This window comes from Oreochromis niloticus, linkage group LG18 (assembly GCF_001858045.2).
Source record: "Oreochromis niloticus isolate F11D_XX linkage group LG18, O_niloticus_UMD_NMBU, whole genome shotgun sequence".
Taxonomy (NCBI): domain Eukaryota; kingdom Metazoa; phylum Chordata; class Actinopteri; order Cichliformes; family Cichlidae; genus Oreochromis; species Oreochromis niloticus.
In genome coordinates, this window is record NC_031982.2 from 34,931,147 (window position 1) to 34,990,467 (window position 59,321).

The 59,321-nt window shown below is 46.9% G+C and overlaps 3 protein-coding genes, 1 long non-coding RNA gene and 1 gene segment (V, D, J or C); 2 read left to right on the top strand and 3 right to left on the bottom strand.

The window, feature by feature from the left end:
- Window positions 1-1,096: 1,096 nt before the first annotated feature.
- Window positions 1,097-10,266, bottom strand: LOC100694110 (zinc finger protein 436). 5 transcript variants are annotated; one of them, XM_019347551.2, is made up of 5 exons: window positions 9,969-10,256; window positions 8,496-8,783; window positions 7,168-7,443; window positions 6,926-7,059; window positions 2,706-2,824 (listed from the first exon to the last, which is right to left on the bottom strand). In XM_019347551.2, exons 1-4 carry the CDS (start codon window positions 10,138-10,140, stop codon window positions 6,959-6,961), a joined length of 837 nt encoding a protein of 278 aa, XP_019203096.1. In that variant the 5' UTR covers window positions 10,141-10,256; the 3' UTR covers window positions 2,706-2,824; window positions 6,926-6,958. The 5 variants fall into 5 exon arrangements, with proteins under 5 accessions (XP_025755970.1, XP_019203093.1, XP_019203094.1 ...); XM_019347550.2 differs by having other exon boundaries at window positions 7,140-7,443; XM_025900185.1 differs by lacking the exon at window positions 6,926-7,059 and having other exon boundaries at window positions 1,097-2,824; window positions 7,126-7,414; window positions 8,761-8,783; window positions 9,969-10,266.
- Window positions 10,267-12,780: 2,514 nt separating this feature from the next.
- LOC102077488 (zinc finger protein 23) lies at window positions 12,781-40,411 on the top strand. 5 transcript variants are annotated; one of them, XM_019347571.2, is made up of 4 exons: window positions 12,790-13,065; window positions 22,123-22,404; window positions 26,143-26,416; window positions 26,581-26,599. In XM_019347571.2, exons 1-4 carry the CDS (start codon window positions 12,894-12,896, stop codon window positions 26,582-26,584), a joined length of 732 nt encoding a protein of 243 aa, XP_019203116.1. In that variant the 5' UTR covers window positions 12,790-12,893; the 3' UTR covers window positions 26,585-26,599. The 5 variants fall into 5 exon arrangements, with proteins under 5 accessions (XP_019203111.1, XP_019203114.1, XP_019203112.1 ...); XM_019347566.2 differs by having other exon boundaries at window positions 12,781-13,065; window positions 26,143-27,200; XM_019347567.2 differs by having other exon boundaries at window positions 12,782-13,065; window positions 22,123-22,235; window positions 26,232-27,199.
- Window positions 40,412-42,824: 2,413 nt separating this feature from the next.
- Window positions 42,825-43,612, bottom strand: LOC112842802 (T cell receptor alpha variable 38-2/delta variable 8-like). The segment is given in 2 exon segments: window positions 42,825-43,212; window positions 43,366-43,612. Coding segments are annotated over 2 exon segments (423 nt in total).
- A 1,294-nt stretch (window positions 43,613-44,906) lies between these two features.
- LOC109195462 (uncharacterized) lies at window positions 44,907-45,799 on the bottom strand. The gene is made up of 2 exons (XR_003214857.1): window positions 45,349-45,799; window positions 44,907-45,237 (listed from the first exon to the last, which is right to left on the bottom strand). It is a non-coding gene; the product is annotated as an uncharacterized LOC109195462 (long non-coding RNA).
- Window positions 45,800-45,989: 190 nt separating this feature from the next.
- LOC100711618 (armadillo repeat-containing protein 1) lies at window positions 45,990-52,923 on the top strand. 2 transcript variants are annotated; one of them, XM_003458122.5, is made up of 7 exons: window positions 45,990-46,110; window positions 47,875-48,071; window positions 48,416-48,507; window positions 48,774-48,963; window positions 49,053-49,169; window positions 49,355-49,429; window positions 50,099-52,923. In XM_003458122.5, the coding sequence occupies exons 2-7, from the start codon at window positions 47,910-47,912 to the stop codon at window positions 50,288-50,290; spliced, it is 828 nt and encodes a 275-aa protein (XP_003458170.1). In that variant the 5' UTR covers window positions 45,990-46,110; window positions 47,875-47,909; the 3' UTR covers window positions 50,291-52,923. The 2 variants fall into 2 exon arrangements, with proteins under 2 accessions (XP_003458170.1, XP_005476900.1); XM_005476843.4 differs by lacking the exon at window positions 45,990-46,110 and adding an exon at window positions 46,265-46,559.
- The last annotated feature ends 6,398 nt before the right edge of the window (window positions 52,924-59,321 follow it).

Here is a 59,321-nt window from a genome sequence, read left to right on the forward strand (position 1 = left end):
TTATCAAGCGGTCTGCTTCTGCTGCTGGTTTGGTGAATTTTGTTCAGAGCAAGACGAAACTTGCAGTTTAGGAATCTGTGAAATCTCTGCTTTCAGAAAATGTACTGTTCGCTCGGTTAGCCCGAGCTAATGAGGCTCTGTTCTGTTCGTTTATGGACATTTTGTGAAATTACGTGACCGTTAGCTATTTGTTGTTTTCGCTGTTTGGTTTTTGTAGAAATAGTTTATACGAGCTTGTAGCTGAGATTCAGAGGTTCCTGTGGATGCCACATATGCCGAGACTTACACAGCTATCCTTGGCGTACTCCTTTGGAGCCACTTTGCCTTCTTCTTTGTGGACTCCCAAAGATCCACCAAGGAGTCCCACTCAGACCAACTGTTAGCTGTGAGAACTCAGCCACCTAAAACATTTCCAAGCAGCTCGCCAACATCCGAGCTCCCCTTCGGGGAAAGCACCCCATCACATTTCTCCACTGACTTCACCAACAAGGCCCAGAAACTTACCCTGGATCCAGATGAAACCATGGTGTCCTCTTATGCCCTCGCTCAGACCTGCACACTGTTAGACCTCTGCCTCACTACCACATATTTTAAATACAGTGAGGGTTTCTACAAAAACGTGGATGTGCCATGGGCTCATCGGTGTCACCTATTGTAGCCAACATGGAGGAAGAACCACCTTGACAGGACAAGACTCAGCTGTTCATCTGCATCTAAAGGTCAAAGGTCACTCTTGAGGATGCCACCTACAATGAAGTCTCAGATCCTTCCCAGCAGCTTCAACCCGTGCTCACATCAGGTGTTCTCAACAGGTCACATGATAGGGTGAGGCAAGCTCTCTCAATGGTTTCTCGGCTGATAATGGCCCACACCCTTTTTCACGCTTTCAATAGTGGGTCAACGACCCTCTTAAGGGACAACTCTCACTGGGCACCAATTGGTTTTAGAATTGAAAAAGCTTCTTGGATGAAATGTGAAACTTACAGAAGTCCACTCGCTTTCTCTCCAACTCTGTAAGGCCTTTATCCAGGAGAATCCTGGAAAGAAAGGCAGGTGGGAACCTGCAGTCTGTAAAATTAAATGTTGAATAACCAGATATTTTAGAAGAAAACTTTATTTATACAGCTTTCACATCATGTTAACCACATTTTTTTCCAATTTGTTAGTATCACCTCCAAACCCCGAAACATCTTTAGGAAAGGTTAAAAAAAAAGAGAGAAAAATTTCCTGCAGTTACAAATACTAACAAAACACACAGTGGAAGAAGACTTTTCCACAAGACTCAGGTGAAAAAAAGATGGAGTGATGAGGGAAAGAAGGTAAACATTAAGGTAAAAATAATAAAACTTGATGATAAAAACTGGAAGAGCTGCTTCATTTCAAGATAAAATATATTTAGGAACCTAGCACAAATATATCACAAACACATAAGAGAACATTTAGCGAGATTAAACAAGTGCAAAGGGAATATTTCAAAATTAAGACAAAAGACAAAGTAGGCATCAGATCAAGATAAACAGAGATTACATAGAACTTACTGAGAGTGAACGAAAGACAAGAAAGGAAGTATATTTCTTTCTTGTCTTTCGTTGGGTCGACCTTACAATATAAAGCACCTTGAGGCGACTGTTGTTGTGATTTGGTGCTATATAAATAAAATTGAATTGAACTGAATAGATGTTATTTGACAGACCACATATAATGTGACATGCAATAAACTCACATGATCAAGACAAGACACTTCTGAGCTCTCTTTACTCCACCTGTAACATAAACATTATTTTTACTGACCGACAGAAGAATACAGCGTTTCAAACGGACTACAACTTCTCAGCTGTGTGAGTTTTTTTGTGCCGAGACAAGTGACTTTTTTGGCTAAAGTTTTTCCCACATATTTCACAATGATAAGGTTTCTCCCCAGTGTGGATTTTCTTGTGAGCATACAGAACACTGCTTTGACTGAAACTTTTCCCACATGTTTCACAAGAATATGGTTTCTCACCAGTGTGAGTTTTCTTGTGGCGAGACAAGTGACCAGCTTGCCGAAAACTTTTCCCACAGATGTCACAATGATACGGCTTCTCGCCTGTGTGGGTTTTCTTGTGGAGATACAGAGCACTGCTTTGACCGAAACGTTTCCTGCATATTTCACATGAATATGGTTTCTCACCTGAGTGAGTGGTGATGTGGTAAGACAAACTATTTTTAGCACTGAAACTTTTCCCACATGTTTCACAACAATACGGTTTCTCTCCTGTGTGAGCGGTGATGTGACGAGCCAAACTGCGTTTTATGCTGAAACGTTTCCCACATGTTTCACAAGAATATGGTTTTTCACCTGTGTGGATTCTCATGTGCATAGACAAGTGATACCTTCTCACAAAAATTTTACGACATATTTTGCACACGTAGAGTTTCACATTGTTTTGTATCATGTGATGCTTCTTTCCCTGGGACATACTGAAAGTGTCATTACACTGGCTCACTGAAATCGGCAAGCTGAGCTGGTAAGTTTCCTTTCCCTGATGTCCCTTCTTTGGCTTTGACCCTGCATCTTCAGTTAACCCCGACTCTTCTTGCTTGCTCGTTTCTTGATCTCTGCTTTCAGTTTCAGGAGAGTCATCACAGAGGAGCTGCTCGCTATCTGTTTCTGAGTCACTGTGGTCACTTTCCTCACAAGTAGCTGTTAGCATAAAGGTATCGGTCCCGTCCTCAAGCAAAAGTTGTCCTTGTGGTTCCTCCTGGCCCAGACCGGGGTTCCTCTCTGGACTACTGAACTGCTGCTCTTGGAGAACCACCTTCATGTTCTGGTGATGTGGGAGTTCTGAAATGACAAAAGTGATACAAGAATTGGGTAAGTATACTCACAATTGTCATAATTTTCATAAATGGTGATCCAGTTGTAGGTCTTGAAGGTGGGGGTGGTGGAGCCTGACCCAGCTTTGCTGTTATGTGTAGCTGTTACAGCCCACATAACAGCAAAGTGTTATCTGAGATGGGGTGTAACACAAAGTGAAAAAAAATATTAACCACCTCATAGTTAACGTCAGTAAAACAATTTATTTTACAATTAATGCAAACGAACCAATTAGGACCAAATAAAACAGGGAAGCTCCGAGCGTCAGGGTCTCGAAGCCAAAACAACAAACAAATTGCCCCTTTCTGGCTAATAAACAAAACTAAGAGACAGTCTGTAAGCAAACAAAGTACAATGGCCGAGCTCACTGCCTCAGCCCGGAACAGGAGAAAAGGCTGAAACAAAAATGTCACAGAGCCCCAACATGCTTCCGCTGTGGATTACTACAGTTACCTTTACTCACAAAAACAAAGTCACACCAAGCTTCACAGGGTTTACACAGCTACAGCCTGCTGCCCAAATCACTGCAGCTCAAAGCCAGGGAAAAGGGGAAAAGGGGGCGTGGCATTTGAGATGGCGGTCTTTATGCAGTGGCTGACGAGCTGCAACACATCACCTCTGGTTATGAGGCAGACCCTAAAGGTCAGAGACTGTAACAACAGCTTACGCACTGAAGTGTGGCTGGTCAAGCTCCCCCAGCAGGAGGAGTTTAACATTCAGCCTTTATGCAGAGCTTAAAATGCGTATTATATGTCCTGAACACACACAACAGTGAGGACCCGGGCCCAGGAACCCGAGGGGATACAGGGACCCCCATCCCTGCCTGGCGCCTCTCACTGAGGGCACCTCCAGACTGGAACAGACTCCAGTCCATCTCCAGGAGGATTTTTCCAAAGCCCAAGTCGTGCATTGAGATGGACCTGACTATATCAAGCCGGTCTCTGTTAACCTAATGCACAAGCTCCGGCCCCTTCTCACCAAAGAGATGACCTTCCATGACCTAATAGCCAGCCTCGATGGCTAGGGATCGGACCACCAAGGCCTTGACCGCCGACCAACACAACCTGAATGAAGTTAAAGCAGCAGTCCCACCAGGTCTGATTAGCTTGTGGAGCTGTGGAGACTTTGGTGATAATTGGTAAAGGTTTGGTTAGGCAGAGGAGCCAGACTCTCAATCATCCTCAAGCACAGGGGGTTCAGGACTCAGGAATAATGAAAACGTACTGATGGGCACCAGTGCTCCTCCTCAGACTCCTCGCAGATACGCGTATGTTATCAATTTCAAAATCCTGCATCTCCTTGTTGTTAAGTTATCACTTTTATAAGATATTCAGAAAACTTGAACTCTGACCTTGAGGTCAAGGTCACTGGGATTTTAGTAGGGATGGGAACTGATAAGAATTTAGAGATTCTGATTCCTTATCAATTTTCCTCGTTCCTTGTTAGCAGTATAATGCAGCTGTTTCTGTCCTGGAGCAGTCTCCCCTTTACCATCACGCTCTCATCCTTTTTCCTATAAAAATAAAAGTAAGGTCCCTGTCCACGCTGGAGACAGCGCCACTATTTTCCTCCTCCGACACACAAACTGAAATCAGCTGATCGTAGCGAGAGTGCAAGACCGATAAGCGGGATCAATAGATAGGCATACTAATGATTCCAAGGAATTGGAGTACTAGGAACCGGTTCTTGATTCCCATCCCTAGATTTTAGCAGCTGGACCTACGGCATTTGAAAATCCAACTTCACTTTATTCTCCTTATTTAGACTCTTTTTCTCCAATTGATCTTTCTGAGTTAACTTCAATAATTACTTCCTCCAAACCATCAACGTGTCTTTTAGACCCCATTCCTACAAAACTGCTCAAAGAAGTCCTGCCATTAATTAATTCTTCAATCTTAAATATGATCAGCCTATCTCTAATAATCGGCTATGTACCACAGGCCTTCAAGCTGGCTGTAGTTAAACCTTTACTTAAAAAGCCATCTCTGTACCTAGGGAAGTTACCCAACTGTTCTATCCTTGCAGCTGCAGAAAGGTGCGATGAAGAAGGCACCTAAGAAGTACAGCAAGATGTCCATATCTGAATCCTTGGAAACTGCCAAGCAAAGACTCTTTGAAGAGGTACACCAGAGAGAAGCACGCAGGAGAATAAACCAGCTGTTCTCCACAGGACCATCCAAGGTGTACTCTCAGTGGCAGGGGAACAGGACTCCCACCAAGGCTGCTGACGGAGCAATACTGGAAGAGCATATGGGAGCATCAGTGGCTAGTGGATCTGAGAGCAGACCACAGTGAACCCCCTGAACAGGGTCCAGTAATAATCACAGGGGCAGACATCCAAGAAAGGGTCTCCAATATGAAGAGTTGGACAGCACCAGGCCCCGACATGGTTCACGCCTACTGGCTGAAGAAGCTGACTGCACTCCACAAACGTCTGGCAGAACAAATGCACCAGCTGCTAGTCAAGGAGAGACACCCGGAATGGCTAACCAAAGGTCGGACGGTCCTGATCCTTAAGGACCCCCAGAAGGGACCGGTCCCATCCAACTACCGACCAATAACCTGTCTCAGTACTACATGGAAGCTCCTGTTGGGCATCATATCGGCTAAGATGAACAGGCACATGGGTCAATACATGAGCGGGGCACAGAAAGAGATTGGCAGCAATACCAGAGGCGCAAAACACCAGCTACTGGTAGACAGAACAGTCAGCCGAGACTGCAAGACCAGGCTGACCAACCTGTGCACTGCCTGGATTGATTACAAGAAGGCCTATGACTCAATGCCCCACAGCTGGATACTGGAATGCCTAGAATTGTACAAGATCAACAGGACCCTAAGAGCCTTCATCAGGAACTCAATGGGAATGTGGCACACAACACTAGAGGCCAACTCCAAGCCCATAGCACAAGTCACCATCAAGTGCGGGATCTACCAAGGAGATGCTCTGTCCCCACTGCTGTTCTGCATAGGCCTGAACCCCCTCAGTGAGATCATTAACAAGACTGGCTATGGATACCTACTACAGAACGGAGCGGTTGTCAGCCACCTCCTGTACATGGATGACATCAAGCTGTATGCCAAGAGTGAACGAGACATCGATTCACTGATCCACACCACCAGGATATACAGCAATGACATTGGAATGTCGTTCGGACTGGAGAAGTGTAGTCGGATGGTAACAAAGAGAGGGAAGGTAGTCAGAACTGAGGGGATTGAACTACCAGAAGGCAACATGGCAGACATAGAGGACAGTTACAAGTACCTGGGGATCCCGCAGGCGAATGGGAACCAGGAAGAGGCCGCTAGGAAACCTGCAACCACCAAGTACCTGCAGAGGGTCAGGCAAGTCCTGAGGAGTCAGCTGAACGGTAAGAACAAGATCCGGGCCATCAACACCTACGCCCTGCCCGTGATCAGGTACCCTGCTGGGGTAATAAGCATCAAGACAAGAAAGCTCCTGACCATGCACGGAGGGTTTCACCCCAAGTCCAGCACCCTGAGGCTGTACGCTAAGCGGAAGGAAGGGGGCCGGGGACTGGTGAGTGTCAGCACCACAGTCCAGGATGAGACAACGAACATCCAAGAATACATCACGAAGATGGCCCCAACTGACAGCGTGCTCAGTGAATACCTCAGGCAGCAGAAACCCAAGAATGAGGAGGAAGAGGAGGCATCATCATGGAAGGACAGGCCCTCTTAGAAGCTGCAGAAGTACCAAGGGCTCAGAGAAAATGTGGACAGTGAAGGTAACAGTGGTCCCAGTGGGAATTGCAGCACTAGGTGCAGTGACTCCCAAGCTAGGCGAGTGGGTCCAGCAGATCCAGGAACAACATCGGAGATCGGCAAGGTGACAACAACATCCCACCAGCCTTTTATGGCTGAGAGGCAAAAACTATTAGAGAACAAAGATTATGTGTGACACTGTCATTCTGAAGGAGCTGGAAAACTAGTAAAACCTACCAGGAGGACTCGAGTTTGTGAAGAGTTTTCAGTATCAAAGTAATTCAGCAACAGTTATGAGAACATCCAGAGACACAAAAAGAAAGCAGCCATCGTTAGACTGACCTCACACAGTCACTGGTGAAGGAGCGGCTCACTTTAAACCTGAAAGCTCTTCTTTGACCCCTGAAAACACGTCACTGCTTTTCCAGCTAATTTTTCCCTGCAGATATTTCTGGTCCTCAGCTGTCTGGACGCCTCTGGACAGTGAAATGACCACATTCAGTCAAACTGGGCTCACACTTCATGAGAACACAACTTCTCACCTGATGCTCCATACTTGTTTCCTCGTTGATCCTGGCTCTCACCTCCAGCAGAGCTTGGAGAGAGGAGCTGCTCCCCGTCTCCTCCTGGTTCACTGTGCTCTCCTTCCTCAGCAGCAGTCACCATAAAGGTATCCGTCTCCTCCTTTAGTCCCAGCTGCTCTCCCTCCTGACTGCTGCACAGTTCCTCCTGTTCCTCTTTAATCTGTGGAGGTTCTGGTTCCTCCTGGTCCACACTGGAGCTCCTCTCCTGGTTCCAGAGCTGCTGCTCAGGGAGAACCTCCTCCTCCTCCTCCTTACAGATGTGCTGCTGTCTGAGGTCTGGAAGGACAAAGAGGATTCAGGACACAGACACTCTCTCTACTTTTAAGACTATCCAGCCCTGAGTATCAGCTTTTAACAATGCTTACAGTTAGGCCTGGATCAGGTGACCCTGAATGCTGTCTTAGTTACCATGCAACAGTCCATCAGTTACCATGGCGATGTACGCAGTACCTTTGTAACACTTAAAACTAGGAACCTTCCTGGTGACGAATTCAGTGAAACGAGGAGACCAAGCGACGAATCCAAAACTAAGAAGCACTCAGACATGGAGAACACGTTAAAGCTAATATGAAGGCATATTAACTGCACTTAAATATGACGTGAAAGCTACAAACCACAAAACACGTCTTATTAAACTGTGACAGACTACGATGTGAAAACTGAATTGATGGCCCACGACACAGCGTGGAGCTGTTTGGAAACTCCACCGCTTCGTCTAAAATAACAATAAATCATGCAGACGTTTTCTACTGTTCGTCTGAAGTCGGGTGGCGGGGGCAGCAGGGCAGCTCGGACCTCGCTTTCACCGCCTCCTCCTGCGTATCTGGGGAGACGTGGAGGCGTTCCAGGCCTCAGAGAGATGGGACCTCTCCGCCGTGTCGACTGCAGGGCCTCCTACAGGTAGGAGACGCCCGGTCAGAACACCTCACCCGGGAGCCGACAGCCTTAGCCGTCTCCTTTCACTGTGGAGGAGCAGCGGCCCCGGATGGCTGAACTGCTCGCCCGACCACGAATGCGGAGCCTGTCCATTTGCACCGCTTGTATATGCGATCGCATTCTGTTCACAGAAACATCAGGCGATTCTTAACAGCGATGCGCCATCTGGTGGCAGATGGCTGCAGAACATTAGGACACAATACTTTAACGACATCAGTTATTACAATTGTAGCAATCAGATTAAACGACTACATCTGGTACCGACTAGTAACAACAGCGACGAGTGGTCGAGTAGTCACGCACACGTCCACCTTCTGTCCTCCTGAAACATCTCTGCAGCTTTAATGTCCTGCAGAGCTGTGATTAGGATCCTCCCTCAGAGTGACACTCACCTGTCCTGTGCAGCTTTATTTGGGGTTTCCAGGTGATATCCAGCAGTCTGCGCTGACGGTCGATCTCTTCCTCGTACTGCACAGGATCATTATGAACTTCAGTCTCCTCCTTCAGTCCCAGCTGCTCTCCCTCCTGACTGCTGCACAGTTCCTCCTGTTCCTCTTTAATCTGTGGAGGTTCTGGTTCCTCCTGGTCCACACTGGAGCTCCTCTCCTGGTTCCAGAGCTGCTGCTCAGGGAGAACCTCCCCCTCTTCCTCCTCCTCACAGACCTGCTGCTGTGGGACGTCTGGAGCAACAGAAGAAAGAAGTCACAACCACAGAAACATTAACAGGACTTTACAGCATGACTGCGCCGCTCATGTGTGTGAGAGTTCAGCACATCTTTACATGTTTTATATAAAAGCGAGTATAAATACACGCGGAGCAGCTTTGTCTGTAACACGTTTATTTATTAAAGTGAGAGTCAAAGGTTGCCAACATGTCCTCCCTGAGGAGGACATGAAGCCAAAAGGCAGAACTAAAGTCTCCAAACCAGGTTTTTCCCACGCAGAGAATTAATGCATCATTCACTGAAACACACACAAACAGCCTGAAGCCCAAAGACCTGCGACCTCTGGAGGAAAGCCCTCATCATAATAAACACACACGTGCAGAGGAGGCATTTTTCTCTGCCTTGGATCTGACTTGCATGAGTCGCATGACAACCATTAACCAATGTTCGCCCTCGGTGGCAGAGCGCGCTGGTTACGAGCTTGCAGAGAGCACGTGCACGTTTTCCTGCCTGGCTGATGTGGAGCTGCAGGGGAAACACATGTAATATGCATATCCACATATCAGATCCACACGGGGTTTTAAAGAAAAGACATTAAAAACTGATTGTATTTGATTTGCATTTCAGATACGACAACATTTTACAGCAGCAACATTATTGTATCTCTACAGTTTAAACATTGAATCATCTTTCTGCCTGCACAGACAAACTGACTCATCATAAATACATGATTTTACATTTATTACTTTATTATTACAGCACTAGGAATAAACAATAAGGGATTCTGGATCAGCGCCATGATGCAAACTTGTGGCTACAGTATATACAGTATACTGGTGTGTGTGTGTGTGTGTGTGTGCCATGACCATCCCTACATATATTCCGGTTTCAGTTTATTTCCCACAGTTTTCTAATCTTTATGTTTCCGAGTGCTGTCACCAACCTTTGCATGTTATTGTCTGACAGCTCCCATCTCCCCTGTGGACTCAGATCAACACAGCCCTGCCCTCCAACATTGTACCCACCAGGTAAAACACACCTGATGACAGTGATACAGTGTGATCTGATTCATATTAGAGTCTTGATGAATGTGTGTTGTTGTTCTTCAGCCTGGGTCTATGTGCCCTCGAGCACCCGCCCCTCAAACATCTCTGCACGGCCCTGGCTGTGATTAGGATCCTCCCTCAGAGGGACACTCACCTGTCCTGTGCAGCTTGATTTGGGGTTTCCAGGTGATATCCAGCAGTCTGCGCTGACGGTCGATCTCTTCCTCGTACTGGACGATCGTTTTTTCAAACTCCAAGAATATTTGTTCAGCAGCAGCAGTTAGTCGCTCGTTGATAAACTCTCTCAGATACTGAACTGAAGGCATTGTTACTGCCACAGCTCACACACTCGGCTCACACACTCAGCTCACACACTCAGCTCACACACTCGGCTCACACACACTCGGCTCACACACTCGGCTCACACACACTCGGCTCACACACTCGGCTCACACACTCGGCTCACACACTCGGCTCACACACGCTCAGCTCACACACACGGCTCACACACACGGCTCACACACACACTCGGCTCACACACACACTCGGCTCACACACTCGGCTCACACACTCGGCTCACACACACACTCGGCTCACACACTCGGCTCACACACTCGGCTCACACACACACTCGGCTCACACACTCGGCTCACACACTCAGCTCACACACACACTCGGCTCACACACTCGGCTCACACACTCAGCTCACACACTCGGCTCACACACTCGGCTCACACACTCAGCTCACACACTCGGCTCACACACTCGGCTCACACACTCGGCTCACACACACACTCGGCTCACACACTCAGCTCACACACTCGGCTCACACACTCAGCTCACACACACACTCGGCTCACACACTCGGCTCACACACTCAGCTCACACACTCGGCTCACACACTCGGCTCACACACACACTCGGCTCACACACTCGGCTCACACACACACTCGGCTCACACACACACTCGGCTCTCACACACTCGGCTCACACACACTCGGCTCACACACACTCGGCTCACACACACACTCGGCTCTCACACACTCGGCTCACACACACTCGGCTCACACAACAACAACACTGGCACTGTTTCCTCTTCACTTCCGCTTCGTGTCACAGCGAAGCTCTCCTGGTGGACGGAAACCCGCCACCTGCTGGTGAGGAGTGTAACAGCAACAACGTCAGAGGGCACGAGGCTTGTATTTCTTCGTTCATCAGTGTTTCCTGGAGCAGCAGGCATGTCCGTCTGTGTAGAAACTCTGTGTACACGGATGAGTGGAGATCCAAAGGGATTTGAGCTGTAGCTCATTTTATGGATGAAAATGGGGTTTTATTAAAACATGAGACGTTCTGTGAGAAGTTTGACGTAAGATGATGCTAAGAGTTATAAAACACTAACCAAAGCCATCCCAGTCCCTCTGAGATCATTGATTAAAGAGGACATTGTGCACTCTAACATTTCTCCTGGACTGAGACAGCTCTGCAGAGTTCACTTTGGTGACAGCAAGTTTACAAACAAGGCGATCAGAAATATTGTGATAAATGAAATCTGTCCTAACCGGGTTCAAAGAATTTATATTCTAAAAGAATGTGAATCCAAGGAGGTTAAGGTGATAAGAAGAGAGTATATTTCACTTCCCCCTAAAGTAAAAGAGGTTAACTTTAAAGTCATAAATGAGATCTATCCAACTAATGAATTCCTGAAGCTGAGATTTAACCCAGATGTGAACGCCTGTGCACTCTGTGAAGATGACATTGAAAGTTTGGATCACTTGGTTTGCTGTTGTGAATCAGTGCACTCCTCCTGCACTGACGCGTGGAGCGGGCTACGGTCCAGGGGAATCCAGTTACCTCATCTGACGGTGACTGTAGTGAAATTTGTGATGCTTGCTGAGAATCCAAATTTAGACTTGCTGATTGGGACTGTCTGCTTAACAGAGCTAAGTCTTTATAAACAGGTGGCTGAATGGTCTTAAACTCCTGATTAAAAACTAGCTGTACTATTCAGTATGTTCAGTTGATGTTAGGAGGAGGCCTCCTCTCTATCTGAGCTGCAGATCATGATTTCCCGTTTTGTTCACACCGTTTGTCTCAGTTTCTACATCATGCTGTGATGCTCACTGTATATATTTATATGCATGGATAACTAATACTGGCTTATGGTCATGTTGTTGTCGACAAATAAAGTTCATTTAAAAAAAAAAAAACCTCAGTGTTTCCTGCTTAGGATTGGGTGGGGCTTCACCCCTTCTTGTTCATGACTGGCTGCATCGGTCATGTTCCAGGTGTTCCAGCTGTTGCTGGTTCTTGTGTCACCTGGTGATGTTTGTCCACGTCAGCCCTCTGTGATGACGTCCAGGAGTTTGTCACGTTTATGTTTAAGAAGCTTAAAAGCTGCGTTACGTTTCGTTTGCTTCATTTTCAGATGAAACATCATCAGACTCCTTTAACCAAAACCAGCTCAGCCGCTTCACACGACAAGCACCACCCTGACAGAGGTTTCAGACAGACTCCACTCTAAAGGTCAGAGTGACCTGGTTCCTCCGTGGACTTTGAACTCTGATCAGATTTAAACCACACCTGTCACTCTGTGTCCTGAATCAGCAGGTGTTAAACAGCTGACAACAGTAAACAACAGTCTCCACCCAGCTGATCGTGACGTCACAGAGGAGTCCCGACAGAGGGCTGTTTTTAATCACACCGACAGGATCCACGCATGAGAAACAGCTGGAACACAGAGGAACCGGCACACCGGTTCAACCGCAACACGGGGACTTCACAGTGTGACACCAGGCGGAAGTAAACAAAGGACAGGCGGAAGCCCCGTGTGAGCCGAGTGTGTGTGAGCCGAGTGTGAGAGCCGAGTGTGTGAGCCGAGTGTGTGAGCCGAGTGTGAGAGCCGAGTGTGAGAGCCGAGTGTGTGTGAGCCGAGTGTGTGTGAGCCGAGTGTGAGAGCCGAGTGTGTGAGCCGAGTGTGTGTGAGCCGAGTGTGTGAGAGCCGAGTGTGAGAGCCGAGTGTGTGTGAGCCGAGTGTGTGAGCCGAGTGTGTGAGCCGAGTGTGTGAGCTGTGGCAGTAACAATGCCTTCAGTTCAGTATCTGAGAGAGTTTATCAACGAGCGACTAACTGCTGCTGCTGAACAAATATTCTTGGAGTTTGAAAAAACGATCGTCCAGTACGAGGAAGAGATCGACCGTCAGCGCAGACTGCTGGATATCACCTGGAAACCCCAAATCAAGCTGCACAGGACAGGTGAGTGTCCCTCTGAGGGAGGATCCTAATCACAGCTTGTAACAACCCTTTTGGGTTATAGCACCACTAGGGGGGGTTGCCCTACTATTGTAGTAGCTGTGGGAGTCTCCTAGTGGGTGTGTGTTGTTAGCGGCAGCCATTCTATGCTGCTCATGTTCTTTTCTCTCTGAGAAACCTTACTGTTGTGACCAACTGGCGACGGCGACTACCATGTATGTACGGACAGAGTAGAGCCGTGGAGACCTGGCTTATGAGGTGTAATGTTGCCACACCAAATAAAGGTCTGTTATTGGATTTAACCGACTGGCTTCGGGTTATTCGGCTAACCTCCACACCACATGCCCGCTGGACCTGCTAGCCGCTCCCGCCTCGCCAGACTGCTGTTACAAAGTGGCGCCCGAACATTGTTCTCTGGATCTTCATCGTCGTCCGGACCGACAGACGGTGGGCTCGGATATTTTTCCCGTGTTTTTCAGCGATCGACACTTCGGCTGAGGTGGCGTGTTTTTTTTTCTCTTCGTCTGGCTGTATTGGCCGGGCCGATAGGACCCAGTGAAGGAGCCGACTCCCCGCGATTTCAACGGTATTTGCAGGCACGGAAGAGCGCCGACCCATCGCTTGACACGCTCGCCTGCCGAGGGAGAGTGCTCCGTGAGTAACTGTACGGTCCGTCGGACCGCTAACTTAGTGCTGTTGGACCGTTACGACATCGGCGGTGCTAAAGCTAAGGCTAACGCTACAGTGACTTTGACTCAGTGTTCGTTCAGAGGGACGTGTTGTTTTGTGTGAAGCATTGAAGCATCAGAGTGAGCACGGACGCTCTCTAACTGACTGATATTGGCACTTAGGGTACTGTGTGTGAACGCTCTTTTCACTTCGCCGTAACTTTTGTGGGAGAGAGTTGTTTCGGCCATACTTTTGAAATGGCGTCCCACCCAGACACAGGGAGCGAGGGAGACGGCTACGACTCGGATGCTGAAGCTCCCAGCCTGACAAAGTACATCATCCCTCGCTCTACCCCTCATGACCTCAACCTTAAGGTGGAAAGCTTGCAAGAAGAGGTGGAGAAACTGCGAGTCTGCTTGCACGATTCGCTGGAGCTACAAAAGAACCTTCTGAAGCACTTGGATGGTGGCGCGAGAGGGGAACTGGGGGAGCAAGTATCTCCTCAGAGAACCCCCAACCCAGTGGCTTTCTCCACACCGTTCACGCAGAAAGGGATTAACACGGAGCCCCCTGTGCTTCTCCAGCGTCAGTCGGCAGAACTCTGCAATACATCGAGGATGATCGCTGCAGCGCTGCACCAGGCCAAGCTGGAGCCCCCAGTGTTCGCTGGTGACGGTGGAGTGTCACCGGAGGAGTGGCTCCAATCAGTGGACAGCTACAGATCGTCACTGCGCCTGACCGACTCGCAGGTTCTGAGGGAGCTCCCTCACTTCCTCAAGGGAGAGCCCAGTAAATGGTTTAGGGCCCTCAGCTCTCACATTACTACATGGGCACATTTTTACCAACTTTTGAATCAGTGTTTGTGTCAGCTGATAACCAAGAGCACGTTTGGCGGGGCATCCTCGATCGCGTCCAATCACCGGAGGAGCCCTCCCGACGTTTGTAGCTCACATGCTCGGTGAGTTTAATAAGCTAAGGTGCCCGCCGCCGGAGCATGAACAGATCGAGCTCATATGTAAACATTCATTGGAGAAGTATCGGGTTGCGTTGTACGGTACGCCGGTCCCGTCGGTTATGGACCTACTGCTTCGCGCGCACGAGCTCCACACAGCCTTAGGGCCAGTTGGCCGCTCAACCCCTACTTCATCCCCTAGTGTTGCAAGCGCGAGAGAACCACATTGTTTTAAGTGCTCCCGCCCGGGGTTTACCACACGCACGTGCCCAAGTTGCACCTGGGTCGCCCCAAAAGACCGAGGTCCTACCAGACCCAGGGCAACCTCCCACCGACCTCTCCCAGGCCCACCGCCGGGCCTGGAACCGGCCGATACAGAGGGGCTTGATTCGCTGCCAGCAGCTCGTGCGGCCAGTCAGCAGTCGGGAAACCCCCGGGGGGGAGGACATTTCAATGAGGCAGCCCTCCCCCCATTCACAAAGTACGCCTCGCCCGCATGATGCCCACCACATTGTGCAAGGCGTCGTGGGGCACATGGAAGATGTAGAGTCTGGAGCGCACTGGAATACTCCACTGAAAGCCAAAATTAACTTCAACTCAGTGGCAGTGAATGCTACGCTAGATACGGGGCATCCCTGTCTGCTGTGCGGGCTGAACTCATTTTGGAGAACAACTTGTCTCCAAGCGGGACCCAGCAGTGGATGGGTCCACCGGTGAGCCTAGTAGACGGTGCTCGCTGTCTTCCGGAGGGTGTTACATGGCTGCCCATAGGGTTCTTGAACAAAAGGTTTTATCACCGGTTTGCTGTCATCCGCAACTTGTCGTCCCCCTTTGTCTTGGGGATGGACTTTATGAGCAGGGCCTCTTTGACAATCCACATCCCCTCGAGAACCGTAGTTATGGACGACATCCCATGCCCAGGCGCGGATGTGGAGGAGGGTTGCTCAGTTGATCTGTTGGGCGATGATAATGTCATTATGACGCTTGACATGGTAGAGCCCTCGCTGGAGACCAAAGCTCTGGAGGCAAACCTAACAGATAGTCAGAGAGAACTATTAGTTGTCCTCCTTGAACAATTTAGCAGTATGTTTGATGGTCATTTGGGTCGCACACCTTTAACTGAACATGTGATCGACACGGGAGATGCGAGGCCTATTAACCTCCCCCGTACCGCACCTCCCCTGCAAAGAAACAACTCATTGAGGAGCAGGTCCAAAAAATGCTGGAAGATGGCATAATCGAACCGTCCATGAGCCCCTGGGCCGCACCTGTCGTGATCGTTAACAGGTTGGGCGCTGACCCCCGGTTCTGTGTGGACTTTAGGGGGCTGAACCAGGTGACTCGGAAGGACTCATACCCCTTACCGCGGGTCGATGAGTCTCTTGACTTCCTAGCGAGAGGTCGATTCATTTCAACATTGGACCTGGCGAGGGGTTACTGGCAGGTGCCGGTCTCAGGGGACTCACGCCCTAAAACAGCCTTTGTTTCCCATTGTGGGCTGTTTCAGTTTCGCGTGCTCCCTTTCGGACTCTGCAACGCACCAGCCACCTTTCAGAGGCTGATGCACAACGTCCTCAGCGGCCTTGTTTACAAGACATGTGCTGTATATCTGGACGACATCGTGGTTGTGTCCCCTACCTTCGAACAGCATTTGGTGGACCTGCGGGAGGTCCTTGAGAGACTTAGGTCTGCGGGTCTCTCGTTGAAGCTTAAGAAATGCCAGTTCTGCCTAAAGGAGCTCACCTTCCTGGGCTACCGGGTTACCCCGGATGGCATTAAACCGGACGACGACAAAATCAAGGCTGTGATGCAGTTCAGAACTCCGTCCTCAATGAAACAGGTGCGGCAGTTCCTCGGTCTGACGGGTTACTACCGCAGATTCGTAAAGGAATATGCTCGCCATGCAGAACCTCTGCACGCCCTGACAAGGCAGGATGTTGCCTTTCAGTGGGATGACAGGTGTCAGGAGTCCATGGACTTCCTGAAACAGAGCATTGCGACAGCGCCTGTCCTGTCACTCCCCGACTTTTCCCGGCCTTTCTCCATCCATACGGATGCATGTGACCTGGGCTTGGGGGCGGCCTTAATGCAGAAGGATGCAGAGGGTAGGGAAGTAGCGGTCGCTTACGCGAGTCGAGCTCTTCACAGGGCAGAGAAGCCATACTCTACGCCAGAAAAAGAGTGTCTGGCTGTGATTTGGGCTTTAGAACACTTTCGTCCCTATGTGGAAGGGCTTCACGTGACGGTCTTGACTGACCACAACAGCCTTAAGTGGCTGATGTCACGCCCAAACCCCACTGGCCGGTTGGCGCGGTGGTCCCTGCGCTTGCAGGACTTTGACTTTACCATCGTACATAAGGCCGGGGTGCACAACAGGGTGCCAGACGCTCTGTCTCGCAACCCACTACCTGCACCAGAGGGTCCTCCTATTGAAATCTTGCCGGAGCATGCTGTCATCTGGGGCATGGATCTTCGTGCCCAGCCTCCCTTTTGTTAGAGGATCGAACACAACTAAGGCAGCTGCAGTTGGATGACCCAGGTGCAGGTCCGAAGCTCCGAGACCTGGAGTGTTCCCCCGATCTGGGTTCGGACGTCAGTCCTCCACCATCCTTGGTGGTCAATGATGGCCTACTCTATTACCGAGGCCCGAAACTTAAGCGCAATCTTCGGCCACAGGGGGAGCTGAAGCTGTATGCTCCTATGGCTCTCCGGGGCACCTTGTGCGGTTATTATCATGACCACCCTACAGCAGGTCACCTGGGGATTGCTAAGACACTAGCGAGAATGCAGTCTAGGTTTTATTGGCCCAAGATGGCATCTGACGTTAAACGCTACGTCTCGTCGTGCCCAGTTTGTCAACTCACGAAACCCAGTCAAAGAAAGCCGGCGGGCTTCATGGTCCCCATTTCGCCCCAGCGACCCTGGGAATACGCAGGGGTCGATTTTGTCGGACCGCTACCTCGCACCGCTTCGGGGAACTCGTACATACTGGTCTTCGTGGACTACTTCTCCAAGTGGATCGAAGTGTGTGCGGTTCGGGATGCGACGGCTCAAGTGGCAGCCAGTAAGTTCATTAACGAAGTGTTTGCTAGGCATGGGGCCCCTAGGTACCTTATTTCGGACAGGGGCTCACCTTTTGTCAGTGAGCTGTTTGAGTCTGTTCTCTCCACTCTTGGGTCCACCCACCGCCTCACGACGGCGTATCATCCGCAAACTAATGCGACCGAAAGAGTGAACAGAACTCTCAAAACGGCCATCCGCGCATACGTGGGCGATAAGCACGCGTCGTGGGATAAGTTCATGTCCCAAATCTGTTTCGCGCTGCGCTCAGCTCCCCATGAGAGTACAGGACTCAGCCCTGCTATGATGTTGTATGGTAGGGAGCTGGAGACACCCCTTGACTTGCTTACTAAGCCGTCTGGAGAGAACGAGGAGTCATCCATGCCCTACCCGGAGACCCTTAAAGCGTCGCTTCAGGAGGCCCACGATCGTGCCAGGGAGACACTGGCTCGCAGCCACGCTAGGCAGAAACGCTACTACGACCTGAGACGCCGGCCGATGACCTATGCAGTCGGAGACTTGGTGAAAGTCAAAGCTCATCATCGCTCGGACGCTCAATCTTGTTTCACGGCCAAGTTGGCACCCTTGTTTACAGGCCCCCTCCAAGTTACTCAGACGCTAGGGGAGGTCAACTACAGATTAGCCAAGATTGACACTGGTGAAGACGCAGGAGTCTTCCACGTCGTGAACATTCAGCCGTTTTACTCCTGGGACTCCGCATCTCCTTCAGGGCACCGGATTTCGGCCCAGGAGAGCCTGAATGACACTGAAATGTGGGAACAGCCCTCATTCCCGAGTTCAGGAGATATCAGAGCAGGCGGGCACCCCGCTGTGAGCGCCTCTGAGTCGCCACCGGCCGAGGGGGAACACTATCGTTTGAGACCCCGCCGGTGCCCCAGAATCACTGATGGTTGGACGGCTACCAGGTGGACTAACCGTTATCATACGGACAGACTCAATGTTGACTGAGGGTTGGTCTCGTACATGTACGTGCTGTAATTATTCTGTTCCTAAGGGGTGATTACTTGTTCTGTTCCACTGAGCCCTCGTCATCGTGGCCCGTGAGAGCCTTTGTTTGGTTTTCTGTTGTGCTGATTTGAGTGACTGGTTATGTTGTATGTTTGACGGTTTCCCTTGTCTATGACCATCTCTGGAAGATGGATTGGCAGTAATACTGCATATTCTGTATTGTTTGCTTCAAGCACTAATTTTGTTTGTTGATTGTATTGACTGTACCGATGCTGTATAACAATTCCTCCACAGCCTGCTTACTACCTTAAGTAGCTATGTATAGTGAAAGGGGGTAGCGGGAGGAGGGTTGCCTGGGTCCGGCTGAGGACAGCCTTCTAATTGCCGGGGGGGTGATGTAACAACCCTTTTGGGTTATAGCACCACTAGGGGGGGTTGCCCTACTATTGTAGTAGCTGTGGGAGTCTCCTAGTGGGTGTGTGTTGTTAGCGGCAGCCATTCTATGCTGCTCATGTTCTTTTCTCTCTGAGAAACCTTACTGTTGTGACCAACTGGCGACGGCGACTACCATGTATGTACGGACAGAGTAGAGCCGTGGAGACCTGGCTTATGAGGTGTAATGTTGCCACACCAAATAAAGGTCTGTTATTGGATTTAACCGACTGGCTTCGGGTTATTCGGCTAACCTCCACACCACATGCCCGCTGGACCTGCTAGCCGCTCCCGCCTCGCCAGACTGCTGTTACAAGCTCTGCGGGACATTTATGATTGTGAGGACTTTTTGGAGATGTGAGCTAACAAAGAGCAAACAGAGGACAGGACTGCACTGTGCTCCATTCAAACAGCAGGCGCTGAAATCAGCCTGGATTTGAGCCTTTTCTCTGACCTGGATCCATCACTCAATCCTGTGAATCGTTTGAAAAACTTTTTGTTTGGCGGTGAAACGTGTGTGTTTGATGGTGCGTTCAGGTGCACCTCCTAAACTCAGTAATCTAGCCTGAAAAGGTTTTTCCTTGATTTCCTTCTTCTTCTTCTGCAGAGCTGTAAAGAGTTCAGTGTTAATGTCATAACAATCAGTCTTTTTTATTTCTCCATCAGTGACGTCAGAGTGGGCGCCCGGGCCCTTTGTGATGATTGTCATAAAAGCTAAAGTCACACATGTGCACGGTTCCTGTGGTCACGTTTACACTCGTGTGAGAAAAACAAAGTCCAGCATGTTGTTGTTCAGAGTCACGGACGTGACTGAAAGAAGTGACACAGAGTTTAATGTGCAGCCTCGGCACAATCAAACCTAATATTGAAATTATGAACTGCTGCTGTGCTGAGGTGGCTTTACCTTCCAGATGTTTGTCTTTATCTGAATAAATGCAGATCTGACATCAGTGACTTACAGCCAGTGTTGGGTAAGTTACTTTAAATTAGTAACTTAGTTACATTACTAGTTACTTCTCTAAAAAAGTAACTCAGTTACTTCAAGTTACTCGTTACTTTCAAAGTAACTAGTTACTAGGGAAAGTAACTTTGGTTTTACTCAGAATTCTCTTGTTAATGTGTTGCTTCCGTAACTGGATACCCAGCCAGACTGCCAGTCTTCTATCTTGCTTACATGCCACAAGTGCACTGTGCCACCTACCAACAGAAAGGAAAAAATAATGCGCACATTTCCACGAGAGAAATCCCACGCCTGGACCGTCGTTGACCGCCGCCATGATTCTAGCCTGCTTTTTACATCCAACACAAAAACTGCAGTCGTGGTGCTTTTGATTGTACTCAGAACTTGGAAATTCTGCCTTCTGAATAGGAAGATGTAGGTAACACCAGACTGCAGATGAGCTGCATACAGAGCTGGACTGGGACAAAACAATCGTCCCGGGCATTTTGACTAGAGACCGGCCCACCATTATAGGAAAAATCATAAAGCCTTTGAATGAAAATAAACACTGTTGTGACAGTGATGTACACTGTTCTGATGGTATATATGTATCAATCTATCAATTTTTTTTTTCAATCTTTATTGGCAGACTTCATGTCCATAAAAACAAGACAGAAACACACACACATATATATATATGTGTGTGTGTGTGTGTATATATACAAACAATTGTTTGTTGTAAGACTCAGATAATTATTTTTTTAAAAGCGAGACATTTTAAATGAGAATAATAAAGAAAAGTATTTCTTTGTGCCCCCCTTTCCCTGTTAATGCCCTACCTGGCCCCCTGGCAACACTTTGCTAGACCCGCCCCTGCACAGTTACCAGCTGTCAGCTACGTAGAAAAGGATCCTGGTGTTATTTGTCTCTCAGAAACAGTTCATAACTTCCCTTCAACTCATCCATGTCACCTAAAAGGTAAACCTGTTTCTCCATCACCTGTTCAGCTCTGATGATTCAGTAAGGACATCTCCTGGTTTCATCTGCATGTTTCCCTCTCACCAGATAACCAAACCGACATCATGACCAGCAGCTTTACAGCTGTGGCTCCAGCAAACATCAGCTGATACTAGAAATTAATATTAAATAAATTCTAACAACAGCTGATCAAGCTTAAACGTGCTGCTGTTGTTTAACGCGACATCCGCTGGTTTCCTCTTTCTGGCGCAAAGTGGGCGATAAATAAACAAGAGAGAAAAGCCGATCAGCTGATCATTGATCAGTTTCGTGATTGAAGTAGAAACAGGAGAGAATGAGAGAAGAAGAGGCAGCTGTGCAGCTTCAGCTTTGTGTCTTTTTCATTGTAGCTGAAGTCCGGGACAAACTGTGTTGCTTTTCACCTCAGTACGAAACGCGTAATATTTTCTCTGAATACCAGACGATTCTATTTTTTACGGGACGGTTGGCAACTCTAATAATTAACCGTATGAACAAAATAAAGTTCAACATCAGTAACATAGCACCCACCCAGCTGTATAGAAACTCCGTCATGCTAGCTAGCACGCAGTACGAAAATGTCAGCATACCGAAAATAAACTCCACCTAAACTTGGTTTATATCTGACTCCGATAGACTGCAGGTCATAACTTCTTACCTGAAGTTCAGTTCACCTGACACGCGGACCGGCGGCCGCTTCGGGTCTCTCCTCTTGCCTCCCTTTTCCTTCATCCACCTGCTGGCCTCCACCACTTGCTAATGTTATTGAATCAGTGGAAGCTCCACGATATCCACCACAAGAAGTAACGAGTAACGAGCCTATCTAAATCCCAGTAACGAGTAACGCGTTCCTGGTTTTGGCATAATAACTAGTTACCGTGCTCGTTACCACAATAATAACGTAGTTACTGTAACGCGTTAGTCCCAACACTGCTTACAGCTGATTGGATGGCTGAACTCTCACATACATGAGCGGCGCAGTCATGCTGTAAAGTCCTGTTAATGTTTCTGTGGTTGTGACTTCTTTCTTCTGTCCCTCCAGACGTCCCACAGCAGCAGGTCTGTGAGGAGGAGGAGGAGGTTCTCCCTGAGCAGCAGCTCTGGAACCAGGAGAGGAGCTCCAGTGTGGACCAGGAGGAACCAGAACCTCCACAGATTAAAGAGGAACAGGAGGAACTGTGCAGCAGTCAGGAGGGAGAGCAGCTGGGACTGAAGGAGGAGACTGAAGTTCATAATGATCCTGTGCAGTACGAGGAAGAGATGGAGCGTCAGCGCAGACTGCTGGATATCACCTGGAAACCCCAAATAAAGCTGCACAGGACAGGTGAGTGTCACTCTGAGGGATGAATTTTACTCATGGGCCGTTTCATAATACTCGTGTTGCCAGTCCGGACTTCGTAAGTTCACACGGGAGTCCGGACTTCCCGAGAATGCGAGAAAACAGCGCGATCATTCCACAGCTGAGCAGCAGTGTACTTGATGACATCACACAGAGGTTTTTACTGCCATCCCTGCTGAACTGTGATTAATATTTGCATTGGAAATTACACGTGATGTAGTAGATTTCTTTAAGAAAAAAAGATGTATTAAAAATGTATTTTAAGCACTTGATCTGTTTCATAATGTCTAATAAGCTTCATGAAGGAAACACAAGCTTAATCTCTCTTAATAAAAATAGTATACATGTATGCGCGGCTCACACTGCTTATTGAGTAAAAACAAGCAGGTGAGATGTTAGAAAGCTTCTACTTTTCATTTTTGCAGACCCCTAAAATCAACACTGGACTGCTGGGGTTTGGAAGAGAATTGAACAAATATTAAAAAGATAATTTGGTCAATGCTGCAGCAGCCTTCAGCTATTAACATGTGTCAGCATGCTGTTTCTGCTCCCGGAGAAAATGTTTCCTTCTGAATTCAAAGACTTTTAATGTTAGATTTTAATGTTAATCAGCTGTTACTTACTTTTCTGTTTAAAGAAGAACAGCACATTTTACATGAGGGGACATGACAGATAGCAAATATCCATTGAAACAATGTTAAATCAATATCAGGCAATTCTATTGAATCAGCGTTGAACTCTGATGTTGTTTTAACGTCACTTTCGCACCCTTGGTTACTATTGAAACAGATTACCATCAATACTTAAACCTGCAAAAAGTACAATCGTGTATGATCCACAAACAGGAAACCGATTATATGCTGGGCATTATCTTACAATTTGTCATGTCCATAATAACATTGCAAAAACGGTAATCTAATTACCGTTTTTGCAATAGTAATCCCTTACTTTATTCGTTTCCTGAAAGTAATCAGATTACAGTAACGCATTACTGCCCATCTCTGCTGACGGCTCTTTTCTGCTTCTCATCGGTAAACTCTCTGCATATTCTTTCACATGATTCAGTTTATTTTGAAAAGTCTCAACAGGATCTTGAGCTTTATTGTGAAAGGTTTATGTGGAAAATAACAAGCGGACACGCGGTGGTTTTACTGTCGTTGTTGCTAATGACAACGCATAAAAACAGGCGCTTGTCCCTCAGTAGTGTGGTTATATTAAATATAAGAGAAAGAGAGAACTTTAAGACATTAATATATCCACTACAGTGAGCATCGAAACCATGAACAAATATTGCTGTAAGCAGTTTATTTTGCGACACCACGAAACAAACCATAGCGTAAAATGAAACGAGACGTTTTTATATCGTCATCTGATATATATCGTTATATCGAACAGCCCTAAATCAGGGGTGTGCAAACTTTTTTCACTGAGGGCCACATATATAAAAATATAGGAGGGGCTGGGCCACTTACTAGAAATTAGGTATATAACCTTAACTGTAGCGTATTAAAGTTAGAAAAATCACTTAAAAGTGGTCAAATATGTTATATTGTTAAATATAATTAAAGACAAAACTGCCTTCATCACAGCTTTCCATAAATGGATCTTTATTGATTTCTTCAGAAAAAGCTTTGGTAGCTCATTCTCAGAACAGCAGCAGATTTCTTCTTGGACAGAAGATTTACAGCACAGAGAAAAAACAATAAAGGGGAAAATGGGACGGGTACATTTCAAGCTTGTTATTTAAGTTCTTAGGCTTAGCAACACACCTGTTAACGTTTGTTTGAAACGATTATCAACATTAACAGACTGAAGTGGACTTAATAACAGGAGTGCAAATAATTTTAGTAAATTATTCTGGTCAGTATCAGCTGCGCTGGGTATGTAAATCGGCCCATCCAGCCGCGGTGCTGATCCGACGCCACTCGTGCCAAAAATCCGGACAAATGTCACTTGATCAAGGAGCAGATCTGCATCAGATGAGATCAGCTGACTTTGCGTGTGCGTGCGCTGTGCACAGCGGTGTGTACTCTGTGTGTTAACAAGAAAAACGCATATAAGAAAGTGGTGCGCAAAAGCAGGGTAGTGACAGAATTGATGCGCATTATTGATATTTGAAGCATGTGTACCTGCACATGCATGCTTATTAACACACGGGTACTGTGGAAGATATTTTTACTCACCTAAAGTGCTCGTGCTCTCGTCCACTCCCCGCAAAGAAAAATTAGCAGCTGTGCGGCGTCTGTGGCATCAGTGCTCTCATCGCATGCGATGGAGTAAAAATCAAAAGCACAGCTTTATCACACAGTTGCAGTTTAATGTTGGCAGGCGAGTCTTCAGTGCGTCGCACAACTGTATTTCTGGACATGCTGACGTTGTTGAAGTCCTGCACTTTTTCCAGGCACATTATTTCGGTGACTTTAACGAGGCAGCGTTTTATGAGGTCTCCATCTGAAAAAGGCTTGCCATGTCTTGTGATGAGTTGGGTGACCTCATAGCTGCTATTGGAGCCTTTTCTGGACAATTTGAGCACAAAAAAAATACTGTTGCTGACCCTGCAGGAGAGCTACCATTTGCTTTACTTTCTGCTCTGGCTCAGCACCAGTGTAGGATGCATAGGCCTGATGTTTGGTTTCATAATGACGTCGTACATTATACTCTTTCATAACTGCCACAGTTTCAGTGCAGATCAAACAGACACGTCCCCTTGAATTCTTTGAAGAAATATTCACTCTCCCACCGTGTCTGAAATTTTCTGCACTCACTTTCTACCTTAGCTTCTTTGGTTCTGCCATGTTTGGTAACTTGGGGTAAATTTCTTCTGTGATTGTCCTTTTTGGTGGAGCAACTGCCTTGATCAACAGTAGCTCCCCCTGGTGTTAAAGCTAAGAAATGCAATACACTCAAGCAAAAGTTGAAGTGCGGGCCATATTCTATTCTATTCTATTTATAAGATTACTTGCGGGCCAATTAAAAATGGCCCGCGGGCCGCAGTTGGCCATTTGGTTTAGCCAAATTGTCACATGCTAACATGCTGTTAGCTTGGAAGCTTTTCACTGTGAGTGAAGATGCAAACTTTCCCTAAGTTTAGCTATTAGGGCATGTCCATGAAAACATTCTTAATAAAAAAACCTATGGTCATTTCAAAGAAGCTAACTAAGGCAAAGTGGTTGAAGCTAAAGCTAGAATGTGCTGGGAGCCAACCAAAAGCCAGCAGCACGTAATGAACAAAGGATCAAAGCAGTTCTGATGAACATTATGGAGATGAATCGAGAAGATCAAAAGTTCTATTTCCTGTGATGTGATGTCATTATAAACATGCTGGAGAATGTCGGATGTAACTCACATTTGATTTGTTGCACCTGCTTCCATTTAGTAAAATTTGTCAGCAACTCATTTTTACTTAATTCAGTGAATTATTCAACTTCTCAGTTCTTTAACCCTCATCTTACAGATTAGGGTCCATTGAGACCTCACAGGTTATTTATCAGCTCATTGCAGTATATTTATTACAGCTTTTCTACAGCAGCTGGTAGTTCAACCTCGCTCTGCCCTTACTGCTGATGTCCCTCTGTTGATGAGCTTTATTCTGGAGTGGGACAATTCACTCTCGCAGCCTGAATCTGTGGCCATTCTCCTTTATTATTATACTTTATTAGTAATATTTACTCAGATGATTTTCTACCACATTTTTCTTTTTCTTATCTCCTTCTGTCCCTCCAGACGTCCCACAGCAGCCCGTCTGTAAGGAGGAGGAGGAGGTTCTCCCTGAGCAGCAGCTCTGGAACCAGGAGGAACCAGAACCTCCACAGATTAAAGAGGAACAGGAGGAACTGTGCAGCAGTCAGGAGGGAGAGCAGCTGGGACTGAAGGAGGAGACGGATACCTTTATGGTGACTGTTGCTGAGGAAGGAGAGCACAGGGAGCAGCTCCTCGCTCACAGCTCTGCTGTAGCTGACAGTCAAGATCCAGGAGGAAACAAGAACGCAGATTCAAGGTCAAGTAGAGAAAGACACAAAAGTCACAACAATGCAGAAAATCCCACTATGTCAGGGAGTCACTGTAACTTTGATAAAAGTAGTACGTCTGTAAAATGTGATGTTTGTGGAAAAGCCTTTAAGTTTAATTATCTAATGAAGAGTCATTATTCAATCCACACAGGTGAGAGACCGTTCGCTTGTACAGTGTGTGGAAAAATGTTCAGATGCAGTAGCTTTTTGAAGAAGCACCTAAGCACGCACTCCGATGTGAAGCCATATACTTGTAAAACATGTGGGAAAAGGTTTGGAAATAATCGTAATTTAGTGACGCACACAAGAATTCACACAGGTGTGAAACCATATCAATGCAAAACGTGTGGGAAATGGTTCAGAATGCACTCTCATTTAAGAGTTCACATAAGAATCCACACAGGTGAGAAACCATATCTTTGTGAAACATGTGGGGAAGCTTTCAGACATCGTAATACTTTTTGGGCACATGTAAATATGTCACACAAGGGAGAAGCCATGTTGTTGTAAAAGTCAGAAGTTTGCATCACACATGTTCTGTTTTTTTTAACTGGCTACATCACCATGGTAACTTGTGACGGGAGAAGCGAGATGGACTGGTGCTGCGGCTCATCGTTTTAGAAAGTCTCCGTTTTCACTGTCCACACTGCGGCGTGAAAGCACCGTTTTCAAGAGCGTTTTCAAAACGCTGCGTTTTCCATCAGTGAAAACGCCGTCTCAGTGTGGACAGGAGGCCAAAATGGAGAGAGAACAATGTGTTTTAAAACAAAAACGCATTAGTGTGGACGTAGCCTGTATCTCTTGGCTGGGGGAGGTCTGGGCTTCTCTGCTTAGGTTGCTGTCGCCGCGACCCGGCCCCGGATAAGTGGAAGAAGATGGATGGATGAATTGTAGCTATTACAAAAACACAAACACAATCAAATGAATTTCAGTTTGCTACAGACTAAAGCAAATCTTTTATCAGGCTTTGGGACTGTAAGCTTTAATGTTTACATGGGTCCAGTTCAGCGTTTCGGAGCTCTAATGAGAGCTGAGCGCACACTCAAAGAGAAAATAATGATCACATTAAAATGTTTATTTTACTGCTCAATGCACTAAATCATCAGATTAACAGCTTTCTTCAGCATTAATCTTTTATGATACTTTCAGCTGTGATGCTTTTTATGAGTATTTTTGATGTTTTTTTATAGATGTTTTATCATTATATCATCATCAAAGCTTTAATCAAAAGTTCACATCCATCGTAATGACACCGTTTTCTCTGACTGGGATTTTAGTTTTTCTTGAGTCAGCCAGACTTTCTTTATGTTAACTATGTTGAAGTTCATTCGTACCCTTAAGATCTGAAATGTTCCAAAGTCTGATGAACTAAGCCACAGGAAGCTGGACTGCTGTACAACATTGTGCTCACAGATCCAAGCATCATTCATCCATGTAAACTCTGACATGCATCACTATAAACCACATAAAAATGTTCACTCTGCTCATTATCCAGATGTGTTTGAGGAGGGAGCAACAAAAATAAATGTAAACGGCACAGAGTGTTCTGAGGTCTGTAATGTTTCATCAGAGAAAGTTTGATTTATCGTTTTAAAGTGAGAGAGTATTCCTACATAACTGAATTAAAGAGATGTGTTCATGTGAGACGGAGTTCATGATAAATTAATTTGAAGTAATTAAATCATATTTATGTCCATAAAATGTTCATATCTGACTGAACCTTCATGTGTGATTGAATTCTTGGCAAATTATGTGAAGTAAAACATAGAAAAGAAGAAAATGAGATGAAGTGATTTCAAAGTTTAAGCTTTGTTTTAAGTCATGTATGTAATAAACTCAGAGAGGTTGATAAGCTGGACATCGGCCGATTAGACGTCAGCAGCAATGATTGGATGAGACCAGATGTAATCTCAGAAGCTGTCGTGTCCAGAGGAGAGAGTGGGGGAGGCAAGATGGCAAAGAAGTATAAAAGAAGGCACCCAGGAGCTTTTGGGGCTGCCGCTTCCTCTGGTTCTTGGAATGATTCGAAGATTTGGCCCACGGAGCCCACGGGTAGAAATCAGAGCAAGTTACACGAGAGGAGCAACCAAGGCCAGTACAGTGAAAGTTTTGTCTTTTTCCCTGAACATTTTTGACATGTAGGATTATAAAGTCAAGAAGATTTGGATTTCAGCTGTTTCTTTCAATCCTTTCCTGTTGGATTGTATCCACACAGAGAGAACGGCACGTCCTGGCCGACATCTGCCCCTTCTCTCCAGTTTCTCTCCTCACAAAGATTAGCACACATAACGAGACAATGGACGCTAAGCAGAGCAGTGATGTAGGACACAGAAGTGAAACAGGAAACAACACGGAGTTGACGAGGGGATATGTCTGACAGGGAACACAGAGACAGAAACCAAAGACTAAGAACTCTAAATAACACCGAAACCAAAGACTAGAGATTCAAAATAAGACAAAAAAAGACTATTAATAATAACCAACATAAAACACTGGGTCACTGAGCCAGGACCATGACACCCAGGTGGGAGAGGGGTGTCGCTCTGCAAGCATGCTCCAGTGTCCTGTCCCCTGGTAGGACATTTAACATGTTGGTGGAATTTGGGGAGTACAGATTTCAAACATGCCTCATGAAAGTCCCCAACAACAACATGGACGCCCTCAGAGTGCTCTCGCTGCTGTTTGCTGATAATAAGTTGGAGGTGATTGAGTGTTGAGCTAACCTCAGCATCAGGGATGATGTAAACAATGATAAGTATGGCTGCAGTTAGCTCGCAAGGTAGACAGAAGGACCTACACCTAATTGGAATGGCCTGTAAGTCCGGTGAGCAGTTACTGTCTACAGTCCTACTGTTATGGCACCAGGCCTGGAGCACAGAGCACAGTATCATTGAATATCACTTCATTTCATGGTTCTATGATTTTTGTGTTTGCATCAACTTTTCTTTTAGACTTTAGAGAGAAGTGATAGGACTAATTGGATCAGCCAATCAAATAGTTTTGTGCTTCCACAGCAGCTCTGTCTCTGTCTCTGATCTTTACTGCTTCATTTCTCTGTTGTCTTTGTCATCAGTCCAATGACACAAGAATCAGAGGTTTAACAGTGTGTGGCTCCCTCTAGTGGATGTTGTGGAGTATTCTGTTGTCTTTGCTCCAAAGGTTTTTGTACAGAGTTTTGGTGTTTCCTGTCACTGTGGGCTGCAGAGCACAGTAGTACACAGCAGAGTCAGACAGCTGAAGCTTCTGGATCTTCAGAGGAACTGATCTGATGCTGGAATCCAGTGTGGATGAAAATCTGTCTCCAGCCTCTGTTTTCCCCTCACCAACTTTAAAGCGACTCAGGAGGAATTTGGGGCTGTTGTTTCCATCCTGTTTGTACCAGAAGAGATAATAATTTGATAAACTGCTGGTGTTATAGAGACAGTGAAGTGTTACTGTGCCTCCTGCAGCAGCAGTCTCTTCTCCTTTTGCTTGCAGCACGTTGTCTTTTTGTGCTCTGCATTCTGTAAAACACCAACAAACAGTATCAGTGTGCTGTTAAAGAATCATGTCAATGTTGGATTGATATCAAAGAAACAGAGTTGTGTTCATACCGAGGCACATAGCAGCCAGCAGCACTGAGATGAACAGAGGCGTCATATCTGCAGTGTAGAGTAACTGTGAGCTACAGCAAGTATAAAGAAGCTGTGATCTCTCTGTTTAGTCTTCATCAACACTAAGTTGGTGGATTAGAAGGAGGAGCCTGATCACAGTGACAGGACTCATTCACAGCCCTGTGTTATTCCCCCTGCTGACAGCTTTACACTCAGCACGTCTTTCTGCTGCTCTGCTTTCATTGGATATTTGCTCCTATTGCAGGAAGCAGGTTTAACAGAATTAATGTTCCAACTCAACAGAAGGTGATGATAAACTACTCAGCACCACTCTTCAGCCTCGTTAGTCTTTAACACAGGAAACATAGTGAGACAATGCAGCATGCAGACATGAAACACATGACAAATGGGGAGGCGTGGAACACAAGGAGACGAAGCGGGACGAAGGCAAGGACATAACTCACACGTTAAAGACGAGACAGAAGACAGGAAACAACTCATAAACACAGAGACCCACAAGGAACATAAACCAGACTCAGACAAACTAATAATACTAGAACTTAACATTATTTCATAAGTAATCAAAAATACAAAATAACTGAACTATAACCAAACTAACAACATCACGCAAACTAAATATTAACTTAAGAAATCAAAAATACCACATAAACTAAAAACGCTGAGACACAGACCCGCCCCCTGACACAATGGGCTGTGAGGTCAGTTCCTTAATCATAATTATGCAAATTCCCATGACCATTGATCAACAACCACTGACCAAAACCCACTGATCAAAGAACACTGATCAATGGCCATGAGTACCATTCACAGAGAGTTGGGGAATGGCTGCAATCACAGCATTGTAAGATGGTGACAGATGTACCCTTAGGCCCCCTCCTCGATTCAGAGATGGTCTTTCCCTTTTCACGTAAATGGCCTCCTTGACTCCGCGCTCAAACCAGCGTTCCTCCCTGTCCAGGATGTGTACATCCTCATCATTGAAAGAGTGTCCACTGGCCTGTAGGTGTAAATAGCCTGCAGAGTCCTGGCCTGATGAGGTTGCTCTTCTGTGTTGTGCCATCCGCTTCGCCAGAGGTTGTTTGGTTTCCCCGATGTATAAATCCTGGCAATCCTCCTGGCACTTAACAGCGTACACTATGTTACTCTGTTTGTGTCGGGGGACCCGATCCTTGGGGTGGACCAGTTTGTGGTGCAGCGTGTTTTGGGGTTTAAAAGCCACAGAGACCCGGTGTTTAGAAAAAATGCGTCTCAGCTGCTCCGATACTCCTGACACATATGGGATCACTACAGGTTTTTGCTTGGGCAGCGGTTGTCCTTCTCTCCTGGATCGGCTGGAGCTTTTTTTTAGGAGCCTTTCCAGCGTAGACAAAAGTCCAGCTGGGATAACCACATTTACTCAGGGCCTTGTGCAAATGTACTGTTTATAAGGTTGGGGAAAGCTGCAGTCAGCTGAGACTGAAAAAGTCACTTGGATGAATGAAGAAATGTTTCCCACTGAAAACTCTTCCTCCAGATAAATTCAGAGGCAAAGCTGATGATTTGCCTCCATGGTCCTGGGTCATTTCTCCCAGTGTTTTGAGTTTTCTTGTGTTTTTGTCATTATTATAATTTATGTCCTAACAAATGCACTTTGTTAGTCTTGAGTTTATAGTATAGTGCTGGGTTGTTCTGTTTAGATTTTGATTATTAGATTCCCTCCGTGTGTCTGTGTTTGTGTGCTTGTATGAGTCCTTGTGTCTCGTTTCCCTCTTTGTGTTCCATTCTGTTTCCCCGTCATGGCTGTGTCCCAATCCAGCGACCGCATACTTCCTAGTACGTGCAGTTCGCGTGCTACGTACGGTACTATAAGTACGAGAAGTGCGGAAGTGAGAGGCTTGTGAAATGGGACGGTCTAGCCTTCGTCGTGCTGCTCAGGTTGCCTAGCAACCATGATACTAACCGCGAGAAACGTTTCATACAGCTTTGTGTGACAGAAATGAAGGAGAAAAAATGTTTTGTTGGTCATTCATTTTTTATGACATCACTTTGATCAGTTGAGTATCTGAGGCTGAGATTATATATTAAATTAATATGAAACTTGTTGCTGCCTTTCATAGTGTGTAACTTGAAGGCCCTGAGTACTTTCTCCCACACTGAAAACACTGGGATGATAACATTATTTGAACATTACCTAATAAGACTGATTCAGGACAGATAATTAGTTATGTTAAACTTTCCTAGCAGTCCTTCACAAACAGGGAACAGTCTGTCTATTCTCTCCATCTGTCAGCTGCTGCTGGCTCTTCCTCCTCCTCTTCCTCACACACTGCTGAGTTTGTCCTGGTGGATCATCAGGGGTGCAAAGCCTCACAGATGATGTGCAGCAGTGGGTCCCTCAGTCTGTCCTCACTCTGGACACTTGCAGTCGTCACACATGGAAATCAAATGTGTGATAAGCTGCAGGATTCAAACACAAGTGTAACTTATAAATACATGTTCATACTTTTATTCCACAATCAGAGAGAAAGAAACAGAGAGAGAGTGCAGGACAGACAGACAGGTGACAGTCTCAGGTGTACACACTGCTACAAAACAGCACAAGAGAAGGAGGATTTAGTGTTTGTGTTATTACGAGTGCTAAACAAGAAGAGTTCCCAGATGGTCCAGTGGACACATGTGTGACTCCTGTGATTAAAGCATCTTTCTTTCAGCTTAACGACTGAACCGTCAGCTCGTTCAAACACACGTTAAAGTCCGTTTGGCTCGACACCACCGAACAGAGGCAGCAATATAACATAGCTAACATTAACAGTGCAGTGAATCCTGCTTGTGCCGTCATATTCAGGACTGCAAACCGAGCAGCATCACTGACTTTCAGCTTGTTGTGTTTGTGGATATATGACTGACTTTAATTATCCATAAATCATCACATTCTCTGTAAGATTAAGGTCAGCTATTGTATTATTATATTTTAAAGGCTTTAAAACCAAGTTACCGCTGAAAGTACAAACATCGCTAATGTCACATAACTTTGCCGACATGTGGCCAACAGTAATGTTTTAATGTTCTTCATTATTAAACATTCTCACATAAATAAGTGACATCATATTCAGTACTTACTTTTGACAGTTCACTCTTCAGCCGCCCCACTTCAGCCATATTATTCGGCAAAATTATCCACACTCACCGCCACGCTATGAATTGTGGGATATATGGGACCATGAAGTGTACACCAGACCACGCTTCAAATTTGGGGTTGATTCTGGGAAGATGGCGGAGTGAGCAGTTCAACTTGAGTGGGCTCCGAGGCTTTTCCTGAAAAGAACCTCCTTTATGTCTTGACCGCAGTCAAGTAAACCGGAATTCCTCAAATTGATGCAAACTTTAAAAATCTCAATGAGTCTGAAATTTCTTTAGCTGAATTGGATACTGTTGTTTCCCAAATGGCGAGCGGTAAATCACCAGGTCCCGACGGAATCATTACTGAATTTTACAGACATTTCTGAAGTGACATTAAAGATTTATTATTAGAGGTATTTAATGAATGTATAAATCAGGGGTGTCAAACGTACGGCCCGCGGGCCGGATTAGGCCCGCAAATGGGTTTAATCCGGCCCGTGAGATGATTTTGTAAAGTATAAAAATGAGCTGCAATTTTTCAATAAAGAAACTGCTATTCCAATTGTGTCCATTGGATGGCGCAATAGCAACTGTGAGCTACTTTGTTTTGCCCGCGAAATTTAAACCTGATGTGCTTTGGCACCATCATTGCCCCAATATGTCTCTGTCAAAAAAGAGAAAAGTGGATGCAGAGTGTTCCAAGAAAAATGGTCATCCTCCTATTTATTCATGGAAGTGAATGGGAAAGCTGTATGTTTGGTGTGTTCCCAGCACGTTGCAGTGCTGAAAGAATATAACCTCCGTCACCACTATGTGAGTCTTCATGCCGACAAATATGACAACTTTCAAGGACAGCGGAGAAGAGAGAAGGTGAATGAACTGTTGGCGGGTCTGAAGAAACAGCAGTCTGTGTTTACTCACAGCCGAGACATCAGTGACGCTGCAGTGAAAGCTAGCTACCTCATTGCTAACGAAATTGCACTAGCTTGAAAACCATTTAGTGAGGGTGAATTTGTAAAAACATGTATGATGAAGGCATCGGAGACTGTGTGCCCTGAAAAGCGCCAGGCCTGTGCAAATATCAGCCTGACAAGAAACACAGTTGCCGACAGGATCTCTGATCTTTCAGCGGATTTGGACAGACAGTTGAAGCAAAAAGTAAAGTCATTTATTGTGTTTTCAGTTGCAATTGATGAAGGCACGGACATTACAGATGTTGCACAACTGGCAATTTTCATTCGCGGAGTTGATGACACATTGACCGTCACCGAGGAGTTCGTGGAGTTGGTACCGATGACAGATACAACGACCGCAGCTGATATTTTCACCGCACTCGTCGGCGCGCTGGACAGGGTCGGAGTGGACTGGTCCCGCGCTGTCAGCCTGGCTACAGATGGTGCGCCCTCAATGATCGGGAAGAAAGCAGGCGTTGTAAAAAAGTTCAGAGATAAAGTGCAATCTGCAAATGCAGGACGTGATTTTTGGACTTTTCACTGTATTTTGCACCAGGAGGCTTTGTGTTGCAAGTCACTGAAAATGGATAACGTCATGAAGGTGGTCATCCAAACTGTTAATTTCATCCGATCCAGAAGCCTCAATCACCGTCAGTTTGACAGTCTCCTCAGAGAGAAAGACCACATCTATGGCCTGCCATACCACACTGAGGTAAGATGGTTGAGCCGAGGTGCTGAGCTGAGGCGTTTCTTTGATTTACGAGAAGAAATTAAACAGTTTATGGAAGAAAAAGGCAAACCAGTGTTAGAATTTCATTCCGCAGAATGGATGTAGGACCTTGCATTTATGGTGGATGTTACAGAGCACCTGAATAACCTGAACAAACAGCTGCAAGGACGCAACAAAGTTGTCACGCAGTATTATGACAGCATACGTTCTTTCAAGTTGAAGCTGTTACTGTGGGAGACGCAGCTCGCTGGCGGTGATGCAGCTCACTTCCCCTGTCTGCAAAATGTGTGCACGATCCAAAGTGTGGCAGATATGAAGCAGTTCAAAGATAAAATAACGGGACTGTTACTAGAGTTTGAGCAACGATTTCAGATTTTTGGTGAACTGGAGAAAGACTTCAAAGTTTTTTGCTCGCCGTTCACCGTGAAACCCTCTGATCTGCCCGTCAGGATCCAACTTGAAATAATAGACTTGCAGTGTGACTCAGACTTGAAGGGCAAATTTGCCGCAGCTGGCTTGAAAACATTCTATCAGAATCTCTTGCCAGGTTACCCCAACTTGACAGCCCTCGCTGCAAAACTGTTGTGCATGTTCGGAAACACGTATCTTTGTGAGCAAGTTTTCTCTGTAATGAGCATAAATAAAACAAAACTACCCTCAAGGCTCACGCACAGGCACTTGAATCACATCCTGAAGTTAGCTGCCGCTCAGGATGTGAAGCCTGATATTGATGAGCTGGTGAAAGCTAAAAGATGCCAGGTATCAGGAGTCAAACTATGCAACCCCACTGAAAGTGCTGCATGAGACACCCTGATATACTTCTGTGAATCACTGAGGCACTGTGTGCTTGTGTGTTCTTTGTCCTCAGAATTTTCAAATAACTTGAGATGTTTTATGATTAGTAGCTATGTTGTGCCTGTGCTATTTTGAACATACTGTCCACAGGCTCTAGCTTTATTTTTACGTTGATCGTATTAAAACAAAGAAAACAATCTGAAGTTGTTGTTTTTAAGTTATATATACAATGATTTTACCAGTCCGGCCCACTTGAGAATAGACTTTTCTCCATGTGGCCCCTGAACTAAAATGAGTTTGACACCCCTGGTATAAATGATCAGATGTTATCTCCAACTATGAAATGAGGAATAATTTCTTTACTTCCTAAACCAAACAAGGACTGTGTCCTTTTAGATAACTGGAGACGTATCACACTTCTTTGCTGTGATTACAAACTGTTAGCTCATGTCTCTGCCAACAGATTAAAAACAGGAATAACTCAAATAATAGATGCGACACAGTCCGCCTTTATAAAAGGACGTCATATCCATCATCATACCCGTTTAGTATTAATTCCTCATGATAACCTTGTTTTATTTCCTGATTTCTTTAAAGCTTTTGATTCTTTGGAGCATAATGTTTTATTTAAAGCTCTGGAGGCTGTGGGTTTGTTAGTGTAGTGAAAATGTTGTACAGAGATAGAACAAGTAGTATTGCACTCAATCAAGGGTTTTCTAATAGTTTTAAAATTAATCGTGGCATTCGGCAGGGATGCCCTATCAGCCCGTTATTGTTTATTGTTGCAGCAGAAATGCTGTTTATATCAAACTCTGTTCTGTGTAGATTTTTTGCTCAAATGTGATTTTGAAATATCTAAGATTCCTCTTAAGTTGTCTAGTTTCTATAAGCAAGCTTTGGATTTTCACCCACAATTCTGTGTTGTGGAGTAACAGGGTCATAGTCATCAATAAGAATCCTTATTTAAATCAGACTGGTGTGACAGCGGTGTGTGTTTTATTTTTGATCTGCTTGATAAAAACAGAAACTTGCTATCTTACGAAGAATTTATTGATAAATATAAATTGGACGTTTCATTTAATAATTATAATAAGGTTTGTAAAGCGATACCCACACCGTTGTAAATACTTTAAAGTATTCACTAATAAGAACATGCTTACCTTCACTGACGATAGGTAATACCTCAATAAAGGACAAACAATCTAATAATAAGTTCATCTCTAATACCTGTAATAGTATTCTGTAACTATAATGTCAATGTCAGACATGACCTTGATAGCATGTTGACAGAAAAGTCATTTTCTTGTTACCTAAAATACCCACGTGCGCCTAAAATGAAAGAAACACACTTCAGAATCATATCTGACATTTATCCAGTTACGGTTTAAGTTTGAGGCCGACTCTTGTGTTTTCTGTTCTTCCGATCCAGAAACACTAGAGCATCTATTTTTCTCTGGTCATGCTCCTGTGTTTACCGTCTTCTTGAATTACTTTTGTCAATATTTTAAGTCACTTACACTTATTTCAAATATGAATAAAAAGACTGCTGTACTATACTGTAAAATCACAAAGTACTTGCTATTCTAATGTTCCTGCCTGTGTCACAAGGCCTATGTTCCTTATTATTTTACCCTAGAAACTTTTATTTTCTCCCTTTGAAGCTAAAGTGACTTGCTTCACCACCTTTATAATGTAAATTGTTACAATTCTGTATATGAAAATTTCTTTCAGTAAAGGTTAAAAAAAAAACACTTCAAATTTGGGGAAATCGATGGCGCATTTGGGGTACACTTTGGATTGGGACAGCCGTCGTCGCGTCGCTGTGACGTAATAGGTCTCAAAATGCGTACTCCGGAGCGTGCGGTCGCTGGATTGGGACACAGCCACAGCCTCCTCTCTCTCTCTCGTGTTCCCTCGCTCCTTCTCCCTCGCCCTTTCCTCCACTTATGTGTCAGTCTTGTGTTCCTCTGTTTCCTGTTTTATTGTGAAGGTCTCGTGTTTCCATGTTCGCCGTGTCTTGTTGTGTTTCTCCTGTTTTTCCATGTTTTAATAATTCATGTCAGCTGTGTTCCTCGTGTGTTCCCACTTCCTCCTTATCCTTCTGTGTATTTATGTCAGCGTCTCCGTCCTCCCTCACTGTGTGTTCATCTGCCTGCCTAGTTTGTTTTGTAGTCCCACATTAGTTAATGTTGGTTATCCTTGTGTTCAGCAATAAAGCTGTTTTTGAGTTTACTTTTTGCCTGCCCGACACGTCTGTCTTTGGGTCCAATCCTGCCTGCTTCACACACAGTTTAGTACATTTCCCTCAGTCTGACATGGATGAGAACTTATCCATAAGTGTGATTATCTTTTAAGCGAGGTTTGGACGTTCCAAATCTGGAACCAACCACCAGTCCGGGCCACGGTCTGAGTAGCCCTCATCACTGGGATCACTCTCACACAAACTCAGACCAGATGATGTATTAATATAATATATTTCTCCTGGGCATTCCCATGATGCACTGAGTGTTTCTTCTTTGCTTTTTTTGTCCTGTCTTCCTCCTCTCACATCAAACCCACTGTCACCACAGTGCTTTCTCATAGTGGGTCATCTGATTGTTGGGTTTTCTCTGTATTATTGGCTTGACTTTACTATATAAAGTGCCTAAAAGCAAATGTTGTTGTGATTTGATGCTATATAAATCAGATTAAATTGACTGAACAGTTTGTGGTTGGCACAGATCAGATTTGGCAGACTGTTTATAAGGTGACATTCAAAAGTTTATACTAAGTCTACATATAAGAATAGCATTTCATGGGCTCAAATTACAAACATTTCTTCATCAATAACTTAATGAGAAAAACTCTGACAAACTGGAAGTCGACACTGAATGTTGGAGACCTTCAGGGCCTCAAACAGATCAAACAGGTTTTATAGATTTCATGGTTGATCTTAAGTTTGATTAATAATAGTGGTAACACCGATGAACTCCATCAAAACCATGTTTGTGTCGGATTTGCTCAACTGTTAACATATTTTTCATTTATGTTATTACATAATAATGTTTTTTGCTTTAAATCCTGTTTTGTTTTAGAATTGTTTCAGGACTCTGTTTATGTGTATTTCTGTATTTTGCTTATGAAGAACCCGTCCCATCTAAAATCTGCAGGAGCAGGTCTGAAAAAGATTTTGCAACGAAGGAGCTGCAGAGGCGGAACAAAGCTCAGTGCGCTCTTCTGCCGGAACTTGACTGTGTGACACCAGGCGGAAGTATACAAAGAAGAGGCGGAAGCCCCGTTTTGTGAGCTGTGCAGTGTGTTGTTGTGTGAGCTGTGGCAGTAACAATGCCTTCAGTTCAGTATCTGAGAGAGTTTATCAACGAGCGACTAACTGCTGCTGCTGAACAAATATTCTTGGAGTTTGAAAAAACGATCGTCCAGTACGAGGAAGAGATCGACCGTCAGCGCAGACTGCTGGATATCACCTGGAAACCCCAAATCAAGCTGCACACAGCAGGTGAGTCTGTGTCTTCCTTCATCTAAAACCTGCCTTTAAATCACGGAGTCCCTGTTTGACACAGTTATAACCTCCGCTGTGAGCAGCATGTAGCCGCTGTCACACCAGCTAACTGCTGTTTGATGGCGTGTCGGGTAAAGGACACAGGAACCAGTCCAGTTAGCTTTTACTGCAGCCTCGTTACTGATTAAAAGGAGCCATATTTATGTTTCTGTCCTCCAGACGTCCCACAGCAGCACGTCTGTAAGGAGGAGGAGGAGGAGGTTCTCCCTGAGCAGCAGCTCTGGAACCAGGAGAGGAGCTCCAGTGTGGACCAGGAGGAACCAGAACCTCCACAGATTAAAGAGGAACAGGAGGAACTGTGCAGCAGTCAGGAGGGAGAGCAGCTGGGACTGAAGGAGGAGACGGATACCTTTATGGTGACTGCTGCTGAGGAAGGAGAGCACAGTGAACCAGGGGGAGACGAGGAGCAGCTCCTCTGTCACAGCTTTGCTGGAGCTGAGAGCCAGGATCAGGAAGGAGGCAGGAGTGCAGACTCAGGACCGACTAGAATTATATATCGAATTCACTGTAACAATCCTGCACACGCTCGCATGTTAGCGCGTCAGAAGAACTCTGACGCAGGTAAAAAGACTTTAAAGTGTGATGTTTGTGGAAGAGCCTTCAAGAAAAAATGCCAAGTCAAAGAGCATCGCAAAATCCACACAGGAGAGAAACCGCATTCCTGTAAAGTATGTCAGAGAAGTTTTACTCAAAAGAGCACCATGCTGCGCCACATGATAATCCACACTAAGGAGAAGTCGTACTCCTGCCTGACGTGTGGAAAGACCTTCAGTCAGAGCGGGAATCTGTACGTCCACATGAGGATCCACACAGGCGAGAAGCCATATTCCTGTAAAACATGCGGGAAAACGTTCGCACGGAGCAATCACATGTTACGCCACATGAAGACTCACACGGGGGAGAAGTCGTAGTCCAGAACTTTCCAAGCTGGAAAACCATCAAGCATGCATTCAGGTTCAAACACAGTTTTTAGACTCCAGCAGCAGTTTGTTGGAGTCGCTCTGTGCGAGGTTGGTCACATGATCAGTTTGACTTGGGGGAGGGGTGCTCATGTATTAATTTACTTTTCTTCTTCTAGAAAATATCACGTCGAGTCTTGGAACACTACGTTTGTTAGTATGAATGAGAGGCGGTGAGTTGTGATATGAAATGATGAAGAGATGGAAGTGAAGCTATTCTTCTGTAAGGCGACTGTTCCTGTGTGCAGCTGAGCTGTGCTGAAGTTTCACTGATGTTCGACGTGCAGCTGTTTAAACGTTAATCTAAGGAGCTTTGAAAGGAAAGCTTTTGGACGTCTTTAAGTTGTCTTGAAGACGTTTAATCCGAGAAGCTTCTTCAGTTCTAAGAGCAACTGGTGGGGAGTCACGGGTTTAAGCCCTACATCTGTACACCTGCATCTAAAGGTCAAAGGTCACTCTTTGAGGATGCCAATGTTCACATTTTGGACAGAGAGGACAGATGGTTTGAAAGAGGAGTGAAAGAGGCCATCTATGTCCACTGTGAGCGACCATCTTTGAACAGAGGCGGTGGTTTACGACACCAACTGTCTGCCATCTATAATCCAGTTTTGAGATCCTCCCCAGACGCCTTAACGCCCACTCACATCCTGGGCCATCTGACCTCAGGAATTCACATGATACGGTGGGGCCAGGTTTCACAATGAGCTCACCTGAAACCCTGGCTGATTGTGACCCACACCCACTTTCACACCTCGGCTCATGTGATTAGGTAGAGGATCATCAGGGGATCATTGTCCCTCTTGGGGGGAAACTCCCACAGGGCTTCTCGGATGAAACATCTTCAAGCCTGTTGCGAAATCGATCAATGTAGAGCAGTGAAACAAACCATGGAGGCCCCAGAAAAGTGCAATCAAAGGGTGAGTTTATTAACACAGGAGAAGAAATTTCAGCATGAGTCTCCTCACAAAAATACACTGGATGCTGGTTTTATAGCACTGAGGATCACACCCCCACGTGCGTCAATTACAGGTCAAAAATACATTGTGTACAGTCATTGTTTACAGACAAGGGTACATCTTGTACATTTTTAATGGCTAGACAGACATAACTTCTCTTTTCTATAACACCTACCAAATAAGGCAATAAACTTCAAGCCCCCAGGGTCTCTGAGGCTGGTCACTGACTCTGGTCATCAGTCACCAAGTAGACTAAAGGGCAACAGGTTACAAAAGAAGCAGAAGACACTTGGGCCTTCGCTCAGGCCTGTCACTAAATTTATGTGTATTGTAAGCATGCATGGAGTCAACCTATGTTCTCCAGTGAAACTTAAGACCCTTTTGGATGGAACATCAACTCCAAATAAGCACAAATATGCAATGTGTATAAAATGATCATAACTAAGCCTGTAAATAAAAAAGGTCAATGTGATGACAAACATCTTCAATGCAATATGAACCCTGTAAGAAATATTACTAATCAAATAATACTGTAAAACATGTTATTAATGCAATTATGATAATGCAGGTTATATGGCAGCAATAAAAGAATTTCTGAATCTCCACAAGCCACTTAAAGAAGTCCAGGCGCTTTTCTTAGACTAGGATGACCTGGATGACTGAGAAGCTTCAGACATGTTTAAACACTCGGTGGCTTTAATGCATGTTACTGGGTTTGACGAGTGTGATCCAGTTGGTGATCTGAAGGGTTCATGCAGGGCTGTTTAACATGTCCTCAACTGCAGCAACTCGAGCTGAGCTAAAACATTTTAGTTTAATGAAGTAAAAATGAAAACTTGTTTAGAGGAAATAGACCAGACAGTTAAAGCTAAATAATGTGTCACTGAATACATAACTGCAGTTTTATTGGAGTGATGAGAGGCGGCTGAGCTGCTCCCGCCTCCTCGGGCAGCGGCGCGCTCCACGTTGCCCAGGTGATCTCCATAGAAACCAACTTTCATGAGAAAATGAAGCAGGCTGAGATGACCTTCTATATTTCAATGATATTTGAATAAGGAGAGGGCGCACCCCCCTGACTGTGACTGAGCACGGTCAGCAGGGACGGAAGCGCCACCTCGTCTTCGACTCTCCACCATCGCCATGACGATCGGGGACCTGCAGGCCCCCCCACCTGCAGGCTCAGACAGATTATAGATGATAACCTCGCAGCTGTTTCATACTCGGGTTTTAAACACTCTGTTTTCTATAAAAGCTGTTTTGGAGGATTTCTTTGAGACTCTGGAAGAAAACATGTTTGATGACGTCTCTGCTTCAGTAGAATCAGCAGCAACAGTGTAAATATGATAAAGATGCAGCTCTGATCTTCCGCCTGCATCACGCTCGAGGTTTTTTTCTTTACCTCCGTCACTCTGTTTGCACCTGAACGTTTAGTGGAAGATGTTTGGTTTGTGTCCTCCACCTCAGTGATTTTTGGATTAAACTCAGAATGTTGAAGTTTGTGTTTCAAGCATGCTTTGTTTTCTGTTCTCATCTTTTTAAACATTAAAGTCTTTAGAGCTGACACTAACAAACTGTACGAGCTGTTTGACCCGTCGATGTGAAAGGATCTTTATAAATAAAGTTTCCTTTGTGCTTCCACAGCAGCTCTGTCTCTGATCTTTACTGCTTCATTTCTCTGTTGTCTTTGTCATCAGTCCAATGACACAAGAATCAGAGGTTTAACAGTGTGTGGCTCCCTCTAGTGGATGTTGTGGAGTATTCTGTTGTCTTTGCTCCAAAGGTTTTTGTACAGAGTTTTGGTGTTTCCTGTCACTGTGGGCTGCAGAGCACAGTAGTACACAGCAGAGTCAGACAGCTGAAGCTTCTGGATCTTCAGAGAAACTGATGTCTTGTTCAGTTCAGCGTCAAATCTGTGTTTTGGGAACTCTTGAGCGTTTTCTGTTCCAGAAGCATCTCGCCGTAAAACATATTTCGGATAGTCGTTCACATCCTGTTTGTACCAGAACAAATATGGAAATGCAGAAGTTGTTTCATATTTGCAGTAAAGTGTAACTGTGTCTCCTTCAGCAGCAATGACATCTCTTTGTTCCTGGATCACTTTGTCTTCTCCTTTACACTCTGAGGAAGAACAGAACATGCAGAGGAAGAGATGGATCAATAAACATGATTGAAGTTATTGAAAAGTTCCACAGTGTAAAATGATGAAATCTCCTCTTTCTGTCCTTGTTGTGAATCGTGTGCAGAGGAAACATGTTGATGTTTGTATCTTACCAAAGAAAAGAGCAGCAAGAATAATCCACAGCCAATGTTCCATCTGTACAACAAGGTTTCAATCAACAGGAGAAACTAGCTGATGTTCAACATTCAGTCTGAGAATTGTTCTCTTCACAGCAGCACTTATTATTGACACAATGGTTGAACACAGTGCAGAAGGAGAGCACCGCCTACTGGATGATGTCGCCCTCTGTCTCCTCTTTGAGCTGGATGTTCACTTCTCTCACTTCCTCTTCCTCCTGGTTCACAGACTGTTAGCAGCATTTGAATCACTGTGAGGAGGGAGGATGGAGCACTTACCGTACATCTCTGTCCTCTGCTGCTGTGGATGGTTGACCCGAGGTATTTAAACTCATCTACCTTCACTTCCTCTGCTCCTTGCAGATTCACCGTCTCTGTCCTCATACATGTCGGCCTCCTCCTGACTCCCTCATGCAGGACCACATCTCCTCTCTCAGCAGCCAATCATCTGCTTTCTCTGATCCACCTTCTCTGAACTTCTCCGTCACCTCCCCTAACCTACAGCAGCTCTTTCCCATATCTTCATCTCCCTCTGTAGTTACTTCCACTCTTCATCCTCAGCTGCCCTCGCTTCCTCCTTCCTAATCCTCTGCACTTCCTGATTCGTTGACTGTCCTCCATCCATCAATCCTCCTCTCTTTTATTTTCTACATTCGTGAGCTCCTTAAATGCTCCTTCACCTTCTCAGCAGCCTCTCTTCATTCATGAGTACATTTCCACCTGTATCCTTAAAGCTGCTGCACACCTGTCCTGTCGTTAGTCCTGCCTGCTCCTTGTTCTTCCTCATTCTCCTCTTTCCTCTGTCCACAGACACACCAAAGACCTTCCACTTTTTTCTGCTCCAATCTCCACTCTGTCCCTCGTCCCACTTACTTCACACTTCCTGTTTTTCTTGTCTTGTTTCCAACCTGTGAGGTGTGCACACTGATAACATTAATCATCTCACAGTCCCCCCCCCCCCCCCCCCTTTGGCCAGCAGTACCACAGTTTCCACGGAGATGGTTGTTTTTATCCTGGGCCAACCATCTTCCTGATGCAACCCTCCCGGTGTATTCAGGCTTGGGATCGGCTGCCTGTGCGCACGAGCTCATTCATTGTTCCGATCGTCTGCAGAGTTCTTTATATTATCATTAAATAACCGTAGCTGCCGGCTTGTTTGAGTAATCTGTAAATGAAGCTGCTGTAACCTCAACAAATCACTCAGTTTAGACCTCACGGTGCAGCGGGGATCCTGCAGACTTGATGACCTGCGGCTAAAATGTGTTTTTCATGCAGCATGAAGGGAGGCGTGCTTGTAGTAAAGCTGGAGTTGTACTGGGAGACTTGATGTGTTTGGACCTGCTGGAGCCAAACACGGAGCAGATGAAGAGCTGTGTGCTGCAGCGTGTTCAGCACCAGCTGTTTGTGCTTCTCCTTCCTGACAAGCTTTTTGTGCAGCGACTGTGGCTTTGCTGTCACTGTGGGCCTCGCAGCACAGCAGCTGTTCCTCCCTCAGCTCAGTGAACAGCGCCCGGCTCTTCATTCTTCATCCACAGCTGTCCTTGGTCAGTCAGCTCAATCTGACTCCTTCTGCACCACCGCTCCCTCCACCCTGCACACAGTCACACACAAACCTTACAGTTTATTCTGGGGGTTAGCAGCAGCGGTGTGTGCAGGTCAGGGGGATGGTGCTGTGCTCACGGTTTTACAGCAGAACGCTGCCAGCAGCTCCTCCTCACGCTCTCCTCTCATGCTTCACATCCATCATCTTTGCACTACAGTCTTCGGCTTTATCACCACCCGCTGGACTGAAGCAGCTGGAAAAGCAGCCGTCGATTGTATTTTCAAATTTGAAACTATGTTTCCTCCCTAATAAAAATGTAGAAGAAGCAGATAAAGTGGTGAGGAAAGCTGTCACCTGGTGCCTGTTTGGGTTTTTTTTGTTCTAGTGACATAAACAAATAAGTGGCTGTTGGTCACCTGTGGGTGGGCCTCTGCTGCCCTCTGCTGGACAGCACTGAACGCGTACACGTGCACTCTGGCACAGTCAAGTCCAAAGAAAATATTAATGCAGGGATTTAAAAAATAAGGCTCAGGAGAAAACATCTGCATTCATGTGCGCGTCATATCACCCAGAATCATGTGGTAAAAGCTCACAATGACTCATTTTCTCTGGAAATACAGAACGATCGTGGCTGTCTGACGGTTTGTGGGTTAAATGAAAACAAAGCAGCAACAACATTAAAGCGTCACCTGCAGATCTGTAACTGGCTCCACATTTACCTGCTACTGTTCGACATCATTAAGTAAACAGTGATTGATGTTTGGTTTAATAAAACGTGTTTGTCTATGAGTCAAATCTGAGAGGTTCCCAGCTGACCTCATCAGCTGATTTATTTTGTACAAAAACTTGAAAACATTTCACGAAGCTAAATGTAATCTTCAGAGTCACAGGAGCTCCGGGTGCACATCACTTCTATCATTTTTCATCCCGCACGGGTCCAGGTGACCTTCCAGGGAAACATGTTTCCTCTGTTAGAAACTGCCACCAAATTAACGTCACACCCACGAGAGTCACAGTCCGCGCCGCACCGGGCTGAATACCCTCTCTCCTGTAAGCATCACACTCGGAGCCAGCTCTGTGCACCGCCAGTGTTCACAGCAGGAAGCTAAACTGTGCTTTACTAAGCCCACCGGAAACGATGTGGCCACAGTTTCTCCACACGTGAAAGAAATGTGCAGGTGAGATGGTGCTACAGGTGAAAACAGGAAATGAGCTCATGGAAGTGTTTTAAAGTCACTTTTTAAACCTATAACTCAGATCAATGTGAGGCTTTTGTCTCCAGCTGATCCTGCGTCAGTTTCCGGTTCCTTCAGGGCGCGGCGCCATTAGCTGTAGGAACAAAGCAGCTCATTGGTCGGCGCGATCAGATGGTCTCCGCTCAGCCAATCGCAGGCTTTGATGTTGCGCTGTGGATGGCCGGGTGGCGTTCAGCAGGAAGCGTCGGTGCTTCGGTTCACGGTGTTTTCATCGCGTCGTTAACGGCACCGGAGACTGAAAATCTGCGCGCACGCGAACCCTGAAGAGGTGCGGAACCGTCACCACCGCGCGAGGCTGACGGAGGAGTGGCCGACCGGACAGCCCACGGGACCAGTTAGCCGCTAGCCGGCGCTCGGTGTCCGTCAGAGAGGTGAGTGCTCCCGGGGCTCAGGCAGCCGAACACAGCGCCTGAGACCCGGGCTGAGCCGCGACCACAGGCCGGCTCCAAAGTTAGCGCAAGAATCAGCTGATTTAGCTTCTTCCGGCTTCTGTAGAAAGCAACACAGTCAAAGACGCAATAACGGAGAAACGGAAGACTCGAGGGAGGTTTCCGGTCGGTTTGGCAGAACATTAACAACTGACATGAAATACACGGAGGTAGGACAGGTGGGTCCATCCAGGTGGGCTTCAGTCTGACAGCTGTCAGTCACAGCTGCTCTCACCTGTCAGGTCCAAATATATCAGAGCGTTTATAGAGCAGGAAGCATTTCTCTCCACCATCATCATCATCATCAAGGCGTCTGTGTTCATGAAGCAGAGCTTTTAGATCCGACATTAGAGTTTATCAGCTGGAGGCCGGACACCAGCTGGAAACAGCCCTCCGGCCTCCACAGGCTCAGATGTCTCATTAACATCTCCGCTGAACGTTTTGACGGGTTATTACAGACACCTACATCCAGCTGCATCTCCTGCGAGTCCTCCCACAGATGAGCTTCATCTCCTCTGTGTTCCTCTGCTATGCATAGCATCCTCTCCACCCACTGCTGCAGAACCAGGACAGCCATCACCTGCTGCAGAGGAGGATGAGAGGAAACGAGAGACGGGAGGGGCCGGGTCGTTTCCAAACAAGAGCGAGGGTCTAAGGTTTACCTCCTGCTGCTGTGACTGTGCTGAGAGGAGTCCTAAAGCCCAGCAGCACCAAGCATACCACACTTAACTACAACTACACCCGAAAACTAGAGCTCGATGTGACAAAGTGTCCAGTTAGCTTAGATGTGAAAGTGAAGACCAGGTGAACTAAAATAAAAACATAGAGGAAACATTCCTAGTTTCTCACAGCTCGGCGGTCGGGGCTGTGATGGATACAGCTCTGTGTTTGTAGTGGAACACCTGCGCTGACCTTCCTCACACGCCCTCTGTAATAATTAAAAATACTTAAACTCACACAGAGTCTGACTATGGTCCGCGTTATCTCGTTACCCTCCCCCTGCGCTGGCTCTGATCCTGTGGTTTATTAGAAAGAGAGTTCTGTGGCCCTGTGGTCACCAGGTTACGTTGTTTACCTTCTGATGTAAAGCTCTTATAGACGGCTGTTGTCAGGATGTGAATACAGTGAAATGTGAGTGAAGGAAACATGTTTTCTTTTTCCCGTGATATTTATGGTCAGGGGTTTCTCAGAGGTCAGAGGTTGTGAGAGGAAAATAAATGATGTAGAAATACTTGACCTTACTCTGCTCGCTCCTCAGCTGCTTCTTCTATGGGCGAGTGAGCGGCAGCAGCCATGAACGCAGAGCCGGACGCGCTGGCCGTGGTCAACCAGCTGAGGGACCTGGCCGCCGACCCCATGAACCGCAGGGCCATCGTCCAGGACCAGGGCTGCCTGCCCGGACTCATCCTGTTCCTGGACCACCCCAACCCTCAGGTGGTCTACTCCGCCCTGCTGGTGAGCTCACAGTCCAGTGGAAACATGTAGACCCTCTCCAATAGAGAGAGGGCGGAGCTTACATGAGGATTTCAGACACCCGGATCAGCTCTCAGCTTGATGTAACACCTGTTGTGTATAAAGATCTGCTCCAGGTGTCTGAACCCACACATGAGAACGAGTTAGAGGCTGCTGGTTTATTTCCAGTCCAAAGTGTGAAGTCGGCGCTGAAACGCCTCAAACAGCAACAGGATCTGATATTAAATTAGACGATATTTGAATAGAGTTTGGTGGGAATGAGGCAGGCAGCTGTGTGAAGCCTTCTCTCTGCTTCAGTTTCTGACTCTTTCCGGGTGTCCTTCCAGGCGATCCGTTACCTGGCAGAATGTCGAGCCAACCGGGAGAAGCTGAGGGCGGAGCTGGGGATGATGCTGAGCCTCCAGAACGTCATGCAGAAGTGAGTCTGAGTCTCTGCAAGCACAGTAACAAAGTTCAGACTGTGACTTCCTGTTAGCTGTGAGCTCTAAAAGAACAAGTTTAAAAGAGAATAAAAAAGGAATGTCGTGAGTCGCTGCTGATCATGGCGGTTTATCTCGTCGATATCAGTGACGTGCACGTAGAGACCACCTGTTCACCCGCTCGTACCTGCAGCGCTGTCAGCAGAGCGCTGACACTCCTGCTGCTGGGAAAACGAGTTTCCACAGCTCTGCTCTTTCCATCCAGGTCGACCACGCCCGGAGAGACGAAGCTGCTGGCGTCTGAGATCTACGAGCTCCTGCAGGCGTCCGGCAGCGCCGACTCCGAACCGGCCGAGGAGCCCGTCAGCAGCCGCCGTAAAGCCCAGTTCTTCCTGGGCTCGAGCAACAAGAGAGCCAAGACCGTCGTCCTCCACATCGACGGCCTGGACGACTCGGTCAGCGCGCCTTTCACTCAGTATTGATTCCCTTGGCATGGCGTGGGCGGTGGGAGGAGTCATAAGCGTTTTGTTTTGTGACCCTGCAGAGTCGGAGGAGTATGTGTGAGGAGGCGCTGCTGAAGATCAAAGGAGTGATCAGCTTCACCTTCCAGATGGCCGTGAAGAGGTGCATCGTCCGCATCCGCTCGGACCTGAAGGCCGAGGTCAGACCAGACCACGCCCCCTCGTGGTTCTCGCTGTATAATCACATGATCACAGCTTCCTCCTGAGATCTGCTTTTGTTCCTTTGTTGAAGCTTTAATGAGTAATTTTCTGTGAATCAGCTGCTGAAATGTGAGTTTCGATGTTCTGCTCGTATGTGAATAACTGACGGTGTTTTTGTGTTCAGGCTCTGGCGTCTGCGATCGCCGCCACCGAGGTGATGAAGGCGCTGCAGGTGGTGAAAGGAGAAAACGGAGACGAGGTCAGTTTCCCTCTCAGCTCGTTCGCACGTCACGCTCGTTCCCATCGCGCCTCACAGCCATCAACCGCAGCTTTGTCATTCGCTCTGTGTGACGTTGCACCTAAAAACACCAGAGGAGAAGGTGGAGGAGTACTCTCAGCTGTGGGGTTTGAAGAGCTGAGACACTGTGAAACCAGCAGGGGGCAGCAGAGACAAACTCACACCTGGTCGTTAGAAATGTGCTCGCTCAGCCGTCTGTCAGCGGCTGTAACGCCGGCTGCTCACAGTGGGCGTGGTTAAACATGCATCACGTTACAGTTTTATATTAGATGGAAACCATGGCTTCGTTTTTTGTTAACCTTTAATCAAGTTGGGAGGTCACTGTGGAGTGCCCACTCACACAGTAACACCCAGTTTAGACCCACTGTGTGCCTCCCACAGGTGGAGCACAGGGGTGCTTACTGGGAGTTTCTGTGAACTGGGATTACTACGCCCGGCTGATAACACCATCAAAGTGGGATCAGTGGGAGTGGATGTAGCTCGTGTTTGTGAGCGCGGCAAGATGACGGGCACGAATTCACTGACATTCAGGAAGACACCCAAAAACCAAGGGGCGGGGTCATGCTTAAAGAACAGGTGTGCAGCCTATCGCAGCGCGTCTAACGTGTGCCTTCCTGTCTGTGTGTGCAGGTCCTGATCCCGTTCCCGGAGGACGGCTCTGTGGAGGTGGAGCAGAACGTGGACCTGCCGGACTATCTGCCGGAGGAGGAGAGCCCATCTCAGGAGCCCGACAAGGCGGTGAGCCGAGTGGGATCGGGGCAGGATGGAACCAGCTGGCTCGGAGCCGCCGCCAACTTCCTGTCACGCTCCTTCTACTGGTGACCCGGTGGAAGGGCCGGCGCGGCCCCGCCTCCCACCGTCGGACCTCCCTCCTCATCTCAGAACCGAAACTCACAGCTGCCAAATCAGGATGTTCAGCTGGAGAGACGACGCCGAGTGTGAAATGTTGCCGTGGAAACTGTTTCCTCCTGGGGTCCCACGCTCAGTCTGACCTGCACGTGGCGACGTCCTCTCTGTGAACCAGTCCTTGTGTTACAAACCAAAATGTCTTAACTGACAAGAAGTGAACAAACACCGAGTCAGAACAAACGAGACTCCGCCTCCTTTAAACTGTTTATTATTTATTCGACTGTTTGACGTGTTGGAAGGACGAGCGGCGTCGGCCGCGCCTTTCAGTTTCTCTGATCACAAACTTCCTGCTGCTTCCGTTCACGCCTCAGAGAAACTTCGACAAACACGAGCGAGAGAAGAAGAGCTGGTTAAACGCCGCGCTGGGCCGATATCAGAGGGTAAAAGCTCAGTTCCGGTTTTAGGCGGATGGTTTCTGCTGAGCGGAGCGTTTCCTGTAATGTCTGAGTGCGGCCTCCTGACGTGAGCCGCGTGTCGGGGGTCAGAGGTGAACGGTTAGACTGTTTCGCTCATGTGTGGCAGTTTCATGTGTTACTGTGAGGAAGGACATAACCTCCTGTGCTCCCACAGCTCAGTCTGTTTACTCACAGCAGCTTAGATTAGTCAGGTCTTAACTTTGTGCCGCGTGTTGGGGGCACGGAGCAGGTTATGGCCTCTGTCTTCGTTAGTGTGAGGAGCAGCCGGCCGGTTTGACGCTCTGCTGCAGAGGCGTTTACTGACCTGCAGGGTTAGAAGCACAGTTTGGAGCTTTGGGTGTTTGCACAGGTAAAAAGTGAAACTGCTGCTCCATCAGTCAGCCCTCGGGGTTTCCACGGGAACCGTCACATACCTTGGCTAACTTCAGGTATAAAACTGACCGGGAGAAGCTGAGGGCCTCGTGTCTGGGACACGAGGCAGGAGTTTGTATTCACGAGTCAGTTATGTTCCTGCTTTCCACTATTGTGCAAGTTCCACTGACCAATCACGTTTGACCTTTGGTCCACATGGTGGAAAAACATCTGGAAAGCAGCGCTGTCATGTGAAAATAATTCATCTTTGTTTTTAAATGTGTTCAAACTGATGAACAGGAGGTGCTGGCCTGATGATTCCAGACTGCTGGTGTGTTGCTGTTGGCGTGGATCTCTGTTTTAGAGCGAGTCTCTGTGTGTGTGAGCGATGCTGAGAGGGCGGCACCGCCATGCGCCCGCTGCCGTCACGTTTAATAGAGAGTGTCTGTTTAAAAGCTGCAGGGCGATCAGAGAAACTGAAAGGTCACAGGTTTGATTGCCGACTACTGTCGTGTTTATGGAGACATGTTACCTGCTTTTATTTCACTTCGGAGACCAAAGGGTTGGCGGGAATCATCTTCTTGTCTTTTTTTTATTAAACATGGTTTAATCTGAGGCTGCTGAGAATAAACGGCGTGTGTGTGTTAAACTGTGGACCACGCCGGGAACAGAAGCACGATCCAGTGATGTGACCGCTGACGTGTGAGAAGACGGCACGGCGTGCCGGCTGGGAGAGCTAAGAGTCCGCAGTGTTCCGATTTTCCCCGAGCTGCAGTTCAAACGCTCGCTCCGAGCTTCAGGTCGAGGAGCTTTAACGCGCTCGTTGAAGCTTAAAGAATAAAAGCACATTCAATTGGTGGAGTGAAATTTGCAGAACCTTTGACAGTCTGACATCATTTCCTGTTTTCCCTGAACGCTCGCTCACGCTGCGGTTTCTCCTGAGCAGCCAATCAGAAGCTTCAGTGTTGATATTTCAGAGTGAAACAAACCGATTTGATTGGCAGTGGAAGTGACCTTTGACCTCCATGTACAGATTTCTGCTGTTGTCTTATTGTCTGTGTTAATCGTCTACCTGCCAGGTGTGCTCACAGCTCCACCCACAGAACGCGCGGTCCAATCACATTCAGAGTAGTCTGTTGAATCCAAACGCAGCGTCGGCTGAATGTAAGACAGCAGGTTAAATCAATGATGTCATTGGCGTTTCCATGGAAACGCTGTATAAAACCGGAAACCGGCTGTATAAAAACTGTTCTCCACCCCGTGCGCCCTGTTCTCCACCCCTTGCGTCCTGTTCTCCACCCCGTGCGCCCTGTTCTCCCCCCTTGCGTCCTGTTCTCCCCCCTTGCGTCCTGTTCTCCCCCCCTTGCGTCCTGTTCTCCCCCCTTGCGTCCTGTTCTCCACCCCGTGCGCCCTGTTCTCCACCCCGTGCGCCCTGTTCTCCCCCCTTGCGTCCTGTTCTCCCCCCTTGCGTCCTGTTCTCCCCCCTTGCGTCCTGTTCTCCACCCCGTGCGCCCTGTTCTCCCCCCTTGCGCCCTGTTCTCCACCCGTGCGCCCTGTTCTCCACCCGTGCGAGCTCTGCTCTTGTTTCCTCTGCTCAGGTCAAAGTGTGAAGTTTCACATGTATCAGAAATAAAATCTTTTCTTTGATATTGTGTTGACGTCATGTTTTTATGTTTTCTTCCCTGAAACCAGCCGACACTCGTGCGTTTTCATCATCATGCGTGTTGCCGTAGAAACGGTCTGTATGGTAACTCCTGAATAAAGTGTGGTGAAGCTTCAGCCTCCAGCTCGCTCTTTGATGATGTTTCAGATTCGTTGTGTTGTGACTCAGCCCTGCTCACACAAAAACACACACAAGCCTCAAATGCAACAAACACAGTGATAAATATTTAAACAGATAAAGTATGATCGCACTGAAACGTTTTGTTGGCAGATTGGTGTAATAATGGCGAGAGTGGCAGCTGCTTCGTGCCGTTCAGCAGTCTGATGGCGGTTGGAAAGAAGCTCCCTGTGAGAGCAGGCCGTGGTCGGGCTCTCAACAGATGGCGCTGTGGCCCCACTAGTCCTCTCGGCGACCTCACCGCTCTCCCCTTGGCACACACACAGATGCTGCTCGTCAGCACTGTCAGTGGTGCGTCTGTAGACCGTGCTGAGGACTCAGGTGTGACTGAGCAGATGCTGTTGTGTCGTCTGTACTAAATGATGATAAGTACAGACGATACAGTACTAATGATGTGATTTGTACCAAACTTTGAACGTTTAAGGGCTCAAGGCGCAGCCCTGAGGAGGCCCGGCGCTCAGTAGGAGGAGTCAACTCTATTGTCATTACACATGTATAAGTACAGGGTAACGAAATACAGTTTGCATCCAATCAGAAGTGCAATAGGAGCAGATTATATCCAGATATGGATCGTATAAAAGGTGGGAATAGTTATGAACAGATGTGTACAAATAAGTATACAGATGTTTATATTGTTATACAGGATATACAGATGCAGCTGTGTGAGGTAAACAGATCTACAGAGTGAATATATGTACAGCAGTGGAAGCGTAGCTCTCTGAACAGACTATAACAGTGAACAGTGTAGGCTCTATAACAGAGACTCTGTCAGTGTCCTAAAACTATAGCAGTAACCAATGTGAGCATGTGGTGAATGTTGAGAATGAATGACATCATCATCATGGTCACTGGGAGGGATAAGGGGGAGGGGGGTAGAAAGGTTCAGCGGGGGTCTGAGTTCAGTAGGGTGACAGCTGTGGGGAAGAAGCCTGCTGGTTTTAGTCTGAAGACTCCTGTAGCGCCTCCTGGAGGTGAGGAGCTGGAAGAGTGTATTGGCAGGATGAGAGGAGTCCCTGAGAATGATGCGTGCTCGGCGTAGACATCTCTTCTTTGGACATCCTCAATGGCAGGAAGTGGAGTCTGTGTGATGCGTTGGGCGGTTTCACCACCCGCTGCAGTGCCTTGTGGTCATCAGAGCAGTTCCCATACCAGACTGTGACACAGCTGGCACCACAGGGACGTGGTTTCCCACCCGCACAAACTGAGGTGTGCTTGTCAGGAAGTCAAGGATCCAGTTTTGGGGGGGTGGGTTCATCCGGAGTGGGCTCCGGCTGTTTACCAGCTGCTGGGGGTTGTGGTGTTAAATGCTGAGCTGAAGCCGGCAAACGTGAGTTTCCTCTAGCTGTTCAGGTGCGGTGGATAAAGCATCCTCAGTGCAGCCGATTGAAGAACTGAGGTGATGATCAGTCTCCTCCTTATAAAGGATGTAAGTGCTACAGGTCGAAGGTCATTGCCTGAGCTGACTGAGGGTTTCTGTGGCACCGGGACGAGCAGCTTGAATATGTCCGTGAACATTCCTTTAATACACAAAGCAGCAGTTCGAGTCCGGCCTGTGGCCCTTTGCTGCATGTCTCCACCTCTCTGTTTTCCTGTCAGTCGTCACTGTGTCTGTCTAATGAAGCCAGAAAAAGGCCAAAAAATACACATATTAAAAAAAGACATGCGACCGGTGTATCATCGGGACCTGCAGCTTTTTTCCTCAAAGTGTTGACAACATGAGCTCAGGACCTGCTCGCCGTGATGTGGACTGATCTTCACTCCACCGTTTCAGGATTCACAGAGTTCACAACGTGATTTTCTGTGGTTACAATTTAGAAACGCCAAAGTCTGCCCGAGTGATTCACTGTTCCTGTTTCCACACCTGCTGTGGGCCAGTCACCTGGCAAACACGCCCTTGCAGGGCTTTCCCACAGAAAACATGAATATGGACCCGGAGGAGCAAAGCTTCCGTGGGGCTGTGTGGGCACACCCACCTGGGACCTCTGTGGGATCAGTGTGGCCTTGTCCTGCCGTCTGTGGGCCTGCACGGGCATGTTTGCTGGCACATGATTTATAATCGAGCAATAACAGGGAAGCATGTCTGCTGTGGAGACGATGAAACACAGAACAGGTTTTATTACACTGTCAGAAATGTGAGGCAGAGGAAGGACTGATCCAAAACCTCCGTGAAAGAAGGAAAGGAAGGAAGGAAGTGAATGTTTTGGGGCCAGATTCCATTTTCTGAATAACCTGTTTGGTGGGATGTGAGCGTTTTGTTTTTTTCCTTTCATGCTGATTAATGATTGACTGGTCTCACTGAAGCAAAGATCCCTGCTTAGAGTGTGGGAGGAGGCATGGACGCCGGGGGAATGTCAGGAAAAATCAGCTCAGTGTGAATGAGGGAGCAGAGCCCACTGTGGGCTCAGTACTGGTGTGGGGCGTGGGGTTGGTTTGCTGTACACCGAATTAAGACGGATCCAAACGTGAGAACAGCGTCGACACGTCTCTGCCTGCAGCTCCTCGTCGCCGCCTGCCGCGGGCTCAGAGAGGAGCGGCGGCTTCTCTGTTCTGGCTCAATGCGGCTTTGACTCCTCCGCTCAGAGGAGGCTTTTGTTGAGCTTTGTGCAGAAAAAGAAAAGCTGCTGTTGTTCATGCTGCTGAAGCAGCTCGAGGTTACTGCAGTTCACGCAGAGGAGGCCGCACAGAACGGCGATCCTCCACAGCGAGGTCACGGTGCGAGGCTTGGCCGTGCTGCGTCCAAAAACACGAGCACGATGAGCTCATACAGAGTTACACAATCGTAAAAAGCACACGTGCTGTAGACGGCTTGGAGCTCAGAGGCACAGACGCAGCAGCAGCAGGCGAGAGGATCGGCGAGGGTCGCCGTCCTGGTGTCCTTGGCTCGTTGAACTCGGCTGTTTCTGAACCTCGTCCAAAGCATCCATCAGCAATCTGAAGGCTTTTCAGCCAGCACTGAATGTTCTGCAGCACACAACACGCTCCTCTCAGCGTCCTAAAATAATCTCACCGCATGCAGAGAGACACGAGAGACTTTTCTGGAATATTTCCATTCAACTGAAGTGTTTAACGTGTCACAGCATTCACACTTCCTGGAAGTGGGAATGTGATTTGGAAATCTCTGCTTTTAACCTCTGCGTGCTGAGGAGAGCTGCTGCACTGACTGTGTTTCCCTTCAGTGAGCGTGTCGTCCTCTGAGAACAGCAGAGAACTGTATCTCCTGCAGTCTCACCTGCACATTCAAATAAACATGCGGCTCTGTTATCCAGCGGTCCCATCGTAAACAATAAACTCAGCTCCTGATGGCTTCATGGGCTCACTCTCTAGTTTTCAGTCTCACATTTTGGAAACGATCATCCGAGCAGGGCAGCATTCACCGAGGGAGAGACTAACACGCTGACTGCGGGACCAGCTGCTGCAGTTATTGTGAACGTTTATCAGGAAACTGTCAGCTGTATTTATAAATGATTTACAAATATTTGTCATAACTTCATGAGTGCATGTCATTTATGTTATTTCTGTGACCCTCAGCACTCTGTGTTCTTTGGTTTATTTTCCAGCAGAGATTTTGGGCCTGACGCCCACAGCGTCAAACAAACACAGAGTGTATCGTACACTGTGGGGTCTACGTGCCACGAGAGTACTGCAGCACTCCAATCTCACTTCAGTTTGATTTATTTAGCATTAACTGCTGTCTCAAGGTGCTTAATACAAGACCCTACAGTAAAACGCTGGTCACTTTATTAGGTACACCTTGCTAGTATCAGGTTGAAGCTCAGAGCTGTTTTCATTCTTCATGGCTCAGATGTTCCTCACAGATTTTGGTCCATGTTGACATGACATCATCACGACATCATCACACAGCTGGTGCATCCTTGATGCATCTCCCGTTCCTCCACATCCCAAAACGGCTCTGCAGGACTGAAATCTGTGGCTGTGGAGGCCGTCTGAGTCCAGTGAACTCACCGTCATCTTTAATTCGAGCTTCAGAAGAAGCTCAAATCAGCAGCAGCAGCCTGAACACTGAAACGGGCCATCCGAGGCTCCTCTTCTGCAGATCTTGGTCATAACCCGTGCTTATTTCAGTTCCTGTTCCCTTCCTAGAGGTTGGAGAGTCCCAGCTGCACAAAAAGACGGCTGTAGGATCAGTGAGCAGAACACAAATATGCCATATGCACAGGAAGCATTAAGTACCCCACAGCTAAGCTCTACCTGCACTTTCACAGTAACCCTTCCACACTGCAGACATCCTCTTCCTCTAACCAAAGGAAAGCTTCAGGGATTTATAAATGACAGGCCTCTGAACATCTTACATGAGGACTTAGATTAAACTGTGTTTCTGCGTGACTGATGCTGCTGCAGGTCTTTATCTGACTTGGACTGAGTCTAGCAAGTGTGTCTTGATCCTCTTTTTGGGCCTTTGTGTCTGTCCGGGTTATTGATGGTGGTCACTGTTGGTGGAGCTTGACTGGTGGAGGTTTGCTGCTGGTGCTAGAAAAGCTTCAGTGTGTCCATGGACTGTTTCCTCCCTGCTGAAAGCCTGCGTGCTGAAACATGCTGGAAGTTTATGTTAAATTAAACCATGAAGATAAAATTTTTCTTTATAAATGAAAAAGTGTTTCGGTAAATTTACTGGTTATTATCACTTTATGCCTCATTCACACGAGCACTTTTTCATCTGTGCTCGAGTGTTTTCTAACATTCAAGGATTCAGATATCCCAGGAATTGAACTACCAACCTTCTGAGTGGCAGATACCTGCTCTGCCTCCTGTGCTGCAGCCACACTGACCCCCTTTCTTTGCTTGACTCTCAGGTCAGAGTTAATGGCTTAATTAAAAAAAGAGATGCTGTGAAAATGGTCGGTACAAGGAGCCAACTGCTGATGAAGAGCTCTGTCCGGCTCCTTTCTAAAAAATGAGGAGTGGCGCGAGACTTTTGCACAGTACTGCAGGGCGGGGCTAAAGTACTGACAGGTCAGAGGGAGGATGTGAGAGTAACATAGGCGGGTGTTTAATCATCCAGTTTCCTCTTCTGTTTGAGCTCCAAGCGCTCGTACAGTCACACAGACTTCTTTATTCACAGGATTGTGTCTGTGTTGACTTTAAGCCTTCAGCCTGAAAGTCCGTGATGCCGAGCAAACGCTGACTCATCAAAGACTCGTTCAAGCCGAGAACCTGAGCATCAGCTTCCTGTGACAGTGTCATGATTCATCATCCTCACATAGTGAACAGTGACTGTGCTGAGAGCCACATGAAGACATCAGTGACGTCTTTTCAGTGTAATCAAATTTTGTGGAAGTCCGTGTGAAGCTCGGAGCCGTTAATGAGAACCAGACGGCTGCTTTCCCAACAAGAGCCGGCCTCCTGCGGGAACGCTGGGATTACATCAGATTCATGTTCAGGCTCACCAAGTATTTTTCTCACACTGTTGCTCAAGCAGAGAGCTGAAGTCCTGCATCTGCTCAGTGAGTCCTGACAGAGCTCCAGCCCCACGACGTTTAACGCATCTCAATAAACCATCGAACGCCTGATGAGGCTCAAACCGGAGACCTCAGCCCGCCTCTGCCGTTTGAGGTGAGGCGGATTTGAATGAGCGTAACAGTTTCAGAAAGAAGAGAAGACGGCTTCAGTCTTCAGTCTATCACAGGAGCACAAAGCATTCCCAACACACACACAGAAATCAGCTCCACATTTTGGGTTGGAGACAAACTTGAAATAGTTCCTGAAGCTTTCAGATGTGTCAGATCTCTCAGGAAAGTCCTTAACATTCACTTTAACACCTGACTCTAACCATAGAAGAGCTCGAGTCAAAAGGAAAGTGAAATGAAGCGTGTCCTGACATGACTCAGTCTCCTCAGTTTCATCTTGTACCTCCAGCTGTCTCCTCAGCTTGTATTAATGACTGCCCCTCCCACTGGACGTCAGCACTGAAGGTACGGGGGTTTGTACCCCTGTGCTTTGGACAGCGGTTCGCCTCTGTGCTCAACAGTGATGAAATGTTCCAGATCAAGTATGCGATGAACCCAGAGGGAGGATGTTTCATAGAAAAACATCTGGGAGGTCGCTCTCCAACAAATCCTAACATCAAGGAATGTTATGTCGTGGTTATGTCCATCTTTTATATACAGTCTTCAGAAAAATGCAGCACAAAGCACTGGCTACACATTAAACTCCTTCTGACCTCCATACAAACCTTTCTGTTTCAAAAATAACAGAACAAATTAAAAACTGTTGCTAAGAGCATTTGGGCTTTTATTTTGAAGGCTAAACAGCTGTAACTTCCTGCACATCGATGGCACAGGAGGAAACGTCCTCTTTCCTTATGCTCTTCTTTCTCACA

Bases quoted from the DNA above. Each gene is read 5' to 3' on its own strand.
- LOC102077488 (XM_019347566.2), top strand. From the start codon at position 12,894: ATGCCTTCAGTTCAGTATCTGAGAGAGTTTATCAACGAGCGACTAACT. The intron at 13,066-22,122 runs GTGAGTGTCCCT...CTGTCCCTCCAG, and splicing joins AATCAAGCTGCACAGGACAG to ACGTCCCACAGCAGCAGGTC. The intron at 22,405-26,142 runs GTGAGTGTCACT...CTGTCCCTCCAG, and splicing joins AATAAAGCTGCACAGGACAG to ACGTCCCACAGCAGCCCGTC.
- LOC100694110 (XM_019347548.2), bottom strand. From the start codon at position 10,140: ATGCCTTCAGTTCAGTATCTGAGAGAGTTTATCAACGAGCGACTAACT. The intron at 8,784-9,968 runs GTGAGTGTCCCT...CTGTTGCTCCAG, and splicing joins AATCAAGCTGCACAGGACAG to ACGTCCCACAGCAGCAGGTC. The intron at 2,825-7,125 runs GTGAGAAGTTGT...TTGTCATTTCAG, and splicing joins AAACAAGTATGGAGCATCAG to AACTCCCACATCACCAGAAC.
- LOC100711618 (XM_003458122.5), top strand. From the start codon at position 47,910: ATGAACGCAGAGCCGGACGCGCTGGCCGTGGTCAACCAGCTGAGGGAC. The intron at 48,508-48,773 runs GTGAGTCTGAGT...CTTTCCATCCAG, and splicing joins CTCCAGAACGTCATGCAGAA to GTCGACCACGCCCGGAGAGA. The intron at 49,430-50,098 runs GTCAGTTTCCCT...CTGTGTGTGCAG, and splicing joins AAGGAGAAAACGGAGACGAG to GTCCTGATCCCGTTCCCGGA.